This window comes from Mytilus galloprovincialis, chromosome 6, assembly GCF_965363235.1.
Source record: "Mytilus galloprovincialis chromosome 6, xbMytGall1.hap1.1, whole genome shotgun sequence".
Lineage (NCBI taxonomy): Eukaryota > Metazoa > Mollusca > Bivalvia > Mytilida > Mytilidae > Mytilus > Mytilus galloprovincialis.
In genome coordinates, this window is record NC_134843.1 from 49,573,620 (window position 1) to 49,645,708 (window position 72,089).

Genomic DNA, 72,089 nt, shown 5'->3' on the forward strand with positions numbered 1-72,089 from the left:
GCATACTTCTAGTCTTATCTGTATTAAAGTATCAACATACACAGCCCCTATTAATATGCTTATCTAATGATTGCTTTTTTTATGCGAAAACGTAGGGAGTAACTTTTTAAAATGACCACGGTTTTGGTTCTCTCGGATTCTTGATCTTATAAAGTAATCTAAAGTAAATATGAACCGTTATTTTCTTACTTTTTGGAATTATTTAATGAATTTAAATAGTGTTAAGACCCTAGATTGTATGATTTCTTTGTATGATTGTATGAGTATAATTTGGTTTCGTTGGGTTGCCGTCCATTGACGAGCATTTTTCATATAAAAGTCATGACTCCATCTCTTTACGTTCATACGGCATATTTGATTGTCTGCATACTTCTCCCAACATTACACTTGTAAGGTTTGTCAGGTGTATAATATACAGTATATCCGTGCCTAACAACGAGTCGTCAAATGTTACCAATGCATTTCTATAAATTTAAGTACAATGGGACTTGAGAAAACTAAAACTTAATTATTCGACCGGGAATTCAAATTTCATGTCAATCTAATATCAAGGCATTTGAGCTCCCGTACATAGCCGTGCATCTTTAAATGCAAATAGAAACTAGATGGTTTATTTCTCGGTATTTCCAATATGATATAAAAAATCCACTGTTTGCTAAATGTTAATTGCTCAATTTTCCAATAAATAATTGATAAGGAACAAAGATTCAGAAATAGTTTGTCGGCTAATAAATATCTTATCAATCTCATGTACCGTGTTCTAAAATAGCTACATTAGTCTTAAATTAGCTATTAAGAAAGCGTTTTTATCCTGTAATTGAATTTTTGTAAGATCCTGCTGATGATCAACGCTATTTTGTTTTATTTGATCAATATCACCAGGTTTACATCGTCGTTGTATTATATCTAAGACTGAGCTTAACGGATTCCTGCAATTTGTGTAGGAATTCAATGAAATTCGTGTCGTTTGAACTACAGCGACTATATCGATTTAGTGCAAACTCAGAACTCCGATATCAAAACTTATTTACAATGTGAATGATTATATCTTTTCCATGCATTGAACACCAAAAGGTTCAAGCTGTAACACCCTATGTCACAATAGTTTTCGAGATGAATGTCATTTTCAAAGGATAAGTTTAGGTTGTATGTCAGTTAGTACGTTTCTTGTTAGTCTGTTGTAAGTTTCGATTGAAGTACTTAAAAATCTTATGAAATTTTCATTGAATCGATAGTCAAATTTCGTCTTATGATACTTCCTAGAATACTTTATTTTTACATTTTCTTCTGTGAAAAGGTAGTAACATAAAAGATCTTTCTTATCATGGATTTGTGTATACACTTAAATGTGTGTTTACTGCTGTAAGCATTCAAAAAGTGTAGCAAGGCATTATGTTATAGGGCAATGGATAAAGGCCTGGGACATGAGTTGTAAGAGTCTAAATTGCTTTATCGGTTTTTGTTCTCATCATGACAGTCCATTATTTCATTAGCTTTGGCAGGTCTACAGTCCAATCATTGGTTCAGATCAGACCTTTTTCCTTCGTCTAACTATTTTTCTACCTCACGTTCGAGATATGGAGCTACATATGAGGTTAAAGCATAAACTGTTACTCCACTCCTTGCGTTGCATTGGCGCCCTTCAAAATCCTGGATCCGCATTTGCATGACCTACCTTCTTGGATCAGATTCCAAGCTCGCTTAATGAAATTCAGAAAATCTACGAAACTAGTTTGCGTGGTCTGTTAAAAATAAATCAATTGAAGTGAAGTTTGCTGTGCTGTAAAAACAAAAATACAAACGCCTGTATTTCCAGTCAATTTAGTTTGAATGAAATGGTTTCTCCTGCAAAATGGCGCCAAATATGTTACTAAACAAAGTTGAGGGAATTCCGTTATATTTGAGCGGTTATTCCAGTTTCTATTACCGTGTGTGCGGCAAACAAGCAGTTGTACAACATTTTTTTGTGAAAATGTTTTTCCGTTACAAATTACACACTTAAAATTCTTTTGAAGTGAAGTCATATATAAACAATTGGTTAATCCAGTTGACGTGTTTTGTAACATTACTGAGAGCGTCATCATATTGTTTATCTCATGACGAAGCTTTGGTGATAACTTGACCACTTGAGGAATATACCGTGTAGGCAACATATTTGGCGTTGTTGGTTACACCTTAGCTCAAAGTTCCTTTTCACCGAATTATTAAAGATTTGCAACTGATGTGTAAAGTTCATCAATATTTTTTTTTTAAAGTTAACTTTTATGAAGTTCGTTGTTAGCCTATGTAAAACTGAAGACACACTCTTACGATTTTGGCGGCAAAACAAGATGGTCCGAATGTTTTGTAAAGGGCTGACACAATTTTTGTACTTTGTATTTACAACTGTGAGGACCAGAATTAAGATTAGGACCACCAGGTCACAAAATATTTTGAGAACCTTGGCAAACTTTGAAAATCCTATATAACACTGAAATACATCGGATGCCTGAACTTTAAGTAAGACACAATAATCAAACAAAATTATAAAATTGAAACTTTGGTCAGAGACATATATACATGTCTCTGCTTTGGTATATAGTGAAAAGAATATGTATCCTTCTTTCGTAGTGTCCCGTCACGTGGGACACGCAGTGGCGGCAACTCGAGGGCGGCAAGGCTTCTTGTATTCGGACAACTTTAGTCAAGTTAACCTATATGACATATTTTAAGTTAATAAACTTCAACCACAGTTCGATTAATCCATCAAGTATATTAATTATAAATGTTTCTGCAAATATCTAAGAGTTAAATTTGCTGTATGGGAGTGAGATTTTTACACCTGTCAAAATATATCGAATCAATTCAATTGCAGATCCAGGATTTTGAAGAGCACGTACCAAAAATTATGTTACTTCGTTATTCAGATGTATAGCATAGAATTTCATCATTGATATTTTCAGTCATACTAGGTGAATGATGTACACTTACTCGAGACATCTGAAACAAAAGATAAGATATCGTTTTGCCTTTTGTTGTGGGGTATATGTTAGATCGCATTTTCTCTTGCTACTCCTAAATTATCTGTAATGTATTCCTTAAATGTTTACAGTCACAGATTTAACCATAAAAATGCACTTCATTTTTTTTTTTTTTTTATCTTTATCACCGTTTTCATTGTCTGGAGCCAGAGAAATAGAATACTATCGTATTAGGTCTCTATCTGTATAAAATATGCATGACCTAAAGATCTAATTTCCAAATACATGTCGTCTAGCCTTAAAAGGCATTTACGCCAGTCGGGTCAATAACATATTTATCTTTTGAGCATGTGGCAATCTTAAAAGATATATTCGAATGCATGCGACCTTGGTTCCCACTGCATTCAAAATTAACGCAGAAGCTATATTTCATTCACGCATAACTGATTACATACGTTAGTGTTGTTATCCATGAAGCTGTGCTGATTTGTCAAGCATGACTTGTAAAATGAGTCATTGATCGATATTAAGAGAACAAAGTACAATGGCTTTGCATATGACTCTGGCTAGTTCTTAGAGGTGACAAAAAAATACAGTGCACTTTGCCCTTCCTTATACTTACATATATTTGATCGCATTAATTTCTTTACTCATGCAAGTTTAAACCTGTTTGATATAAACTGTTATATCATGACATGAATGATAAGCAGATGTGACCTAAATAGCAAGTGTTGAATTTTAAAAAGCTGGGCGAAGTAATTTTCCATCTAGTTTTTCTTTGTTACTGATAATTTAAATATTTTAAAAAGGTGAATGCACTCTGTAAGAAAAAAAAGTCCATGAACAAAGTACAACATACTGACATTAACCCAACACAACATCTGTTATAAATCAATATACATGTATAGATCAGTTTCTACACCAACGTCAGCAAGTGAAGAGAATTACCTTGATCCAAAGTCAGAAATTCAGAAATGTACATGTATATATATTTTGTAGTTACTCATTGCTACAGACAGTGCAGTGATCATGAGCCAAACTGTTTTTCCTCACATTTCTTGTTACTCCACAGAATAATGTATAAATTTGTTCATGTTTGTATTTGGATATTATCTCAAGTGAATATATGAATATAAATATGATTAATAATGTGAAACTAGTTTTTCCAGTAACTTTTCATTTTGAGGTAATTCCTGTTGTTTATTGTTTTGTTTTCCATTGGTTTTTTTTTTTTTAAGTTGAAGTTTCTTTTGTCTTTTTGTTTGATTTTTATTTGTGTTCCTGTATGTCACTTCGTGAAACTTTGGATTCCCAAGAAACATTTATGTAAAATAAATAAAAAAAACAATTTTATATGGACCTGTTGGTGTCACCTTCTGCTGTTTTTTTTTTCTATGGTCGGGTTGTTGTCTCTTTGGCACATTCCCCATTTCCATTCTCAATTTTATCATACTAAATTTGGCTATTACTTGCAATTGAACATTGCCAAATTAAGAACTGATTTTTTGAAACCAGAGCCCTGCTTTAACAGGTCTCATAGACAATTATACCAACTTATTAATATCCTTCAAGTATCAACACTTACAAGTGTAAAACTGAAATAACTTAAATATCATAAACAACATACAAAAGTTTTCAATATCAAACTTTTAATACTAGTATGAAATCTATCTACACAGATGATCCATTTTCTTACACAATCAGAGTGAAAAAACAGTGGAATCCGTTTAAAGTTAGTAAAAATAAATACATTTACATATTTATATGAACATTTTAATTTTGTCAGCAGTATGAACAACCTGTTAATGAAATATTCCTGAGATTTGAATTAAGAAAAGTTTTTGTACAGTTTCTATTTTACATATCATCGTCCTCACTGGAATTTGGACTACCGGTCAAACTAAGGTTTCCAAATGATGCTCCGGCACGCTTCAATTTTTCAAGAATTTCAGTGTTTTTACGATAATGAGACAAAAGCATTGGAGTTGTTCCATTATATAGTTTATTGTCAATGTTTGTGTCTCTTCGGGACAGCAAGTAACTGACCATTTCAGAATTGCTTTGATCGATGGCCATATGGAGTACTGTTGCTCCACATTTACATTCTTTTGTATTTACTTGAGCTCCTTTCGAAATCAATACTTTCATAATGTTCAATTGTCCGTTGAGTGCTGATTCGTGTAAACATGTATATCCATTGGAATTTCTAATTTCAAGATTCTGTGGAACTTGTCTTACAGGAATTCTGTATTCGTTAAATTGTGTTTCACTTAGTTCAATAGGCCGCAATAAAACTGAAACCATGTCTATATCCCCAAGACGGCATGCAATATGAAGTGGCGTATCTCCATTGCTGTCCTGAATTTCAATATCGGCCCCGCCAACCATTAATCTCCGTGCTATTTCCATCTGATGAGTTAAAGCTGCCAAATGTAGGGGTGTCTGCCACATATCGCTATTTTGAATGTCTAACCAGACACACCCTGGTGCAAGCTTTATAAACTCAGATACGAGTTGTGTTTGTCGCTCTAAAATAGCAATGTTCAATAAGGTATCACCATCCTCGTCTTTTCCATATACGACCATAGCTTCTGGCGTTACTCTGTCGGAATCGATAGAACTGCAACTAGATCCCAATGAGTCTAAAGAATTGATTCTCATATCTCCAAGACGCTCTGAAATGTCACTGATCTGAAACTTTCCTTCAACATTGGAGGCTTTTTCGCATAAAATGTCATCTTCAATTTCCACAGATTGAAGTGATTTGCCGATTGCACTGTCAACTGAATCTAGTCCAACACCACTGTCTTTAGGATTAAAAGAATCAAAGTTATGTGTTGATTTAGACATGCTGGAAATTTGTGTTATTTCACGTCTCAGTTCTAAGTCACTTTTAAATCCTTGTATAGAACTAGATGAATTAACTGAATTGTATGATGAATACGCAGAGTCAAATCTTTCATCAGTTTGATGTTTTAATAATTGTTCACCATCAGTCTCGATATCTCCACCTTTATGACGACAATGAGCATCCATACTTTTCTGTGTAAAATTATATTCAAAATGTCGGACTATAACTTGTAGTTGCTTTGTGTTCACTTCTGGAACAAAATTTACTTTGTAGATAAATTGTACAACTCTCTCGATTAAATTCTGTTTGAAAACTGGTATTTACAACCGATGGAAATCCTTATATTTAAAACGAACAATAAGTCTGGAAAATCCAAGCGATTTAGATCAGTCACCTTTTGCGTGTCATTCAATCAATCGAGGAAGTTTCGAAGGGGGTTTCCCATCTGGTTTTCCCCTGTCGGTTATTGAGGTCAAACGAGGGGCACTTATGGGAAATTTACTTATTTCATTTACATAACAGAGAAGAGAAACTGTGGGAAACTACAAATTAAGAATTATTTTGATGAAATTTGGAATTCGGAATTAATCTTTGTACATTTTCATATGTTAGTATGTTGGAAATAAATTGTATGTAATATTGCTAAGTAAAAACAAACAAGGTTTTCCCATTGGTATGTAATGTGAATATATATTATTTAATTTAATACAGATAACAATGCTCAAGGTTTATTAAGTAGAATGTATATTTCCATTACATACATGTATTCAGTTATACACAAAAGATCTGTTGACTACATTCAGTCACACGTAAATGGCTGAACGTAAACAACTTAATTTTACACACGGGAATTATCCAGATAATTCTTGCATTTTTGCGAACGACCAGGAATGTAAAAAAAAAACCATATAGTGCATAATGGTGCATATTCAGTATTATCTTGTCATATCATTGACCTAAGATACGGGATCATTTGCAGGGAATTACAATCATGAAAGTCAAATGGTTGAAACTTGATATCACTGACAACATTATTTTTATATCAGTAATGAATACAAATATATAAATTATAAATATGATGTAGCTGCATGGCCAGTATTGATAGCAGATTGATTTAAATTTACAGGGCTTGGCTATTTAGTCGTGGGATTTAGTGGAGGAGGGCAGTGGTCAAAACCAAGAAATTTTAAAAACATTTTTTCCAAGCCTAAATGAATCACAGCTTCATGCCCTTTCCCCCAAACTGTAAATCCTATGCCATTCAGTGCTCCACTCAGGGCCGTAACTAGGGTTCTAATTCAGGGGAGGCAGGGGTTTGGGGGCCGCCGATTGAGGCTCTCGCAGTAAAATGGCTAAACATGACCCGTTTTCCTTCGAATTACTTACTTTAAGAAACATCAGTATTGCTTGAACCTGGAAACAATTTTTATGCAAACACAAACTGAGATTGCTGTTCAGGGTGAGCCAAGGCTCCGCCTTGAGGGCCGTACTTTGACCTATAATTATTAACATTAAATACATTGTGACCGCAGATTTTGTCCTCAATATGGCTAAAAATCACCCGTTTTCCTTCGATTTCCTTACTTTAAGAAACATCAGTATTGCTGGATCCTGGAAGCAATTTTTATGCAAACACTTAAGTTATTATCTGTATTTAAAGATGTTTTTGTTAGAAATCAAACTGGTAAGTTAAAAAAACATATAAAGATCATAGAAAGCAAGATATTTTTTTTGTCGAGGACCTTGAATTTCAATATGGTTGAAAGCTGAACAGACATGTATATAACTACAACCAGGGACTTTCTAAACTAGTATATACTTAGTTTAGAAAGTCTCTGCTTCAACGAATGGGAGTGTTTAACTACTAAGGCATTGACCATAATGTTCTCGTACGATCGGCCGGGAGACGTTAAAAAAATGACCCAACAGCTGATTCAGCCGGTAACGAATTTCCGATATCATAAAAGATTCACAATACAAAGGGAACTTCCTCTGCTTAATGGAGCCCCTACAAAGTCCTACATAAATGTGAATAGTTAAGTTTTATTCAAAATTGTCGAAAGCAAAGTTTCATATATGTGTTCTCGTACGAATACTGAATAACAGACGGACGGCCACACGAAAAAAAAATATAACCGGTTCACTTTCGATCAAAAATCCGGAAAATGTCAGATATATCACGTATCACGATAACACTGTTAAAACTGCAAACTTGTGTTGTTTATAATATAAATTCAAGTTCTTCGTGTACATATTGTCAATATTTCATTTTATTACTTCAAAAAAAAAAATTTGGTGTAGAAAATTCAGGGGAGGCAACTGCCTCCCTTGCCTCATAGGTAGTTACGGCCCTGCCACTGTTTCCTTTTTAATAGCATTTGATAGGGTGGGGTACCTCAAGACTGAGAGAATATCATCTTGGTTTACTGTGAGGTCTGTAACGCTAGTACTGATTTACACACAAAACTAATCTTGAACACAAAGGATCAAACATGAGACAACTGAAGAGATTAGTGAGTCTAAATACCCGGTTATGTCCGAGACGTTTTTTCAGACTTGAAATAGAATGATGGCATCATGCAAAGAAGTTCATTTTTTTTCATGCGCAAGTAAATTTGCAGTTAAGCTATAGATTAAGTTTTAGTCGAAAAAAAATAAACCAATTTATTCAAGATAATAGTTTGAGGTTCGCAGCTTGTTTAAGTTCATATATATATATATACATGTATAGAATAGAATAGAATAGAATAGAATATTTTTATTTACCAAATTAGGGCCCCAGGAGGGCATATGATACAGACAATATTATTATAAACAATAACATATGCAATACACACACAGTAAAGATATGTAACAAGTGTTATAAAAATAATAAAATAAAATAATATAACACAGAAAATACACTCAACAAAATAGTAGCAATGTATTATTATTCAATGAATACTATGTTGAAAATGACTCAAGTGCACCCGGTAAGTGTATCTTCACTTTGAGAAGACAAACATGAGGCATTAGTAGTTTGTGCGGAGAAATGTCAATATATAAAAAAAAAAAAAAAAAATACCAAAAAATACAAAAAGAACCCAATAAAAAACAAAGCAATTAAGCACTCCCACATTTGACTATGAGGTATACTGCAAATAACAAAGTTTATTTAATATATATATATATGTACAATGGTTCAAACCTGTTTAAAATAAAAGTGAAAAAAAAAGATGTCACATAGAAACCTTTCTTTACATTTTTGGTCGGCCTAATAATGCTATATAGTATACCAGATTCTAGTAAGAGTGCATGAGTGCGACGACTGAAATAAATGTACATGTATAAACATCTGATCATGAACTCTGCTTTCATCTTTTTCAAGTCAAGCTAAAATTTTGACATGTGGTTTTCTTTGCGAATAAAATCTATCGACGTTTTTTTCAAAAGATATTTTTAATGAACTTCGTTTGTTGCATCGATATAATTATCTCTTCGTTTGTAGAGACATTAAGGTCTCTCCAATGTCTATCAGATTTAAAACATTCTTCAAGCGGCGAGAAAACAGACGAAAGATACCAATGAGACATTCAACATGTCAGTTACGGCGAGGAATTGACAACATGTCGGGGACTGGAGACGAAAAATTCAATGACCAACAAATTCCTACAAAAATCTACATAGAAAACACAGACCCCCACCAAGTACCAAATATTGGCCCAATGTGTTAAGGAAGGAAAGGCAATCTTTGAAATAATCGACAGATTAGTCCCCGAAAATTAAGTAAAAATTACGATCAATTTCAATTTTGATGTCTTTTTGTGGTTTTTAGCCTAATATAATTTCTTTTTCAAAGAAGAAATATATGTATATATATATTGTCTTGGGTTTATGGAACTAAAAGACCCGTATCTGGTTAAGGTTTTCACATTTATTATATAAAAGATTATTGTTTACTTGGTACCGTCAATGTTACACTTGTGATAGAAGGGAAGCAACTCCTGTCATTTTGAATTACTGTACGTATAACATTAGCTATGGAAAGCGCTTAATTTATACAATCTTAGTCATACACAAAAAATGCTTTCCGTTCCAACAAGTATAATTATATTACAAAAGAATCGCAACACGTTATATTCTCTGTCTGTCCATTACGATCAAAAATACTTATTTACGACTATACATAATTATTTCTGTAGATACGTAATTTGATTTACCGGTAAATGCGTAATATTGATTTACGTATTATTAGAAATGCTTATGTATATATACGTAATTAAATAATTACGTATATACAGAAATAATTGTGTATATACGAAAAAGAAGTAATTTCTGTACAACGAAAATAGTTAGGACCCGGCCTCAGTTCTGTATATGCGCAATTCGATTATGTATATATACTGAAATGTTCGATTTATGAAATAATAATTATTTTTGTATATATAATTATCAGACACGATTTGTACTTAAAACTTATATTTCGGTAGATATTTTATCCAAATGGCTCTAGAAAACGTTCTGGACATTAAGAATACCACTTTGAACAGCATACTGATCCATACTTTCGTCTTGAACTCCTTATACAGAAATTACATTGAAAACGACAGAGACATGTAGCACAAGTATATATCCATTCAAAATTAGAATTGGGACATTTTAATACGTTTTTGATCAAAAAATGATTGTACATCCATGGTATCGACTATTCTCATCGGAAAAGACGCTGACATTCGTGCCATATCACCGTTTTTTTCTTATCGTTACAAAACATATGTTCAAATATGTGTACACCACAGTCTACTCAGACATCCACACATGCATTTAAATAGCGAAAGCCGAATCTCAGTATAAACAGTTACATGTACTACATGATTATTTAACCGAAATTGAAATTGAACAGAGAAGCTTGATTTTTGCTTCCCCTTTAACTTTTCATCACTTTCTTTAAATGACTAAGGTTTATAAGTATTGCCTTCTGCTCTAATTTTATATAATATCCCTTTTAACCATTGATTTAAAAAAAAGTGGATAAAGTAATCAGTCAAGGGCAGTAACTCCTGTAAGGAATCTTGATAATTTCATCCATTTTGACTGCAACTGAATAAGGAATTGGCTATCGTTGATTGATATTTAAAGATTGATCTTGTTCTGCTGATGAAATACTAAAAATTTGGAATAATCCTTGAGTTGACTGGTGGTTTCGTGCATGTTTACTTATTTTCTACAAAAATCAGATTTTTCCCTTTTGAAAAAGGTTCTGCAAAAAAATATTCAAAACGGATAAAATTCAACCAAGGGCAATAACTCCTACAAGGAGATAATTGACGATTTTTACAATAAAGAATACAAGTTTATAAATCTTCTCCTGATGATCCCTTTTTCAAAATCTATTTACATTACAAAAACTCAAAATCGACAGATATCTTCAGCCAATGACAATAACCCATATAAGTTGGCTGATGATTTCGTCCATGTTAACTAATTAGAAGATCTTGTGATCACTTTTGCTTATACAGTTTTCTGTTTATCTTCTAATGATTTAGAAAAGAGGGGAGAAAACACAAAAAAAAAATTAAAGGGAATAACTGCAACACAGAGTCAATTGGCGATCAATCACCAATGTCACAAGACCTCTCTCCAAACCTATTCGATCTACTGAAGTTCAGAATCAAACAGCCAGTATATAAAAAAGAAGATGTGGTATGATTGCCAATGAGACAACTGTCCACAAGAGCCTCATATTTGATTTTCATTACATTCGCCAAATTTTAGAATTATATTGCTTTTGGCTGTGATACGAGTGTCTAGTTTTCAGGTAAACTGGAACTTAGTTATTAGTAGGCCAAAGTTAGCAAAAAAGTGGTAGGTCCTTGATATTCCAGAATTTATTTAAATATTTTCTAATTTTCTTTTTTAGGTAGGGGTGGACACCAAGTTTGATAAGGAATCATATCATCAATCAACAACCAACATTCTGTAAGCTGATAAATATTATTCAATCATTTGTTCTGATTGATTGTTGGTTTCTTAACGTCCAGTGGCAAGTATTTCATCTATGTTCAGGACAATCAAAGTTTCTGCATCTACTATCAAATGCCTTCCTCAGTATACACTTTAGGGTGATCAAAACAGAAGTGTAGTTTATCTAACATTTAAATATAATCAAAACTATTTCTTGAAACAATGAAAATAATACTTTATATTTAAAATTTGGTGTTGTTGAAAGCACTTTTCTGGATTAACCTTCATCCAGAATGCTCAAAACAGAAAATTTGAAATCTGTGGCAGGGGTGGATCCAGCCATTTTAAAAAGGGGGGTCCCAACCCAGGACAAAAGGGGGGGTTCCAACTATATGTCCCCATTCAAATGCATTGATCGTCCAAAAAAAAAGGGGGTTCCAACCCCCGGAACCCTCACCCTGGATCCGCCACTGTGTGACCATGATGTATAAAGCTGTCATAATTAGATTATAGATGATATGCTATTGTAGAAAAGTAGCTAGACAATGCAGAATATATTTGGCACTGTGTCTTTCCATTTAGTTTATGGGTATTATAAATAAAAATACAACTCTTCTTCTTTCTGTAGATTAGTCCATTTAGTTACAAGCCCTCTTGATGACTAATTGCATTTCTCAAAAGGTAACACATTATGGTTTCTTTGGAACATTAATTTTGAACTAACACAAAAGACAAATACTCTTAAATAAATGCTAGTCATAAAAATTATGTAACATTTGATGTATCATATTGAGAAATATATGTACACGTATATTCCAAATATGAAACAGATTTCAAAACAATCTCTATAAAACTGGATAAATGGAAACTAATATGGGGTTATTAACCAAACTTGACCACAAACACAGTCAGCCTAAGCCTACACCTTTTAAAGTTTTTTGCATTTAATATTATTAATTTTACCTTTCGGTCAAATACCTGGGTTATTAAATGTTAAGTAAATATAAATGGTCTGGATTGTTAAATATTAAGTAAATATAAACAATTTTATTTAATTCAATTTAAAGTTGAAAAAACTTTTAAATATTTCACAATAAAGGAGACAACAACATAGCTTATATTTCACAAGGTGTAAAATGGTTCATCAGTGTGAGTACAGGGTAAACTGGTTCAAAAAATAACAGAAAACCTGTGTCATATTTTTTTCCTGTATATTGTTTTGTTTTGCTATAAAAAAGGCTGTTTGTTTTCTCAATTGAATTATATTTTTCAAGCAGGGCCTTTTATAGCGGACCATACAGTACAGTTTTTTCTCATTGTTGAAGTGCTGTACAGTCACCTATAATTGCTTGTACATCCACTTTATTTTAACTGTCGAATAGTTGTCTCATTAGAAATCACAAGGGTGGTTTTTAACAACCTTGACTACACATGATGGTTTTGCAGAGTCAGTCATACCACATGTCCCTAGTTTTATATTGTTGTTATTTTCATCAGTCCCCAATTGATGGGGAAATCAAAACCTCACCTATTTTGTAATTGGCATTCCTTTGTAGAAATCTTAAGCAACTAAAGTAGCAATCGTCACATTAAATCAGTTGTATTGAAATTTGTGCCTCAATTGTCTAAGAGAAAAGTTTTGAAACTTCACAACAACTATATTATTTCCATATGAAATAGATGAATGATAACACAAAACAAAAATATTTCCTTACAATTTTATTTTTTTCCTCTTATTATGAATTAAATATTAGTATGCATATTTACATAAAAAAACAACAACATATGAGTTCCTGTTCACATGAATACTATAAAACAGTACTCCCATACATTCCCTTTTTGTGAGCACTCGCTTCACACAGATATTAATGCTTAATGAAATGTCTAAATAAGTATGCAAAAATGAATAACAAACATTTTAAAATCTTAAAAATCTGGACAAATCGTCTCTCCTCATTTTATGTAAAGCATTTGATAAAACAACATTAGTTGCAGCATCTCCGTTTAGTTCTTGCCACTTTTTGACCATCTGATATGTTACTTCATGCATTCCTTCTTTTTTATAGTCCTCCACAACTTGTTCTACTGCGTTATAGGGTACTTTCAGCTGTCTCCCTAAATTACGATAGTCACCATGTATTTTTGAAGCTATTTTATCTATTTCTAATTTTGTTGGTGGTCTTGCATTACCTGTAAAAAAAATTTAAAAAATTCTAATATGAGGTCCTTTTTTCACCATTTATTAAGCTCAGGAAAAATTGTCAATAAACAATAACCAAAAGCTTCATAACTTTTCTGATAGCTTTGTCCAACCTTTGTGATTTTTGTATATTTTCCTGTTTGAACTGAATTTCTTTTTCACATTCAGTGGTTTTTCTTTCATTTAACCATTTATCGAACTAATATTTCCATAAATGTCCTCACAGTTCCTGACAACATCAGAATAAATATAGCATATCCAATGGTAAAATAACATTCTAAACAAGGTCTCTTTAGTTATATAGCTCCTCAAGTATTTATACATTCATATCTTTAAAAAATTTGGGTTTTAGTGATCCTGATAAAGGTTAAACTAGAAAAGCGCTTCCAACGCACAAACTTTATAGTGTTATTTTCATATTGGAAATAAATCTAACTTGAGGCGGGGCAGGACCTTTTTCGTGACATCTGGATCTGGTGTTTTTAAGCTCGGGATTTAGGGATTGATCCTTACGAGATTTGGGAATTCTTTTTTCGGGATTTAAGTTTCCATAAATTCGGGACCTCTGGATTTCATGTTTTTAAGCCTGGGATTTCGGGAACAGGACCCCTCCGACCCCTCCTCTTACTTATATCACATAAGAAGGTAGCACAAAGGAACCAATCAAGTGTTTAAGACTGCATGAAACGGATCATCTTACCACAAATCGATATGGTCAAAATAGAAGGAAATTTTTCCATTTTTTCTAAATTATCACAAATATGCAAAATAAGAATATATGGCAAAACAATAACTTTATTCCACCAATTTTCAAAACTAAAAAAAAAATGTTTTGAATTCAATTTATTCATACTTACTAGGTGGTTGATATGTTTTATCATATGAGCTATCTGGCATATAATCATCATCATCGCTGTCATCAAAATGGCGACCAATGTGCATTACATTCTTGTCTCCCACTTGCATGTTGGGTACTTTTGCACTTTTACCAAAAAACAGTTTAGTTAGTCCTCCAAATACTAAAATAAGATGAACATAAAATTCTGAGGTCATTGTTATAATCATAGTAGTTTGTTTGTTTTAAACTATGGATCTTTGCAAGGTTTTGAATCAACATTTATTTTTTTATAACATTAAGATGCAGGGGTCTTAAAGGGGCACTAGCTGTCAAATTCATTGTAACCGATTTGACTCAAATTCTCATATTTGGTTTATAACAATGTAAAACATTTATCCAAACTATCAAAAGTCTAAAATAAACAGTATACAGAGCATGGGGTAGATAATATATAGGTTCGTTTTGTGTGTATTTTAGTCCAGACGCCATCTAATTAACTATCGATTTGACCTCAGATGACCATATAAGCGATGTAAACAAAAATAAAGATACGAATAGATTAAACCAACACGTGCAATTGCATTTTTATAGGTCTGTTTGATTTTATTTTATAGATTAAAAATAGATGTTTCTCATTGTTTTAACCATATAAGAATGATTTTATGTGCATCGAATTAGTAATCAAATGATTTACCGTAGTTTCACTTTCATTGTTGACATTCTTTTTCTTTAAATAACCAGTACACGTACAATGCATGCGTTGTCAATCTCTAGCTAGGGGTTAACTTGAAGTTCACATGAATACCGGTTAGAATGATGATGACGTTTTCACTTGCAAGTGAATCCGTCAAAAATTATGTTTAATCGCTTATTTCAACAAAATTAAAGGAAATTGATTGCTAAAAGCAAATTATTATTTCATTATTCCAATTTGATTAATGATTGATCCAAAAAAAATCATACTTTATTTTTTTATATATATCGTAGCTAGTGCCCCTTTAATATTATGACCTATACTATTTGTCTCAAATGGTCCGAGTACACAGTTATCGTCCTTTGATTTTCGTTGTCCACGAATATAGTCCTTAGTGTGGACAGTGTGTTACTTGCCAATTTTTATTGTACCCTTCCAAATTTATTTCTCCATGTTTTATGCCTCATATAGGAAGTTGGGGGGTGAAATGACACTGTAAAACTAGAGGCTCTAAAGAGCCTGTGTCGCTCACCTTGGTCTATGTGAATATTTAACAGTACTTTCTGTGGAAAATGTTATTGAAAATCTTCAAATTTTAAGAAAATTGTTAAAAATTGACTATGAAGGGCAATAACTCCTTAGGGGGTCAATTGACTATTATGGTCATAGTGACTTATTTTTAGTTCTTACTTTGCTGTACATTATTGCTGTTTACAGTTTATCTCTATCTATAATAATATTCAAGATAACAAAAAAACAGCAAAATTTCCTCAAAATTACCAATTCAGGGGCAGCAACCTATCAACTGATTATCTGATTCATCTGAAAATTCCAGGGCAGATAGATCGTGACCTGATCAACAATTTTACTTCCTGTCAGATTTGCTCTTAATGCTTTGGTTTTTGAGTTAAAAGCCAAAAACTGCATTTTACCCCCATGTTCTATTTTTAGCCATGGTGGCCATCTTGGTTTGTTGGCCGAGTTACCGGACACATTTTTTAAACTAGATACCCCAATGATGATTATGGCCAAGTTTGGTTAAATTTGGCCCAGTAGTTTCAGAGGAGAAGATTTTTCTAAAAGATTACTAAGATTTACGAAAAATGGTTAAAAATTGACTATAAAGGGCAATAACTCCTAAAGTGGTCAACTGACCATTTTGGTCATGTTAACTTATTTGTAGATCTTACTTTGCTGAACATTATTGCTGTTTACAGTTTATCTCTATCTATAATAATATTCAAGATAATAACCAAAAACAGCAAAATTTCCTTAAAATTACCATTTCAGGGGCAGCAACCCAACAACGAAATGTCCGATTCATCTGAAAATTTCAGGGCAGATAGATCTTAACCTGATAAACAATATTACCCCATGTCAGATTTGCTCTAAATTCTTTGGTTTTTGAGTTATAAGCCAAAAACTGCATTTTACCCCTATGTTCTATTTTTAGCCATGGCGGCCATCTTGGTTGGTTGGCCGGGTCATCGGACACAATTTTTAAACTAGATACCCCAATGATGATTGTGGCCAAGTTTGGTAAAAATTGGCCCAGTAGTTTCAGAGGAGAAGATTTTTGTAAAAGCTAACGACGGACGACGACGACGACGACGACGACGACGGACGACGGACGCCGGACGCCGGACGCCGGACGCCAAGTGATGGGAAAAGCTCACTTGGCCCTTTGGGCCAGGTGAGCTAAAAATGATTTCAAGACCCCCTTAACATAAAATTGTCCATATTTTGAGTTAGAGCCTGAGGTTAGAGCTGATGAAGTTTTCTATAATTTTGATATAATTTGTCCCAAAAGTAGTACAACACACTGTAAAAATATTATTGAGAAAGGGCAGGTGGGATTTTTTTAATTTTCATTTATTGTCTAAAAGAATTGCACTACAAAATAACTGTGTACTCGGACCAAATGGCTATCAAATTTGAACTTTGAAATTTGAAATTGTAGAAATAATGGTAATTCTAAAGAGTAAGACATCACTTTTTTGTCTGGCTCTTGTAGTAATAGTGTCTTGAACTTCCAAAAAACTATGTTAACCTATGGGAATATCACTACAGACCTTGTCTATAATTTGAATACACTTCAGAAACTACTACTACAGGTTACAGGTCAGGTTTTGTAAAAAATCAGAAAAAGGGAAAGTCTGGATATTTGATTGACATGACTTTCATAAGACATAGACTGCCAAGCCCAGATCAGTTTCTCTCAGACCTGAGCACTTTAGTGGTTTTTGTGGTGTCTTGGACAACTTTTTGATTTTTTTGTGTTGCCATCTTGTCAATGTTAAATATATCTCCTATTCTACATGCATTAAATTTGGAATTCTCCAATGTGCTTAGAATTACCTCCAGAACTTTTATGCTCAATTTCCACTGAGCCATCTGTACTGGTGGATAACTTTGGTGTACTTTCACTTGAAGAGCCTTTGGCATCAGTCTCTAACTATAAAACAGACAGCATAATACTAAATAATTTAATTTTGGATGTAAAGCGTCTTCTGATTGGCTGACGTTATTTTGTTATCAGCCCATAGACATAATTTAGTCCTGTGACCGTGACGTCATCAACGTTTTTCATGGTTTTCTACGGTTTAAAATGGAATTTAGAATTAAATTATAGGAAATGACTGTAATATTTTTTCTGTCTATTCGTAATAACATAAAAAATATGGTGCACACTGTTAAATAACCCGCTACGTGCTTTATTCAGTGTGCACCAAATTTTTTGTTATTTCTTCATAGACTGAAAAAATATTACAGTCATTCCTTAAGTGAGAAAGGTCATTTTAAAGATCCAAAATTGGATAGCAATAATATCTGTTGAAAAATAAACTTAATTAAGAAATGGAAAAATATGGGTTTGTATAAAAAAAAATTATATTGTTTTTGTTCCTGAGTGTTTTTAATGTTGTGTCAATCAGAATCAATGATAGTTTTCGATCAAAGTCAGTATGATCAATTCTTATTTCTTATTTTTTTCACACTTCAAACATTGTAAGTTTTGAAGAAACAAACAATGCAATTTATGGTTTTAACGGTATGTTTCTTGAATACATGTTTATTGTTGTTTAATTGTTTTTAAACAATTTCTAACCAAAAGCGAGTTCCTTGCCAGCTTAACAAAACAATTATAATACTAGTTAAAAACCTTATAAGCAATCTTACATCAGATTTGGATTTTTTAGGGTCTGGTGGGTTTGACGGTCCTTTTTCTCCAGATTTAACAGAGATATCTGGTATGGACCCTGAAGCATCTGTTTCTAAATCTGACTGGGTTTTTGTTGCCATAGGCTTTGAGGATGTAGGACTACTGCTTGATTTTCTGAAAGAAAAAAAGAAAAAAAGTTGTTCACATATTAATAAATTTAAACAAAAATGTCATAACTGAGCATTTTTAGTACATTTGTAGAACCTAAGAACATAATACTAAAGAGACAGTAACCCAACAAATCAACTGAATAAAGAATCAGAGGTTGACATACAGTCTTTAATGATAGCACATAAATGAGTCCACAGCATATGTGCAAACATCTGCAAACATCTTAAAACATGTGTTAAAACATATCTTAAAACATATCTTAAAACATCTTAAAACATATGCCAACTTCTTAAAATTTCTTGCTGTTATGTGTGTACCATTTCAGAATATTTAATAGTTCTATAAATAAAACTTATGATCGCAAAGAAAAAGATGAATTCTGAAAAAATGTTGGTTCAACTGCCACAGAACTTAAAATAGTCATTATAAATTATTACATAAGTATCTAAAATTGTTAACAATTAGTGAATGAAATTCATAGGTAAAAGGTCAACAAAACACAATAAATTTCTTAAAATGGAAAAAGCTTCTCAAGGAGAGGCGAAGATATCAAATTTATAGTCATCAATCTAAAACAAACTGACAATACAATGGCAAAAATGAAATGTTGCTAGAAAGATTTGAAAATTTCATAATTGGGACGCTGAAATCATCTCTTTTGTCGTAAATTTTTTTTCCCATTCTTTCCTCATTATCAATTACTTGAAGATGTGGATCAATGCATGAAGCCAACTCAATTGTATCGCTTGTATCCTTTATGTTATTTAGTTAGATAGATGCGTTCAACATTACAAGTCACCAAAGTTTGAATAATTTAGTGAGAAGACATCATATTTATAGCAGAATCTGAAGTTAATTCCTATTGCTAGCTGTTTTCATTCTTCTTTAGAAACTCTTTTATGAAGTCTGCCTCATACTAATGAAGGAACAAGTCAGAACAAAAATGGAGCACAGTTGGTTCCAATGGAAATGCTGATTGTTTGCCAAAGAGCACATCTTCTTAACATAACAAGAATGTTGTCAATCAAGAAATGGAACATCTTGATAATGCATTTTTTTTTTTAAACAGAGTGGTTGGTTTTTTTTTATAATCAGAGTGGGTGTTTACAAAGTATGACATGCAAAAAACATGGTTGCAACTTTTTTATATACCAAAAAAGAACAATTCCTTCAATATGTCTTGAAGAATGGAACGAGGCACTTGTGTATATAAGATACATGTACAACCCCCCAACAAATATTACTTTCTCTTTAATATATTTCTTCAGCTAAACAAACTTGTCCAAAGTCTTTTATGTTTAGAGTTAAGAATTTGATCATTAATGAAGCCTCTGTCTTGAAAAACTAGTCAGTGATGACAGACAGACAGACAGACCAATAAATCTGTGGTTTCTTTATATACACTATTTATTTCAATTTATTCTTACAGACTGAATTTCAGACAGCAACCTCACAATCTGCAAATTTGCAACTACCGTATTAATAATATTGCAATATTTTAGACCAAATCAATCAAACATTTGTGTTGGTTTTTTTTTTAATCTTAATTAAAGCAAATCAATTTTAAAAAAATAAAAATATAAAAACTTTAATAGGAAATTGCCTACTAATTAATTCCATTTAAAAAAAAAACCACCACAACAAAACCCTCAGGATCTATTGTACTTATTTTGTCAAATCCTAATTCAATTTTAAAATTCAGAAAATGTTTTAATTTGTGTTAAGTTCCCTCTTCCTAATTTATGAAATTCTGGGTCAACATTTTTCCTTCCTTTTCCTAGCAAATACTCAAACAACAGAATTTAAATTTATCTTTCCCTGGAAAAATCAATAAGGTAAACCAAAACACTTTTAGTACATATGTCCATCAAAACCTACATATCCATTACTTCCTTCAACCTATCATGTCTAGTACATATCACCACAATCTCTTCCTTCTAACATAACGTTAAATCATATCTTTTTAATATGTATTTTCCCGCCAGGTCGAACACTGCAGTGTTGACTGTCTGTCGTCTTAAAATATTTCTTATTTCTTATTGCTTATCAGATATATTTAGTTTGTGGCTTTTTAAATATATCTTCTTTGTTTATGTCACTGTCAACGACTTCACTTGTCTATATTAGTACATACATGATTTAAAAGGCAATAACATGTAAAGGGTAAAAACCCTGGAAAAATCCAAAATCAATTAAATCAAGGTCATTTCAATGTTTTGTAGATAATATATATGGGTTTTATAATATATGTTCATCAAGATCAAAGACATATAAGTCTATTCCTAGATACTAGATCATATATGTATTCCAAATTACACTAATTAAATGTCTTTCTTTTCGTATGTCCCCTGCAAAGAATATTCATGTATATAGCCTTAAATGGCGAGTTTCTTTTCCAAAATGTCCCCTGCAAAGAATATTCAATGTAGGTAGCCTTAAATGGTGAGTTTAGGAATGAGTATGTCAATGAAATAAGTGCCAGAAATAAAATTTTGCTCAATTATTTGTTCCTACACATTTTGGAAAACTGGAAAACTGTTACCAAGAGGCATGAGATAATATTAAAAATAAACATGCAACTCTTTGTCAAAAATTGCACATTATTTTTTTTGGAATTTTATGACTCAAATGTTTAATTTAAGATGCAAGCAGAAAACCCATGCAAGCCATACACATTTTACATGTTCTTGTTCAAAGCAAGTGTGTATGATTCATATAATGCATCAAGAAATATGCTAGGTATTTACTGCACATAATACATTGGACAAAGAAATTCTTTCATTATAATGTCATTATCTTTCTGCACAATGACATGTACATCTACCTATCAAATGCACTTAAATTCCGGTCACATCAACATGCAACACAAAATATATAATTATCAAGAATAATTTTTATGTATAATATGTATTTACTACAAGGGGTTTTTTTTCTTTGAAAAAATTGAAACTAATTTAGACTCCTTTTTGTGTGCATTTGTATGAATACTTTATTACTTTTTTGTAAAATATTACTGCAGATTAAAAAATAACAGATTTTATTATATACAGATACTATAAATATTGTCTCAGTTAATATACACTCAGTAAAATGTGCAGGCATTTCTGTGCAAATGTTTTCAAGGCCGTAGCTACCCTTGAGGCAAGTGAGGCAATTGCCTCACTAAAATTTCGACACTGATTATTTTTTTTATACATATATATATATCAATATAATAGTCATTTGTTGTTCTGTCTCAACCTTAATTTCTATATAACTTGTCATCATTCCTTTTAAACTATTCTTCCTGGATATAACTCAGCATCTCAACGGGTGTTGTTTCTCGATAACATTAACCTAGTAATGATAATCATCATGGATCTCTAGTTAAAACAGGCTCTTGCAGAAAAGGAAAAGCGACACTGAAGGTAAAGAAGGAATGATTCTAGTAAACTATTTTTTTGTGAACAGAGTTTGAGTATTGCATATAACTTCATTGGAACAATCCAAAAACGATAAGTAGACTGACAAATCAAGTACTGGTCTTTGGAAGGGGGCAGTGCACTGCTGTCTGTGTATTCATTTCTCCGTTTAACCAACTTTTGACAAATCAAGTCATCGCAAGGGGGCAGTCCTGTCTACATATTCATTTCACGAACTTTAATCTTTCTCTTTACAGATAAATAAAATATAAATAATATGAAACATGCATGGATTAGTTTCTATCCATGTTTCTTTAACCTTAAAAATTGAAAGAATATCCCATATTCCAATTTGATATTATTGAGGAATGGTAGAACCTTTAACACAGGATTTTGTCTTTACTTATTCGGGACTACGGAATTTCGGATCTTTATATTCGGGGTTTCGGAATCGGACACCCCATACCCCTAACCCCTAAAATACCACCAACTATTTTCAGAAATAATTTGAAATTATGGACCTACATGTAAACGTCAAAAACTCCATTCACATTCCCCTGTACCCATATCATATATACTCTATAGATAGAATCATATACATTTATCTTATCTCATTCTATCCCTAGTTTTTCTACTCTTTGTCAGCATAAAAGCAAGTTTAATGTTTTGTAACTGCAACTGTATGGATAGTGCTTACAGGAAAGCTTAATTCCCTTTTGCAAACAAAACTGTTACTACCGATGCTACTACCAAATTGATGATGGAGAAGGAATTGGAAGAAGACATTGATCATTGTGTTGATGATAATGTGCTTCCTTTAGAAACACAGACTGCCCTAAAAAGACTCAAAACTTGGAAAACAGCATGCATGAGTGGCGAGAGATTGTGCGGGCTTGCCATGTTCATCGCGATAAGGATATCAGCAGACCAAATTATGATTCTGAAACGATTTGACTGAACCGGCCATTGAAAAATTTGGCAAACTGTACTGAATCGATGTGCGTTCTATGTTCTGGCAGCAGACTCAAATCAGTGATATTTGGATGATTATCTTACATATAAATTTAAATAAAGTTGTTAAAAATTTGGTGTTAGTAAAAGTCTTAAAATATAAAAAAAAAGTATAAAAAGTGTCCAAATTCAAAACATTATCAAACTTTCTTAAAATGCCTAGAATGCAGGATTTTGCACCATTCATTTCATATCCTCCAAAAAAAATTTCGTCTCGCTTCGCTCGGCTCAATTATTTTGCCTCACTAAAATAAGATGCCTAGCTACGGCCTTGGTTTTGGGTCCATCATTTCTGTACGGTACTCTTTAAAATTTGCTTACTTTTCTCTATTCTTCATTTATTTTGCTCATTATTATCTATTCTTTATAATTTATCACCAAAGTCTTTAATTATATTTTGTTTATTTTTCTCTATTCTTTATTTTTTTTGGTCATTTACTCTACCGTATTTACCCAACCCAGACCCCAATATATGGAATATTGTTTCCTATGCATCACAAAAAAACACATTATAAAATTGAAAGTGCTTAATGTTTTCAATCTTTAATGTAATAATCTATATTTGTATCTTAAATTTTAAAATACCAGGACATGAGAAATCGGATATACATGTACTTATGTGACAGGTTTAATGTCTACGGTACACCAGTAATAGTATATATATAAAATAGAAAGGATGTACAGGCATGGTTTAAGTACATGCACTTGTTTCTATTGATTTATTCTTGATTAAAATTCAATTTCTCCAGCAATAGTTTGAGAGAATTATAAACTCTGTTCTTATACATAACAGGGGGATTTTCAGACACATAGCATGAATGAAGATAGAGAAGAGAAAAGAATGAATGAATAAAAAGTACTCAACACTAAATTCTTGGTGAATGATGAAAGCCTGAAAAAGTTAAGCATCCCTTTAAGCCATGAAATTCTTTAGTTTTTTGGTGAAAAATGAAATAAGAACAACCAGTTGTTGCTTATGGTCATTGAACCATAACTGCTTTAAATAATTATAGATTATCGTTGATCGTCTCAACGAGATTCGTTTTCTCGCTTGAGCCGGTACGGCGAAAGTGAGAAAAGCAATCGAGTTGAGATGACCAATTATAATCTGTTTCTTGCTATTTTACCTAGGACAACATTGTCAATTTCATTAGCAACGCCACACGCCCTCTTAGTTTCTAGCAATAATTTTTCATATCACTCGACCCTGCTGAGAAAGGAAATTATCAGTCAGAAAGATGAAAGGAAAATTTCGTGAAATAGCAATAAAACATTTTCTTTTTTCCTTGACATTATTGCTTGAGATTCATCACAGAATGTGAACTTATCCTTGGCAATAAGATGAGTATATATAATAACATGTGAAGCAGGACCTGCTTACCATTCTTGAAAACCTATAATAACCCCCAGTTTTTGGTTTATTACATGGTGTTCATGTTGCTCTGTATAGTCTTAAGTTTTTAAATGTATATTTTGTAGTATTTTAATAAAATTGAGAATGGAAATGGGGAATGTGCCAAAGAGACAACAACCCGACCATAGAAAAAAACAACAGCAGAAGGTCACCAACAGGTCTTCAATGTTCAATTCCCGCACCCAGAGGCGTCCTTCAGCTGGCCCCTAAACAAATATATACTAGTGCAGTGATAATGAATGCCATACTAATTTCCAAATTGTACACAAGAAACTAAAATTAAAATAATACAAGACTAACAAAGGCCAGAGGCTCCTGACTTGGGACAGGCGCAAAAATGTACTGTAGGTGTCCTTTAATTGTTTTTTTGCCACAATTTTTTTTGTCAGTCTCTATTATTTATTTTTTTAAATGTTGATTACCCACATTCTTATAACTAGGAGGTGAAGTATTTGTCTACAAATAGACATCTAAGCAACAAGAGAAAAGGGTAATTTTCACAAAACTTTGGACCTAAAATATGGATGATAGTTTTACATATAATATGAAGAATGTGTCCATGGTGCACTCACACTATCATTTTCTTTGTTCAGTGGACCATGAAATTGAGGTCAAAACTTTAATTTAAGGTTTACTAAATTTTAAGTTGATTGGACTTCGACTTCATCAAAATTTACCTTGACCAAAAACTTTAACCTGAAGCAGGACAGATGGACAAACGGAGGAATGAACATACAGTAGAACAAATAGATGCAGACCAAACAACATAATGCCATTTAGTGGGGCATAAAAAATTATGGTGATGTGGTATGATTGCCAAAGAGACAACTAACCACCAAAGTTCAAATGAAGTGGATGCAATGTTTATTAAATAAATAGATCAATAGTTCTTAATTTCAATTAATTAACCTAAATGGAAAAGCTTTCAATATACTGCATCATCCAATTAGAAGTTGCATTATCTTGAACATAAACAAATAATTGGGCTAACAAATGCAAGTCACTGCAATATTTCTGCTTAAAGCTGGGTACTGCAAATTTTGTATTCAAATAAAATACACTGATTTGAACTCTCACTAAAACTAGTGTAAAAAAACTTACTACATTTTTTTGAAAATGTCAATAAAGGAAAAAAATCTGTTGAAAAATGGTAAATTTGTTTCCATTGGATTTATCTATCTGAGGAGATACTCTTTATACAACTATCAAATCAACGAATAAAAGGTAATTTAATTATAGTTTAGGAGGAACTGTCTCTTGAAACAAATACTTTAGTTTTTATTTTTCAAAATGTTCTTCCTTTAATAAACTTTTTCCTCTTCAATATTCCAATAAAAAAGTTTCCTACATAACAATATCCCTATCTATACTATTGTTATCATATGATGCAATTTTTTCCATTCTTTTTCCTGTAACCACTTCAAATTTTTACCCTAATTTCATACAATGTTAGGAAGTTGCATCCTCTTTAAAAACAGAATTTTTTATCAGTTCTACATTTTAACCGAAGTGGGAAGTATGAAAAAAAATCTAATTTTAGCACTTTAATAATCCTTAATAATTTGAATAATTAATTCCTCTTTCACTTTTAATTAATTCCACTATCCCACTTTCGTTAAAATGTTTCCGTTTCAAACAAACAATCCCTATTTACCGGTAATTGTTCAAAATCACATGATTCTCAATTTTTTTCATTTAAATTTCCTGTCCCAGAATTTGACATTTGACTTTATTTTGATGGAATTCATACAAATTTAAAGGAAACTTTTATTATGCTACTGAAAAGGAAAAGACAATTAGGGAAACCCCTCATCTAAATATATCATTTTAAAACCCTAAATACATCCTATATCACGTACTGTTTTTTTATTTATTTTTTTTAATTTATTTTGATCTATATTATAAATAACAGGAAAACATAAGGAAAAGCCATAAAATGTTATACTTATATTAAATTCCTTGTCGTCTTCCTATTGCACTTTTAAATATATAATTATTCAATTTTACTCATTTTATCCTGTAATTTGAAGAAATCATCAAGGATGTAGTATATTTTTTACAGAGATCAAACTTTTAAGAGGGGCATAAAGGGGAGGAGACGTATCTACATGGAAGAACGCGAAATATAACTGATATTTCACAATGAATGAACAATTAAAAATTTCTTGCATGTTGATTTTACCGATTTCACGAAACACATTGAATAACGAATCTTATACAAGGCTGCACATGAAATAAAAATGACAAAACTTGTTACACAAAAATAACCCTCTTTTAAAGTATTTAACAACAATAAATAATTGAATACCAAATACATGCTGTAAGAGTAAAATTATATGCTTTCACTTCTTTTTCTATTGTTATTAGAATATGAAGTCAGTAAACTATGTATACTACAAATTATATCCTATTAAATTGTTATATAATTATATTCCTATACATAAGGCCAACTAAAATTAATTAGTAGATTTTCATCCAAATTTTTGAAAAAAATGGGGCGGGTGGGAGAATTTTATTTTTTAAATTTTATTTCATATGAAACCATGTCACGTGTTATTCATATATGCAAGTGTAATAATAAGCTTATATCATGTAAATAAATCCATAAGGTATCGTGTATAAGACAATAACAATCAAAACCAAGGAGTAACCAAAGACTCATAAAACAAAAAGACATTTACATCAACAGTTTCAAATAATAAGTAGGAAACAACATGAACTCCACTAAAAACCAGGAGTGAAATCAAGTGCTCTGGAAGGGTAAGCATTTCCTGCATGGTGTACGGCACCCGTCATGTTATTTATTTGTTCAGTTCGGTAATGATGGAAGGTTGTTATGACTGAGGACGAATATCACTAAGATATGATTTCTGACACACTTTTGTCATAATGGCCAATCAGCTCATGATGGCGACCAAAAAAATTGCTTCAGTGATGACCTAAATTTGATTGGTTCATAGTCCTGCCTTATCATCTTTTGAGAAATCAGTAGTCCTCGTTCAACAAAATCAATGTACTTTGAGCTAGCTCTAGAGTAACGTATCAATTGAGACACATATACTCCATATACTGGTATGTTATTATAGTAAACAGCAGAAATGTGGAGAAATGCTCTCTTCAGTTGGACTACGTACATCAATGTATTTTGCTTTCTAATTGTTGTCCTAATAAAATGAAGCAAATGCATTGGTATGCAACACGAGTACGATAAGTACAGAATAAAATGAAAACTCAAACAGCGTTGAAATAATAGGGTTGGTCCTTAATATGCAAGATGCAAATATAATTACAATGTAGAACGTAAAGTTGTTTAATGACTCTATCGAGGGTATTGGAACAAAAGATATTTGCTGTTTTTTCTACAAAAAACGAAAGGCATGGCTAAATCTAAATCTAAGAGCTTGCTATAAATTAATAAATTAAAAATGCGTATGTTTGTGTCGATTTTCTGAACTCAATATACGGTCAGCAATCTAAAAAGTTCATCCTTGTGTCAATTTCATTATTCCAGTCAAATGTGTTCCACGATTCTTACGCTTTTGGGTGTCATTCACAGTTCAAATTTCTTGACACAAAATCATTGTATAAATAAAATAAATCCAAGGTGTTTTACTCGTTTACTCACAAATATTTGTGTCATTTGTGACATATCGTGCGATTTGCATTCTTGGACACAGCGTATTACTCGTAACCCGAATATTTCACGTCCTTCTCGTAATCAATCTCCATTCTCGGTAAATGATGTTGTCCTCATAGATCAGCAGAATATATCGATTTAATCATTCAGTAAGAATTAATACTCTAAGAAATACGAAAACCGAAATTTGAAACAGGAAGTTTTATTTGAAACGAAATTATCGACGGTTACCGGTAACGGAAATGAACAAAATCCGGAAATCGTAATTTTTTCAAAAATAAAAAAATTAGGGGCGGGAAGATTTCAGAGGGGCGGGCGGGGATGAAAATCTATCAATTAATTTTAATTGGCCTAACTGTACAATTATTTTTAGGCTATTTTTGACTTGTGCACTATATCTTATTACTTAAAACACACCTTAGATAATTAATCCTATGTTACTTTTAACATTGTATGCTATGTAATTTACGACTTACAGATTATAATAAGACATTAAAGAGAAGGTGTTTTATATATGTTTACACATTTTGGATAATACACCATGGTACACACACACACACACCTTCTATTCATCCTATGTTATTTTGAACTTAGTGCACGATTATTCTTCTTTATACGATAAACAGAAGGTGTCATAATACAGAACAGCATTATTAAACCAGGAATTACCCAGAAAATTGGCTGTACAACAGGCCATGTTGAACAGGCCACACCAATCTAGTGACCAATTGGTCATTTTAATATTTTCGGAAGAAAAGTTCCAGAGATCCCCTTTTAATTCAGACAGGTGTAGAAAAGCACCCCTTGTGTCCGCTCTTCCCTTCTTGTGGTTGTTTGGTAACAATTCAAATATTGACCAAATGAGTTATAGTACCCTCACCTCTCACTTCTGACCTTTTTTTATGTATGACTTAAAAAGGAGACAGATTGGTTGTAATGATCTTCACTAGCCAAGGGTTACCATCCACACCCATTCTCTTCACAAGAGAACGGGTGTGGATCGTAACCCTTGGCTAGCAAAGATGGGTTGTAATCATCAAAAACAAAATGAACTACCAACATTGAAATATACATGCAATGTTTTAATCTAATTGATTGAATTTATAACGAGGTGATGTAGAATATTAACACTTCACAGTCCAAATGACATAGGATGTTACAACTATATTTCACAGTTTGACCTTCAACAATTAGCAAAACCCTTACTGCATAGTAAGTTATAAAATCCTCCCTTGATTTGCTTAATTTCCAGTGGCAAATATTTCACGCATATTGAAGACAAGAACAAATAAACAGTGTTTACAATAAGAAGTTTCTAAAAGAGAGAAATCCAGATCAAAATGCAGGCCATTTCAACTCTCAGTTCAAAACAAGGTTAACATATTGAATAGGACAACCATTTTAATTTGCAACACGCTAGTATGATGAACCCCTCAGTTGTTGCATGCATTTTTTTTTTATGTGCAAAGAGCATGACAATGACTTCTTCATGTGGCATATGTTCTGATTTAACAACAAACATATATGACTTATTATTTTTGTATTATATATTGAATATTTATGGCAACACAATTTAGATTCAAACAATACTCAAATTATTACATACAAAATTGAAACAAATGTGTACTTCATTAAAAGGCTTTACATTTTGTTAATATATAATCATATATGACCTTCATACATGTATATAACACTAATGACCCTGATACATGTATCCTTCAGTAAATAACCTTGTAGTACAGACAAGGAAGATGGAATAATATATAAATAGAATTGAGAATGGAAATGGGGAATGTGCCAAAGAGACAACAACCCGACCATAGAGCAGACAACAGCAGAAGGTCGCCAACAGGTCTTCAATGCAACAAGAAATTCTCACACCCGGAGGCGTCCTTCAGCTGGCCCCTAAACAAATATATACTGGTTCAGTGATAATGAACATCATACTAAATTCCAAATTGTACACAAGAAACTAAAAGTTAAAATAATACAAGACTAACAAAGGCCAGAGGCTCCTGACTTGGGACAGGAAAGAGGAGAAAGATTTGATACCTGCCTTTAACCACTTCATTCTCCTTTAATGCCCAAAGTATCTTTCTTACTCATATCACCTTTCAATACAATTTTAGTATTTTCTCCAGGCAGTGGATTTGAACAGCATTATTATTTTTTACCTGATTAGATATGTCTGGAAGTTAAAACCACAGATTTCAAGTACCATGAACCAACATTTTTTGATAACCACAAAAATGGTATATTTAGCCTAGCTTGATTTGCATATATATCTGAATCTGTCTTGCACTTGTTGACATCAGTGTAAAATACAGGAAGTCAATCACTAATGCAGTTCTTCAAAAAAGCCTGCACCAGGTTAACCTAACTTCAAGTTTGGAAGCCAATTGTATAAACTGCTGATAAAGTTTAATGATTGAAGGTTAATGCTGAAATAAAACAGCTTAATCTGTCTATTTCAACTTATTAGTAGTTCCTGATCCACTGTATTGTGGGAAAGGGAAATATTTTTCATATCTTCATCAATTCTTTTTTTATAATTTTTCCTCTCTAAAAAGATGTTCATACACATTACAGGCCACTTGGATGAAGCCTTGTTCGGTAGATGTAATTTTTTTCTATTTGAAATAATTTCATTGTTTACTTACCAAAATAATGAGATAAGTATTTATCATTTATATCATAAATGGCAGTACAAAAGCATTGGCTGATGGAAGGATGACTAGACCCTTGAAAAAAATGAAACCACAAAAGTGACATCAAAACAGCTTGCGGAATTAATTTCAAAATCAGTAGTACTTTTGACACATGGTTTTTACAGAGGCCATTTATTTCAAAACTTCTCCACTTCAAACTTTTTTTTTATTGTACAAACTCACTGCAATACCTATAAAACTTATATATTTAGAAAGATAAATGTCTGAACTTTATTTGCATATCAATTGTTTGCCCATACAATATATTTTTCACCTTTTTCAAAGCAACTGAAGTTAGGTAAAATCCGACATTTTTGCCGTCGCAAGGAAATTATTAGGTTACAATAATTGCATTGGCTACCTCCCTATCAAGAGTGTCAAACCAAAAGATAGTTATCAACAGACCATGCTATTGAACTAAATGAATAACAGATGCTGGTAATCAAGTTAGCATACAAATGAGTTATGTTTTCAGTTATTTTTATGATTCACATATTTTATCATGTTGACTTGCTATAAGTGCTTTTTTTTAAAGAAATATTACAAATTTTGTAGACATATATATAGCATGTAAAAAAGTCAATTGCAATTCAATCTTGAAATTAATCAGGAAATAATTTTAAAACACATGTAAACATATGTACAGGGATGTCCAAGTCATAACAGCCTTTTACTCAATAATTTTAATGAACGTTTCTCTTTTTTGTACACAGAGCACCATCTAGTCCTGGCAAATTACCACACTGGCCGACTTCATTTGGAACCCGAGTTCTGACTAGAGTTCCATATGAACGGTAAATAATTCTGAAGAGTAAGGTCTCTAGAATAAAAAAGTACAAGGCCCCTACTATGAATATGTTAATTTCAAATTTGATTGGATTGACGTCATAACATCCGGGATATCGAGTGGATCTCAAGGAATCCTGCCACAACCCAGGGCTTCTCGAGTTCTAATGGTGGGAAAGCTATATCCAATCATAACAGGTATTATATATGACCATGTCATTCTCAATCCCATCTACTCTAGTCAGAACGCTGGTTCCAAATGAAGTCAGCCACTATGTTTCATCACTGAACTCCTAAGTGGTTTAAATGAAACTAGAGAAGAAACACTATCTGAGCACTGACATACAGACACATTTTTTACTATAAATCTTCAGCTTATCAACATGATACTAGTAAATTAGACAAAAACTTGTCTACAGTGGTTAAAATAGACAAGTCATGTGATAGCATCTTAAACAATGGACGCACCATATATATTTTTACATCACAAAACTTGACAGACTTAAGCAATGTCCATTATAATTCATAATATTCCAACATCCTTTCAAATACAATCAGTAGATGTCTGTTTCAATAAGTCCTTATATGCATACTTTTAACTTAATTATATATAATTGTATGAATACTTTGTACTTTGAAATATTATCTTATCCCCAAAATAAATAAGTTATTTTAGTATATGTATCTCTGAACATTACATTATCTTATCCTCAAAATAAATGGGTTATTTTAGTATATGTATCTCTGAACATGACATTATCTTATCCTCAAAATAAATGAGTTATTTTAGTATATGTATCTCTGAACATGACATTATCTTATCCCCAAAATAAATAAGTTATTTTAGTATATGTATCTCTGAACATGACATTATCTTATCCCCAAAATAAATAAGTTATTTTAGTATATGTATCTCTGAACATGACATTATCTTATCCCCAAAATAAATAAGTTATTTTAGTATATGTATCTCTGAACATGACATTATCTTATCCCCAAAATAAATAAGTTATTTTAGTATATGTAAATCTGAACATGACATTATCTTATCCCCAAAATAAATAAGTTATTTTAGTATATGTATCTCTGAACATGACATTATCTTATCCCCAAAATAAATAAGTTATTTTAGTATATGTATCTCTGAACATGACATTATCTTATCCTCAAAATAAATAAGTTATTTTAGTATATGTATCTCTGAACATTACATTATCTTATCCCCAAAATAAATAAGTTATTTTAGTATATGTATCTCTGAACATTACATTATCTTATCCCCAAAATAAATAAGTTATTTTAGTATATGTATCTCTGAACATGACATTATCTTATCCTCAAAATAAATAAGTTATTTTAGTATATGTATCTCTGAACATTACATTATCTTATCCCCAAAATAAATAAGTTATTTTAGTATATGTATCTCTGAACATTACATTATCTTATCCCCAAAATAAATAAGTTATTTTAGTATATGTATCTCTGAACATTACATTATCTTATCCCCAAAATAAATAAGTTATTTTAGTATATGTATCTCTGAACATTACATTATCTTATCCTCAAAATAAATAAGTTATTTTAGTATATGTATCTCTGAACATTACATTATCTTATCCTCAAAATAAATGGGTTATTTTTAGTATCGTTATCTCTTATACAACACTTATGCACATTGTAACTGTCAAGCTTTATAAAAGTTTAAACCAAGAATGTGTCCATAGAACATGGATGTCAAGACTTGCACTGTCATTTTCTATGTTCAGTGGACCATGAAATTGGGGTCAAAACTCTAATTTGGGACTAATATTAGAAAGATCATATAATAGGGAACATGTGTACTAAGTTTCAAGTTGATTGAACTTCAACTTCATCAAAAACTACCTTGACCAAAAACTTTAACCTGAAGTGGGACAGACTGATGGAAGAAGGGACACACAGATGGAAATACATAATTCCCCTAGTTGAGGCATAAAAAAAACAAAGCATCCTGCAAACATCACAACATAAAATAGGAGATGTACAACAACACTTGGTATAAAGTAATTCTGTCTTGTTTTTTATTTTGTTCCCTTGTTTCCAGATTTTTCATTGAGTAAGACTTCCCAATGATTTTAAAAGGATAAAATATGTGTTTTTCAATTGGAAACTGCAAACAACAATCCAAAGAAAAAATTAAAGGACAGAAACATTGAAAAATAATAATTCTGTTAAGTTTGTTATGTTCAGTGATTCCTAGCTGGTAAATAGGTAATGTTGCCAAATTTTTGTGACAGGCTAACAGATATATACTGGAATTAAGAAAACACAATGTCTGCCCAAATATATATAACCCACTCATTTACTCAGGTATTTTAAAGAACATAAAACGATTTTGCAGATCAAATTGATAGCATGAGTATAGTACTATTTTAAAATAAAATAAATTATGTTAACACAACATATAATTTTATCTTCATTCAACTACAGAAAAGCACAGTACCTTTTAAGCAGACTTTGTTTTTGGAACATACTAGGGGTTCTCATATTCAGTCTTTCTGATACACTGAAATTTGAAAAAGGGAAAAATGTTACCACCTCATGCTATCAAAACTGCAGTAATGTTCTATGGGAGATAACTCTAGCTTTTTTTAAGCTGATCATTCTTCACAATAACTCTGAGTCTCAGACATCTGAAAATTTATGCCAACACATGAATACTAAATAAAAAAAAACCTGATTGCTTATACCTATAAGTTTTTGATAGTTTCTAGTCTAATATACTCACTACTTTGAGACAAAACTTGAGAAGAACTGGAAATATTGACACTTTTTTTTTTGTTAAGAACTTTAAGGGAAAAAGGTGTTTGGTATTTGTGTTATATTGCTGTATCGTTAAAACATATACTGTATTTAGACTTAAATATCATAAAATATTAGAATTTGATAAACAAAGTTGAAGATCCTGATAAAATTTGATCAGACAAACTTATATATAAACAGAAAACTAATTTTAAAAATCTTAATTATTGTTTGCATACACTATAATAAAGAGATTTTTGGTAAATTAGTTTAAATAAAAGTGATTTAAAATTATTACACAGGTATTGAATATAGAAGTGCATAATTAAATAAAAATGAAAGTGAAAGTAAAACTTCTTCATGCTTTTTTTATCAAAAAGTCAATACTTTTAAAAATATTAAAATGAAAGTGAAACTTCTTGATACTTTTAAGAAAATAATATTTGCAAAAAAACATACTAGAGTTAATTTAAGATGCTATCACATGAATTGTCTATTTTAACTACCGTAGACATTACTAGAGGTCAAATTTATTAAAAGAAACTGAAATTTTTTCAAAATGAAATGTTCTTGCAGAGAAAAGTAAAACTACCTGTTAATAAAGTGAAAGTGAAACTTCTTGAAATTTTTAGGAAAAATACAAATCTGAAAGTGAAAGTGTCAAAAGATTTTCTCAAAAAGATCTTTCTTTTAAGACATTATGAAATTTGAAAAGATGGCACAAAATCTTAATAGTTTTAGAGGATTGAAAGTTGGAATCCCAAACAGGGCAAATGTACTCAACTCAAATCTTTGCCAAAGGTTGGTGGCTTCCTCCGCTATTAAAAACTTAATTTCATAACATAGCACCATAGTGTTGAAAGTGGCATTAATCAATCAACCCTTTTCCCCTAAAAACAAATTTTGTTTGCAAGTATATTCTAAGGTGGAAAATGCAAGGAAATTCTATCTTTTTCTATTAAATTCTCATTTGATTTGATGCAATGTCTTGTCACCATTTGTTGTATGACATCAGAAAAGAGTAATTACAGGGTTTAATACACAAGTGAAATATCTATTTCATATATAGATATAGGAAGATGTGGTGTGAGTGCCAATGAGACAACTCTCCATCCAAGTCACAATGAATACTAAGAAATCATGGTATTTCATTGCAACCAAAGTGATAAAAGACGTTTATCTCATATACTCATTCAGTTAATCAAGGATTTGTATAGTTATAAACATTGTCATAATATCTATTCCTGTTGGAACAAATATTCTATACCATTTATTCCGTTAGGAACATATACTGTAATATTTATTCCTGTGGAAATAATATTCCAGAATATCTGTTCCTTTTGGAACTTATATTATGAAGGAACTTCTATTCCGTGACAATGAAACTTGAGTGAAAATCAATAATTATTACGTTTAAGAATGAATAAAGTCCTTAACCATTACAACATTGTCTATACGTGACAAAAATAAGAACACAACTCGATGCATGTGTACAAAAAAATCACGTTCCGATATCGTAAGTGACGAGTAGTAGTAGTAGTAATAGTGGCGAGTACCGAAGTCTCGCCGCGGAAGAGATTACGATAAACCGCAAGAATCCAATCCTTCTTACTATACAAATCCTTGAGTTAATTCATTTTTATCAGAAATCAGTGAAGCATGAAAAAGTATATATTTATTTTTATATATTTGTATCAAATTTCTGAAACAGTAAATTAGGAGATAACTGTATTGTATTTTAAGCTCCGACGGCATCAATTGGGGATTTGATGGTCGCAAATTAAGTTTACTGGCGACGCGTTAGCGGAGACAGTAAACGGGTATTTGCGACCTTCAAATCCCAAATTGATGCCGTCGGAGCTTAAAATACAATATTGTTATCTCCATTCTAATGAAACTGACAGAAAACAACATTAAAACATGTATTTAAAATGTGTCATATGACGTCTGCGCTTGCGCGTACGTCCCATAGCATCAATTGTCAATTGATGCCATGTAAGAAAGTGACGTTATCCAATCAAAATGAACGTTACAAACGTTGTTGCATTAGAATTGTTCTTTACATGCTAACAAAAAGATATTTTCATGTCTGGAAATGAACACTCAAAAGGATACTTAATTGCATAGTTATACAAACAATGTAACAGATTTAATCAATTTAATTGTGTTTAAAGGGAGACAACTCAATTTAATTTACCTATAAATAAGAAGATGTGGTATGATTGCCAGTGAGGCAACTCTTGACAAGAAACCAAATGACAAAGAAATTAACAACAACTTGTCACAGTATGGCCTTCAACAATGAGTAAACCCATACAGCTATTTAAGGCTCCAAAATGACAAATGTAAAACATTTCAAATGAGAAAACTTACAAAAGAAATTGAGAAAAACAAATATGTAACACAGCAACAAACAACAACCACTTAATTACTAGTTCATATAGTATATGTTCTCCCTTTTATAGAAAAAAGTATAATTACATTTTCCAGGCTTATAGGTTGGCTCTTTGAGCAACCAAAGGCAGGTGAAGGAGTCAATTTTGAAGTGTCGTGTTTAGAAGAAAATATTGATTTTGTTTATTTTTTTGGTTTATTAATGAATAACTGCAGTGGTTAAATTTACAAAATAAATTTTGAAACACATTGAAATAATATATTATTATGATAAATGTACAATCAGTTTTTATAACATCAAGTGTTATGAATATGTCTTGAGAATTGTTCTAAAAGGCTTCCAAATTTTCATAAATTTGATGCATAATGAAGGTGGTCTTGGATACTATAAACAATCTCCATTCAAAGATCATCATGCCACCATTTGACTTCAATTTCTAAAACAGAATAATAAAGGACTTAATATCACACCATAACTGTTTTGTCAAGTTTTCATTATAAAAAGTGTATCGATCGCTATTGAGTTAAAATACTTCAGCTTCCCTTTATTGATAACCTTACAAGGTAAATTCTTTTTCTATATTAATATATGGTTTAAGTTTTTGATGTTGTCAATATTAAAATATTTTTCTCTGAATGAAAAAAGTCTGAGTAGTTTGATACAGAGCATGGTACACATTTCTTACAAAAAAACAGATTTTCAAAGAAAACACAGCAACCATTTAAGATCAAATTTACAGAAAATTGCTGTTTTTAATAACAGCTTGCCTGAACATTTTAGTTATGTTTATGCTTGTAATTAGATATAGGAAGATGTGGTGTGAGTGCAAATGAGACAACTCTCCATCCAAATAACAATTTAAAAAAGTAAACCATTATAGGTCAATGTACGGCCTCCATGTATTTACAGGATTCAGGATTTTTTCAATTTCAAGGATCATATTATGCAAAATTGAAAAATGATTATTCACAGCAAAGCCTAACTCTGCAATTCTGATTGTACATTTATCAGCATCATATATTACAGTCTAGTGTTAACTGAGAAATATTATCAATTCCACAACCCCACAATGCAATATCCCATTTCTAAATTCGTTCAGTCTAGGATTGTTTTCACATCAAAATAGTGCTATCTGATTAAATTAGTTAACCATTTTACCTGTTGCTTACCTTCTTAATTTTTTATCTAGTAAGCATGTTGTCTAATTTATTGATATTTACATGAAATTGTCGCTCTTTTGCAAGAACTATTCCTTGCTGAACTTTAAACATTCATCCACTATCATCAAAATCATAGGAAACACTTAGATGGTTCTCAACATTGTGAAAATTAAAAAGTTAAACACATATCCTTTTAGTGGTACATTGTACCAAACACTACCTCTTTGTTAAATATTTCAAATGAATTCATGAAAACAAAAAAATTGCATATACCACATATTCAATGATTATAGAAAGGTCACTGCTAAATAATAACAAAACCATTTTTTGAATGTCAATTTTTTTCTTGACCTGAGTTTTGTGGTCTAAAACAACTATCCAAATTTCCAATATATATACATTCAATATATATCATTACATTTCTGTATGATCATAAACATTTTCACAGAGTATTTATTCCAATATTTTTCCTAGTTTCCTCAATGAAAAAGGCACTTTATTATATTCTGAAAAATATTTGAATAGCAAATGCATTATGTCAAAGAAACAAATGGACTTGCCAAATAAAAAGACTTGTGTGAATCTTTTTCCACATGGTCTCTTTGGGTAAGTGGTCAAGGTTATTGGAAGAAATCTACCGGTGCATAAAATATTAGTTCAGCCAATGACTACAAAAATTAGAAGATGTTGTATGATTGCTAACAAAACACATGGTTCTAAAAATAAGATATGATATGATTGCCTATGAGACACATGGCTAAGATAAAAAGAAGATATGATATGATTGCCAATGAGACACATGGCTAAGAAAATAAGAAAATGTGGTATGATTACCAATGAGGCATTTGGCTATGAAAATAAGAAGATGTGGTATGATTGCAAATGGTGCACATGACTATAAAAATAATGTGGTATGATTACCAATGATTGGTGTCACACACTCATTTTCCTGTCGCAATTTTTTGTCTTTCTTGTATTTTTCACAAATGTACTCACTTCTTCATTTTATTTCTCCAATGTCTGACTTTTGATTCTTTATTTTTTTCTGAGTTTCTTTTTATCTTGTCCCATCCTTCTCTATGGTAGAGGTACATTAATGTGGATATAATATACCCAAATTGGTTTTCAGTAAATATGTTAAGAATATATTTTTATTTGAAATGTATTTATTATTTTGAAAAGCTGCAAGCCAATATCATATGAAAACAAAAAAAATGATCTTACTTTGAAGACTTCATTTCTTTCATTCTATTACGTTGTTCCATTTTCATTATTTGTCGTAGCGTCTTCTCATCTATCCTGGATGGATCACTTCCCATCCCCATCATCATCATCATTTCCATTGGATCTCTCTGAAAGTTTGAAAAAAAAATGGATTTATTTCAAGTAGATCAGAGAGAAAAAAAAATGGATTTTTCTAATCCAGATGCAACTTCGGAAATATTTTTAAACATTCTTATAAAACCCTACATAAACACAATTAGTGTTTCATGAAAATAGGAAGAAATGCCCAAATACAGATGTAAATGATTAAATGTCCCTCTTGAAATTACTTTTTTTCTTTTAATGTCTCTCATTCACAAACCCATGCCTTAACTACATTCACATATATATATCTTTGTAGAAACTTAATTTTTCTCCAATGGAGTGACTATATCGAACTTTAGCCATTGTTTGCCCCATAAATTTTCCAATAGCGTCATGGAAATTAACATTACATTGTTTTTTTCCAAAATGATATAGTACCATGGCCCCTAAACATTCTATAATAAAATCATCCAAAAAAGCACCATTTCAGAAAATGTAGCACCAGTGTACCACAGTGCTTTAAGGCCCTGGGGAGAACACTGCAGTTTAGCAACTGTGATTGTCAAGCTTTACATTCTACATTTTGTATGTTTTGTATGACTTACAGCATGAGACATAGCGGCATATCCAGACGAAGATTGACCTGCAGATCTTCTTTCTTTTTCTCTCTTCCTTTCTTCATCTCTTTCTTCTTTTGGTGGTCTTGATAAAATACGAATAACTTTCTTTGCTAAATCTGTTTTGTTTCCACAATTTCTCTCCACATCACTCACCATACGTCTTAGTTGGTAACCATCCAGTTCTGCAAAAGAAACAAAACGGTTCTGTCATATCAACATACATTGTAATTCAAATTAAGGTGGTTCCTAACACCTTGACTAAAATAAATGTGGCTGGTTTAATTTTCATAAAATTTTTACAAAATAATAACTTTGACCCTTCGGACATAAATATAAAAATTTCATAAACTTTGAACCACAAACTTTCTCGGAAAAATTTCATTGGATATATAGCAGTTTGACAAACACTAATTTTGAACAGTGCCCTATAGTTTTTAACCTATACATCATTTGGTCTCTGGTGAAAAGTTTTATCATTGGCACTCATACCACATTTTATTATTTTTGTTTTGAAAGTTTACTGTACTTAACATTTCCTATTTTTAGAAGTATTTTCAATCACATGACTTACTCTCTGATATACCACTTCCTGGTTTGACGTTGACGTCCATCATTCTTCGTGAGAGATATCTCATGGGTGGATAATCATCATAATCATCGTCATCACTGTCTGGGTTCATGCCGTAATGGTATCGCCTACGTCGACGTTCTGAATCTTGAATTTGTTGAATCCTATCAACATCCCAACCTTCCTTGGTCATTTCTGATTCTAACCAATGAGGTATCATATCTTTCATACTAAAATAAGACCAATTTGTTAATTTCTATTCATTTAAATTAAATTAAATTCTGTAGAAAATTGTGTAAGTTAAATGTACATGTCTTTTCTAGTATTTCTTTTTGGTGCTGTTTTATTGCGTTTTCATAGTCATATACACAAAATGTTCTTTTCTTTATTTCATAAATGCTAAATAAGCTCTTTCACTGGTAACTATGTTACAACAAGTTAGTTTATAACTTGCTTAAAGTTCACTTTGAACACAAGTCATTTCTTAAAGGATTCTGTCTTACAATCAGTCAGTCATGAATTAAAATAAAAATAAAGTTCATCACACTCATTAAAAGATGCACAAAATATCAATGAACTCAACGAAGAAGTAATGAATTGTATCCTAAATAAAATGAATTGACTTTGCTAACAAAATTCAATTCGAATTTAAAATAGATTTAAGGTTGAAATTTTTAACAAGCTAATTAGACTATGTATTATGGGAAAAAGTGTTCATCTTTCCGTAAGAAACTTACCTTTCTGGTAGCTTATAACCTCCAGTAGGAAATGACCCTTTGTATGGAGCATTGGAAAACATCTGCATAAACAGATCTCTATAATTACTGTCAAATATAAAATATAAAGGTAAATATTTTATTAGAAAACTTCAAAGGTCTTTTAAAACTTGTGTGAAATGTAACTACAAAGTTTTTCCTTTTGTTAAAATCTTTGTAAAACATTCAAAAATTTACCATACATGAGAGAGTTTAAGTTATAAACTTAAAACACAGAAATAATTCTTGCTTGTGTTAGGATATTGCAAACATTAACAATTGTTGATAGCACCAACTAGAAACAGTATGCCTAGGTCTCTTCTTTTTGCAGGCTTGAAAACTTACAGGATTAAAAAGATGGGAAGCAATTTTTGTTTTAGAAAATCAGAACTGGAAAAAGATGTTTCAACTAGCATTTGCTATAACAAAAATTACTTAGTTACAATGGCTTCAGTATAGAATAAAATCATAAAAATAATTAGGTATAATCTATAAACAGATACAGCATGTACAGAGTCTAGGTTCCTTTTTAGAAACGGCACTGAGGACAAGGACTCTTGATTACCATACTATTTGTTGTATATATGTTGTAATTTGATTGTCACAAGCTTTATTTTTTTATTCTTGACAACAATAAGATTATTATTATGAGAAATATGTTTTTCAGTAACAACTTTAATATCAAAGCATCCATTTTTGAAGGCTGAATGATAACCAATAGTTGCTTCCATCCATATGATTTGATCTATGGTAGACAGAGTTGTCTCATTAGCAATCATACCACATCTTATTCTATATGGTAATATACAATGGATTTCAAATGCAACATATATGAAAATGAAATACAATTTTACACAAATAGCTAGCTGTACATGCTTTGTTCACTTTTCTTAATAAAAACACTACCAATTCAATAAACTTACTCTTTGAATTTGCCTTTTATATCATATTCATTACCAAATACCATCATTAAAAGGAAAGGATTCTTTAAAAGTTCTAAACTCTCTGAATCAATTGCAGTTAATCGTAGAGAACTATCAACACCTTTTCTTTTATCTTCTAATGATTGTTTCAGCATATCTGGATTTTCCAATATCTTTTTCACTTTGTAATAAGCTCCTAGAAAGATAATGTGTTGTATTAAAACAACATGTATGATAATGTATGATGATATTGTATGATAATTTGATTGTTAAAAATGTATCATGATATATATATGGCTTTGGCTCATTAAACAAATTTGAACCATAAACAAATAGTGAAATGAGAATTTAAAGTGATTATGCCTATCATTTTCTTAAAAAACAGAAAATACAAATTAAAAGTATTCTAGATTCAGATTTTCCCCCAGAAATTTTGGATAGAATCACATTTGGCATAAAAAAATAACTGGGTTTTTTTCAATGCCATCTGTCGCATTGGGGCAATGCTCTATTTCCTTTATGTTCTATATGTTTATACTGTCTAATACTGAGAATACAATTAAACTATAACCATGCAAACCGTTGTTTCAGTTTATGTTTTCTTTATTCATTTATAGTTACAGAATTATTATTATTTTCATCTTGTGCCTAATAAAAATATATGTGGTTTTTAACTTTCAGTTACAGTACCTATACCCAACTATTAGTAAAATGAATGAATGATTTATTATAGTGCAACCTGTATATATACAATACTAAATATCTAGTACAAAAAAAGAACTGCTTTTTTTATATTAAATGTGAAGAGAAAGTATCATTTTCTGATTGTAATATATTCCCATACTTATTTTGAGATTCTTTAGAAAATAAGGCAATTTCTAAAGTTATGTTCAATGTTGAAATATCCTTATTTTTTTTCCATTTTCTGTATGTTTTCCCTTAACATTAACATTCTTGATGTCCATATGAAATAATTTGGAATGACATTCTAAACACTCAAAAATATTTCACAATCTTCTTCTTCTTCTTTTCTGTGTCTTCCTCCTGCTAATGAGGGGCACATCCAAATGGATATTTTTTCTTCTTCCGTTAATACCCATATATCAGAACCTCATATTATTCTCATAATAATAATAAGAAATAGTAAAGTGCAATAACACACGACAGAGCCGATGGCTGCTTTAATTACCATTTAATAATATATTTCATATACAAAATACTAAACATTTCATAATGTCCACATATAAATATGTAACTAGTTCAATGAACACAAACACGTATGTAAAGCAACCAATCTCCTAATACATGATACAAAATCTAAGATAACAGTAGTATTTAAAAAATTAAAGTGACCGATCGAGTGGACCCTGTCGTGCCGAATGATTTAGCCGCCAAATCAGATAAAACACATAACCTAAAACGCCACCTATGGGCAGACAATTTAGAAGAAAATAATTTCATTCTAATTCTTAAAATCAAATGATTGAAATTATATTAATCTTAGGTCCAAATTAAATTCTGAAATGTAGTTTGCCAAAAAATCTAAAGTTTACAAAAATATATAGATGTATCTATTAATGAATTTGTCTTAGAACATTTCTCCTTGACGCATGTCTAGTGTCAGATGAAAAAATAAAAAATCTTTTAGTTTATAGATACAAGATCTCATTTGATACTTAATATCTTACATGTAGTTATTTTAATAACAAACCTTTTGTATATGTATTTCTTTTTTTATTGCGAGGTTTTCACATCTTTTTGTAGTCAAATTTTGATGGCTCTTCTGTTTAAGTTAACAAATAGCCATTATATAATTTGTATTTCATTGTTTATGTTCTAGTTTTTGTGGGGTCATTATCTCCTTTTTAATTTAGGATTGAAAGTACCAAATTAAAATGTAAATAGTTCAACAAAAATTTTAAGCAATATACCTCCATTTCTAAGTTTTTTCATAGCAGGATTTTTCTCTAATGAATCGCTAGCTCTTTTGTGCTTCTTTCCCCTTTCTGTCTCTTCACTATTGGAGCTTCCGTAACCACGATCTTTATTATAACTACGTCTTTGTCTATCATATATATCCTTTTGGAAAGCCTCAGTCCACTGCCTTCCTACAGAGGTTCTAAAATCATAAAACTCTCCGTCAAGTTCGTCAAACGCATTGAATTTTGAGTATCTAACTTGTCGAGCAAGTGTTTCATCAGCTTCGATTAACTTCCTTCTTTTTACAGGATCAACTAATGTCTGCCGAGTTTCCTCTGATACTTTAAATATTTCATTAAAATAACGTGATTTAGCAAGTCTACATGCTGTTGGACTAAAAAGAATTTTATGAATTTCTTTTTCCTCTGTAGTTAAATCATCTGTCTTTTTAAACAAAACTTTTGGAATAGTCTTTTCCTCTTCTTTCTTTTGATTCGTCTGCTTAGTTTCTGAATGAGTTTCTTCATCAACAACTTTAGGTGTTGTTGACACATTTTTAGGAGTTGTGTCTGCTGAGGTCGATGCGACTGGTTCTACTGGTTCTACCATACTGTCTATTTCATTTGTAAAGAAATATGTGGGATCTGTTGATGCCTGTAACCATGGAAACAAGAAAAGAAAGATGATTAAAATATTTTTGTTTGGGTGATACTAAACTACATCTTAAAATTTTATTATACTGTTAAGATTACAGCTGATTGCATTGAGTGTGTAGGCAAAGGTTATATATATCTTTGGTTAGCTTGCTTGCTGAACTGTGAAGTCATTATTAGGTAAGGGATACTACCCTCCTTTCGAAGTAGCCTAGTCCTTTAGACAGATAGATTGGATATCTTTTGGAAGAGTCTACTCTTAAAGGAGGGTAGTTACCCTAACCTAATAATGATTTAACAGTTCAGCTAGCAAGCAAGCTAACCAAAGATATTACTTTTAGCTACACACTCAATGCAATCTGCTGTAACAGAAACTAATTATGGAATTCAAACAGAACTCTCAATCTAGGTTTTAATTCTGAGTCTAAATGTCAGTGTCATTTGAATACTGAAGTTAAGTTAGCAATGCAATCTGATTAAAATACAAATTCTGTGTCAATGCTTTCATTCCTCATTTTTCTTTTCATTCTCAATGTTATTTGCCTACAAGGATCAAACAACACTCAATGCTATTGTCTGTTTCTTGTGATAATATCAGCAATTGAAATTTCTGCTTTTTTTCTCATGTTGTTTTGACTAAAATACTTAATCTCTAGCTTTGAAATTTCCATGTTAAGAGGGGGCATGACTCTAGAAACTTTAAAGTTGAAAATACTTTTTTTTATTTTTGTTTGCCGCTATTATTAGTCCTAACCACTGACAGTACAGATAATATCCCTACACTTTCGAGTTTGATGTTCCAAGAAAGATGTAACATTTGTTTACATCCAGATAGATGTTTTAATTTAGCACAAACTTTTGCTTAAACACAAAACATTGAGTCCATGAAAAAATCAACTAGTTCGTTTAAATCCTTGTTCAGACATGCATCTGCAACTTAAATAATAATACATAACTTTTACCGTTAAAAAAATACTCACAAATTTCTGAGTTATCTCCCTTCTGATATTTTTCAGTGATTTAACAACAGTTCTTCTGTAATTCTTCTCAAACTCATCTTCAATTTCTGGTTTTAAGTCTACAAATAACATTACAATGTTCATATATCATGATAGAGATAAGTAAAATGTTCCTAGAAGTAGTCCAATAAAGGATCCTATTAATATCATGAATGCACCCAATAATATCCCAAACCTGAAAAATGTCAAAACCCAAAAAATTGAATGTATCTATTAGCACAGTATTAAACAATACAAAATTCTCAAACCCATAATCTTATTTTAGCCCTAAATAAATAAAGAATGTGCCCCTGCTTGTAATTAATTCAGTGTTCAATGATACTATTACTCAAAATAAGGTGTCTCATATATTGTGGATTCATTAATATTCGTTGGCTACCAAATTTTCGTGGATTTCATTGGTACAAGGTAACCACAAATTGAAATATTCAACAAATTGCAAATTTTCTAAAGGAAAGTATGCAGACTTTACTAAAACCACGAAATTAAATATCAACGAATATTGGAGTTTTCCTCAAACCACGAAAAATTGGTACCCACGAAAAATAAATGAATCCACAGTACATGATATACATCTAACCAGTATCTTTTGCCTCATTGCTATGATTTAACTGATACATTGTGATTTACATTTCAAACCCTACTTCAACAATCTACAAATGCTACCTTTAAAAGCAGGCCTTTGTGTAGGTTTCTGATGCCAGCATCTTGTCATCATTTTAGTGAGGAACATGGGACAATCTTTTGGAATTTGGATAAAATCTGGTCTCTGACCACTCAATACAGCAGATCTAATAAGTTCTTCTGCAGCAGCTGAAAAATGAAAACAAATGTATCACTAATTTTGATATTATATGTTATGTCTTATTTAAATGGTGAACTTGACAAGAACTAACAATTTTATACATGTATGACCTGTTTCGTAACATCATCATTGATTCCTACAAAAGGAAATTAGTAAGCCAAGATTTTGCAAATTTAAGCAGAAACAATTTAATTGTATTTCATTGGATATAATAATCAAGTTATTTTCAGTGTGTTTACTGATGTGTTAATTCAACCTTTCACTCACTTTCACTTTACAAAATATAGTAAAAAATAAAAATAAAATGCATTTCTTTTGCAGTAAGCATATTATTTTATCATATTCTGTACTAAAATTGAAAGGTATCTACCCTTTGGCTTGTATGTGTTGTTTGATTGCTGTAATATTGATGTCTGCTCCACATATATTTATATCAATGCATGTCTGTTGCAAACATTTTAAATGTTTAACACAAGCTCTAATATCGTTCAGGGCTGATATGCATAAAACCACTTAAGGCTATTCCAGAAAAAAATGTATGGGGGGGGGGGGGGGTTGGAAGGCAGTTTTTGTCAGCACCCGCCACCCAGACAATTGTAATTGAGAATTATAGTGCATTATAGTGTGAAAAGTTGCTCTGATACCCATCACCCATGTATTATTAATATAATGTGCCTTCCAACTCCCCCATACATTTTTTTCTGGAATAGCCCTTAAGTTAATTTAGATATCCAATCGTAGTACTAATTTTTCGTAGGACACATAGAAAAATCTGTCTATTCAGAAAAAATCTTAACTTAAGTATCTTTATGCATACAGGCCCAGTTATACCAACACAATTACCTTTATATGGGAATTCTCCTGATAGTAACTCCCAGATAATGATACCAAAACTGTAAATATCATAGAATCTATCAGATGGCAGGTTGACATTACTCCATACCTCTGGAGGTACATGTGACACAGTACATCTTCTAGCTGAACTTTGACCTCCCCCTTCACCTCTTGTTACAGTCATTGTGATATTCTTCCATTCAGACAGGCCAAAATCTGATATCTAATTTAAAATATTATGTATTTTTAAAGTCATGTGAAACGAGTAGCTGTTGAAAAATAATGTTTATTCAATTTTTGAACCAATGCATGTATATATCATAAACTTAGTCTTCTGTGCACGATTTTATCATTTTTTACATTAAGATATCGAATAATCGTCAATTTCATTTCTCTCTGTCTGATATGATTTAACAAAAATGGGAGTTCATTAATTGCTGTGTTTTGAAGCCTAAGTTTACCGATTGTTACCTTATAGTAAACAATCAACAAAAAGCATGGATATTGAGCATGTGTTTAGGAAAGTCTTAAAAGAATACATGTACATACAATAAAGCATTTGATCATGTTGAATTTCTTTATATTTTGAAATATGCTTAAAATTAATTTTTTTTTAGCCCAAGTACCTTCTTCCAGGGAAAATGGACAAAAAAAGTTGTTACTTAGTTTTGATCTAGCAGTTTTATAAAGATTTTTATTTTATGTATTGTTCGAGACGGAAATGATCAAAACAAACAATATAAAATCAAGGAACTATTTGCAATACAATAAATTTTTCACAACAGAGAATTCTGACAGAAGACAAGTTTAACATTATCATTTGATAGCATAAGACTTGCTAATTCCAGACTAAAACTTGCAACCTTTTAAAGGTACATGGTACTGCGTTTACCTTTGCTCTGACACCTTTATCCAATAAGATATTATCAGCCTTCAAATCTAGATGGAGGATTAGTGGATTATGGCCGTGTAGAAATGTCATCCCATCAATCACATCACGAATAATCTGGACAATTAATGGCCACTGGACAGTGAAATCTTTACGGAATTCATTCGCACTCCCTAATGGCATGTATTCCAACACAAGTGAATAATTGTCTTTTTCAGTGATAATGCCATGTAAGTTAAGAATACATGGATGCTGACAAACAGTCCTTAGTCTTTCTGCTTCAGACTGTAATGCTTTCAAATGCCTGGAAATTTAAGTTTTTATTTCTTATATGTAAAAAAGTGTTAAAAAAAACAACAATTAAAACAAATTCTGTTTGCACATTTTAGTTTTCTTTAGGGAACGACCAAAAAATAAATACTCTGAATCCAGATTTACCCTTTCCTTATAGGGTTAAATTAAGAAAAATATAATTTGATTGATAGCTATGAAAAAGTAGATAAACAAGACGTCCCTCACCTTGATGTTTTGGCATTTATCTTTCGTTAAGTGTCCAATTTCATTGTAGTTTGTTTTTTTGGTTTAATGTTTATTAATAAGTGTTTGAAAATGCAGTTTTTGGAATTGGTTCAGTAATTTTAGAGGAAAAGATTTTAGAGTTAGAAAACATGATAAACAAATTGTGTAAAATTGTCCTTTAAGGGGTCAATTAAAAATTTTGGTCATATAAACTTATTTGTAGATCTTACTTTGCTGAACATGTTTGCTGTTTACAACTTATATTTATCATTAATGCTATTCAAGATATTAACCAAAAACTGCAAAATTTCCTTAAAATTACCAATTTAGTGGCAGCAACCCAACAATGGGTTATTAGATTCATCTGAAAATTTCAGTGCTGACATAACATTACCTTATGAACACTTTCATTCATGTCAGATTTGCTCTGACTGCAGCTTTGGTTTTAGAGATATAAGCCAAAAACTGCATTTTACCCCTATGTTCTTTTTTTAGCCATGGCGGCCATGTTTTTTGACGAAACAGAAAATAAAACACAAACTTTATTCTAGATACCATAATGATCATTCAGCTTAAGTTTGGTTGGAATTGGTTCAGTAGTTTCAGAGGAGATGTTTGAAATAGTTTACACCAGACGTAAAGCTTCGGAACGGTGAGCTAAAAAGTGTGTGCAAAATCTTTTTTTCTTATTCAAAAATAAATCCAAACCCCCCCCTCCTTTGAAGTTAGATGGTCACTCCCTTACAAACAATATCTCTGCAATGAGAAAGGAATATATAGTGATATAAATATAAATACATATGGACAGGTTGCCCAGGCCTCCCCTTTCTCTTAACAGGCCCTCTCTTAAACAGTCAGATAAAATCATCAATAATGTCCTCTTAATAAAATATACCATTTTTAAATTAATTTGAAATGGCCTATATTCTGATATTAAAACAATAATAATATATAATACTGAATACGTTTAAATAAATATATTTCATTATTCACTTAAAGTTATAAATTAATAATGATACCATATATGGCATAACATATGGGCAAATGATTAAGCTATCACCATTATCATGTATGCTTACTTTTGAGGAAGGAGACCTGTATCAATTAAAGTTTTTACAGCCACCAAGCCAAGCTTTGTATGTTGACCTCGGAAAACTGTGCCAAATCCTCCTCTCCCTATTGGATACTCTTCTAGCATGAACTGGTTCCTGGGTATCACTGGTACTTCTACTTTTTGTGTTGCCATGCTTTAAATGTGTATTTTAAAAATTCTGAAAAAGTTGAATATATATGTTATGCGATTTCATTATTATTCTTTGAATACAAATTTTTATGGATACAGTGGGTACAGAAGAAGCTTTTAATATGTTCGATGAAATGCAAATGTTTTATAGGATTGTATGCACACTTTGGCAAAACTTTGAAATAATAAATCAAAGTGATGGAAATCACTCACGGAAAGATTAGAAGAGTAGTTTGAATTATTTCATATTAAGGTACAGTCGGGGAAAATGAACATTAATAAAGCACTATTGGTGAAAATTGCATTAACTGCAGGTCTTTAGAAGGAAACATGCTATTCAAGTATGAGGATAAAATGAGCTCAAATTAAACCAGGTGCTCCGCAGGGCGCAGCTTTATACGACCGCAGAGGTCAAACCCTGAACAGTTGGGGCAAGTATGGACAAAACATTCAAGCGTGATACAGCTCTGAATTTGGATCATTACATGGTTTTTTTTACACAAAACAAATGTCAAGATTTTACAAATCAATTAAAGATTTCTTCTTCAAACTTAAATCTAAAATTAAATAGTTGACACAGCATAGGTTTCTGACACAGAATGAATGTGGTCTAATGAACTTAAAGTTTGTTTTTGCCTTTAAGCAATTCACTATGCTGTTGAATATTAATCCTCTCAAAAAAATGTTTGAAGAAATTTCTTTTTATTTATGAAATCTGAAATGAGAAAAATGAAACCCCACCCCATTTTTTTTCACATCCCCGTTTCCCTTTTTCCAAAACTGATATCAATTCAAATTTCTAATGGAGTTTGCAACAATAACTACTCTTTTAAATACATCATAAAATATTAAAATGTAAAGTAAAGTGCTTGTTATCACTGAATGGTAAAGATTGGTTGGTAGTAAAAGTGAATATACATTGTTTATTGTATAAAACAATAAAAAAAACTTCATCAGCAACATTCTATATTGGCAAATTTCCAATGAAGTTATTTACATAAAGTTATTGGCAAATAAAAATAGAAAATGACATCATAGTCATGTCTGGCAAATGTCCAACATACCTTATCTAAAAACATTTTAGATAAGATAAGGAAAAAAAGCTTCATCAGCAACATTTTATATTGGCAAATTTCCAATGAAGTTCTTTACATAAAGTTATTGGCAAATAAAAATAGAAACAAGAGGCTGTCACAACGACAGCAAACCGGATTTATTAACATTTATTTGTGTCCTGGCAATATCACAAGAACCATTACTGATGAATGGTGAAAGTGAAAATCGTCAATATCAAATTTGACCTCCATTTTGTCATCAGTATCAACATATTAAAATTTGAAAAGCTTAGATTGAAAGGTTCATGAGTAAATGCAACAACGTGAATGGAAACGCCATTTTACGATCTTTCAAGAACCATAACTCCTGAACGGTAAAAGTCAAAATCGTCATTATTGAACTTGACCTCTATTTTGTCATCAGTAACATCATATTAAAATTTCAAAAGCTTTGGTTGAATGGTTCATGAGAAAATGCACGGACACGACGGGAAACACCATTTTTCAATCTTTCAAGAACCATAACTCCTGAACTGTAAAAGTCAAAATCGTCATTATTAAACTTGACCTCCATTCTGTCATCAGTAACAGCATATTAAAATTTCGGAAGCTTTGGTAGAACAGTTCATGCATAAATGCACGGACACGACTGGAAACTCCATTTTTCAATCTTTCAAGAACCACAACTCCTGAACGGTAAAAGTCAAAATCGTCATTATTGAACTTGACCTCCATTCTGTCATCAGTAACAACATATTAAAATTTGGGAAGCTTTGGTAGAACAGTTCATGCGTAAATGCACAAACACGACTGGAAACTCCATTTTTCAATCTTTCAAGAACCATAACTCCTGAACGGTAAAAGTCAAAATCACCATTATTGAACTTGACCTTCGTATAGTTGTCAGTAATAACATATTAAAATTTTAAAAGCTTTGGTTGAACGGTTCATGAGTTAATGCACGGACAACATTTGATTGCCGCCCGCCCGCCCGCCGTACATCCCCAAATCAATAACCGACATTTTTGTCACAAAAATCCGGTTAATAAAAATAGAAAAGTACATCATAGTCATGTCTGGCAAATTTCCAACATATATTATCAACTACTATTCTATACAAAGAAAGATAACTCCAATTGAAAATTAATTGCTATTGCACAATATTGTGCAATTAGATATTTCTTGCTATTGTGCAATACTGTGCAATTGAAAATTTCTTGCTATTGCACAATACTTGATATGGAATCCTGATTTGGACCAACTTGAAAACTGGGCCCATAATCAAAAATCAAAGTACATGTTTAGATAAAGCATATCAATTTAATTTTTGTTAAAATCAAACTTAGTTTAATTTTGGACCCTTTGGACCTTAATGTAGACCAATTTGAAAACTGGACCAAAAATTAAGAATCTACATACAGTTAGATTTGGAATATCAAAGAACCAATTTATTCAATTTTTGATGAAATCAAACAAAGTTTAATTTTGGACCCCCATTTGGACCAACTTGAAAACTAGGCCAATAATTAAAAATCTAAGTACATTTTTAATTCAGCATATCAAAGAACCCCAAGGATTCAATTTTTGTTAAAATCAAACTAAGTTTAATTTTGGACCCTTTGGACCTTAATGTAGACCAATTTGAAAACGGGACCAAAAATTAAGAATCTACATACATAGTTAGATTCGGCATATCAAAGAACCCCAATTATTCAATTTTTTATGAAATCACACAAAGTTCAATTTTGGACCCTTTGGGCCCCTTATTCCTAAACTGTTGGGACCAAAACTCCCCAAATCAAACCCAACCTTCCTTTTATGGTCATAAACCTTGTGTTTAAATTTCATAGATTTCTATTTACTTATACTAAAGTTATGGTGCAAAAACCAAAAATAATGCTTATTTGGGCCCCTTTTTGGTCCCTAATTCCTAAACTGTTGGGACCTCAACTCCCAAAATCAATCCCAACTTTCCTTTTGTGGTCATAAACCTTGTGTTTAAATTTCATTGATTTCTATTTACTTATACTAAAGTTATTGTGCGAAAACCAAGAATAATGCTTACTTGGGCCCTTTTTTGGCCCTTAATTCCTAAACTGTTGGAACCAAAACTCCCAAAATCAATCCCAACCGTCCTTTTGTGGTCATAAACCTTGTGTCAAAATTTCATAGATTTCTATTCACTTAAACTTAAGTTATAGTGCGAAAACCAAGAAAATGCTTATTTGGGCCCTTTTTGGCCCCTAATTCCTAAAATGTTGGGACCAAAACTCCCAAAATCAATCCCAACCTTCCTTTTGTGGTCATAAACCTTGTGTTAAAATTTCATTGATTTCTATTCAATTTTACTAAAGTTAGAGTGCGAAAACTAAAAGTATTCGGACGAAGACGACGACGACGACGACGCCAACGCCAACGTGATAGCAATATACGACCAATTAAAATTTTTGCGGTCGTATAAAAACTAGCTAACCTAGGGAGGCCGGTGCCTTAGTAAAGATTTAGAACAAGTTCTAATCTTCAAAAAAAACAGGTGCTCCGCAGGGCGCAGCTTTATACGACCGTAGAAGTCTAACTCTGAACAGTTGGGGCAAGTATGGACACAACATTCAAGCTTGATACAGCTCTGAATTTGGATTGCGATCAAATTTTTGACATAGTATGAGTACTGACACAAAACAAATGTCAAAATCTTACAAATCTTTTGTGCAATATTGTGCAATTAAAGATTTCTTCTTTTAAATTTTCAAAAATTTGGAATCTGAAAAAATTTGAAAAAAAACAGGGGTTAAAAAATCCACTAGCCCGACGCCCGGGACTACAGCATTTAGGCCTCGGGCAACCAAAACTTGTAACCCAATATGCCCGACGGATTAGTAACAAAAAATTCTTGGCGTTTCCAAAATAGAAAGTGGAATATCCCCTCATCACTATTCGATCTTAGCCAATCAGATTCGACTACGTCATCCCGGATTCCCAGAATTTGAACTGATTTTGTACAAGTTTAAAAATAGAACAAATAACTCGGGGTGGATCCCGTACTTTCATTATCGATTTTTCAGTACAGGGGGTTGTACATTGCTTATGCAACCAGAGAAATATAATGTAACCTGCATGATTGTACCTCCTTCTGAATAATTTATTGCAATATAAATGTGAATCCCTTTTGACAGCAGAAACCTGACTTTTGTCATATATAAATTTGTAACATGTGCACATGTTATGGACGCTATTTTGTTTTTGTTTACATACTGTGAAGAAGCCTCCAGAACCATGACCTAAACATTAACAGTCTTCAGAAAACTTAAACTTGATGCAATAATATTTCATCAATCATGATTATCTTCACTGATATTCAAATGAATTCGATTGTTAAAGAAATAAAATTTATAACAAATACAATTTCAGTTTAGAGACTGTGCTCAGTTTGTAATCTATTTATAGCCCACAATTAGCTTACCTATGATAAATGTAAATATGGATATTACTGTACTTCGTTTATAAAACAATTATAAAAGACACAAACTATGGATGGTGATATTTACATGTATTCAGATAAATATTTGAGGTCATCTGATTTATTTTAATAAATAGAATTTTTTAACTGAAAACAAATATGAGCATTACATATAACCAGCTTATAATTCTTTTACACAAACGTGATGATGTATCTGATAAAAATCACTCCAATCCTTTTATATAACCATGTATAGCAGTGGTCAAGACTTGTACCATCTCAGGATTTGTTCAACTCATTATTACAGAATAGTCAATAAATATTCAATTATTGATTAATTGAATATATCTGATAATGGGATAGTTTTTTGCTGACAAAAGTTTTGGGCATCTAATTTGCAAAAATCTACTGTACAATGGATAAAAATTGTTAAGTTTATAGAATTCATTTAATTGTAGCAAACTCTGAATTTGTAAGGCATACTCGGGCTAGCAGGTCAGTTTTGTTGGGCTAGTAGTTCTTCCATCAGGGCTAGTAAAATCCTGATACCAATTAGCCCTGGGCTAGTGAGCTATAACAAAAATTTTTAACCCCTGAAAAATAATTGAAAACTACTACCACTCTCTTTTTTTTTTGCAATTAGTCCAAAACCTGACATTTCTTTATACATAATATACAAGTAGTGTAAGGGAGGTAAATCTGAACATACCCAACATTGCATGTTAGATGTTTTAGAATTACTTCCCTTATACTGCTTCTTATTTGTCCATTGACCAGAAATGCCTATTTTCCCCCTTTTTTGACCCTAAATCAGAAACATTTTGAGCCATAACCCCCAAAGTGAAAACTAACCATCCCTTCATGGTATGGAAACTTGTGATTTAATTTCTGAGAGATTCATACACTTAAACATAAGTTATTGTATGAAAACTACAAAACTGATTATTTTGGGCCCCCTTTTTCGGCCCCTAATTCCTAAACTATTGGGACCATAACCCCCAAAATCAATTCCAACCTTCCTTTAGTGGTATTGAACCTTCTGGTAAAAATTTATAGAGATCCATACACTTACTCACAAGTCATTTTCTGTAAACTAGAACCAGATGCTCCGCAGGGCGCAGCTTTATACGACTGCAGAGGTCGAACCCTAAATAGTTGGGGCAAGCATGGACACAATATTCAAGCTGGATACAGCTCTGAATTTGGATTGTGATTAAATAGTTGACACAGCATATGTTTGTGACACAGAATGAATGTGGTCTAATGAACTTAATTTTTTTTTTGCTTTTGAGCAATTCACAATGCTGTTGAATATTAATCCTCTCAATTCAAATTTCTAATGGAGTTTGCAACAATAAATACTCATTTAAATACATCATAAAATAATAAAATATAAAATGTCATACAGTCATGGTAAAAATTAATATTAATTAATAGTAACTTTTAAAAAAATAAATGGGGAATGTGTCCAAAGGGACACAGATGATGCCTTCACTAGCATATAACATTATAAAGGGACATAACTCAAGAACTGTAAAAGTGAAGCTGCCAAAAATTGAACTTAAACTGAGTTTAGAGGTAATAAGCATTATATACATGTACACATTTCATTAAAGTAAGTTGAGACAAACTTAAGTTAAGAGAACAGAAACGAAAAAAAACTTCAATTTTTCAAGTTGTAAAGGGGCATAACTTTGAATGGTAATCAAAGTGCTTGTATTCATTGAATGGTAAAGATTGCTTTAATTTATCAGTTGGTAGTAAAAGTGAATATTGCATTGTATATTGTATATAAAAATGTATAGCATTGATTTAAGTTGATTCAACTTCTATTCTGGACAAAGAAAGATAACTCTAATTTCCAATGAAGATTTCATCAAGCATTGGTTTTAGGTGATTCAACAACCATTCCGGACAAAGAAAGATAACTACAATTTATTGTCTTGAAACTACAAAAATGCTTGTTTTTGGCCCCTTTTTGGCCCTTTATTCCTAGACTGTTTGCCCCATAACCCTTAAAATATATCCCAACCTTCTACTTATGGTATTAAACAGTGTGGGACAATTTCAGAACAATTGAAATACTTATACACAACTTATTGTCCTGAAACTAGATAAATGCTGTTTTTGGCCCCTTTTGCCCCCTTATTCCTAAACCTTTGAGACCAAAACCCCAAAAATCAATCCCAAACTTCCTTTTGTGGTTATAACTATTGTATTCAAATTTTATTGGATCTTGTTTACTTATTCAAAAGTTATTATCCGGAAACAATCCGTCTTCGGACAACGCTGACGCCGATGCCGCCACCGACGACGACGCAGACGTGATACCAAAATACGACATTTTTTATTTTTGCAGTTGTATGAAAAGTGTTCCTCAATCCATGCAATCCATGAAAATTGGTATCCACAAAAATAAATGAATCAACAGGACAACATTATCTACAAGTAAGATGAACTGCTTGACATTATAAGAGTCGAGTCCGATCTGATCAACATGATCAAAATCTCTCACTTTGTTCCATTTAGATTTAAATGTTACTCCTGTAAGGCTTTTGGAATATGAGGTATAACTTTGAGTCTAAATAAAATCATGTTTCCATCTATCTATTTACCTTCAAGATTTTTGCTTATTGTAGTATAATATAAATCAGGTCATACATTTTCTGACATGATCTAAATGGCATTAATGACATTTACAAGTTGAAAATCACAGATGTTTCCTGGAGGCTTAATGCATAATGTGGTGAATGCTGTTGTTTTTGGAAATGCTGCATCAAATCATATACAATGATATATGCCAACCTCATTAGCCTTCAAAGAAGCAGATCTTCCCCTAACCTGGACAGCTGGGGAAGGAGATCTTGCATGAACAACATTTTTAAGTTTGTTTTCTTTTGCCTTTTTCAATACCTCTGAGTTTCATAACTTGTATAACACTCCCTTTTTTGTTGTTGTGAGTCTCACAATTAGCATGCTTTCAAGTGTCATACAGACCACCAGAAGAAATTGAAAGGTACAAAATGTAATTGAACATAATTTGCAAAATGAAAATTTATTACCACGTGAACTTGGTTAAAAATTGAAAATCTTTTATTCAATCTGCTTGATATTTCAGTTTACAATTTATTTGTCACCAGGCTTATTTGGACTTAATTTTAATTTTATCATTTATTTAGAAATTGAAAAAAAAATATATATTATTTTACAAATTTAAATATTTACATGTATAGACAAATAATGTGTTAATCTTAATTAGTGACATATGATTTTCAAATATTTGAGACAGATTTATTGAGTTACAGAAATTGATATGAAAGACGTTAATTCATACTAAAGGTGTGAAAATTATTGAAAGAATGAGATTATATGAGTATTATAAATTATAATTATCTTTTGTATTAATTAATGTGAATGCTGTCACTTATAGCTTAAAGTTATGAAATGTCATTTTAATTTGAGTATTGTCATTTTAATTGAGTATTGTCTATTTTCAATATTAAGTATAAAATACTTATTGTAAACTTTGTGAAATCAATATAGCAAGAGAATAGTAATAGTAAGAAGATCCATTAGATACAGTAGGAGTCATATTGCGTTGACGTTATCCTTTGTATATGTTATACATTGTACTAGAACTTTGGCTTGGAATTAAATTATATAACTTGAATGTGTTGGATTTTCGTGAACTGCAAAAACTAGTTCCTGATATTGGTGACTTTCATAGCGTAATAGTTTTTCTAATGATTTTACGAAGAAAATCATGACCCCGTAACCACGCCCCTTCGGTTACATATTTCTTCTTTTTTTTTGCTCCAGACAAACCTCTATCTCGTTTGAGTTGACATAGTAGAAATTAGTTTTGATTACTTAAAAGCTAACTTCAAAGTTTTCAAATTGTTGCTGATTGTTTATCTATTTCTATTGACAGTGTGACAGGATTGTTTCCTTTAGAAAACTTAGAAGATACTTAGTCCGTAAGCGGTTGAGCCAAGGAAGTACTTCTTTAGCTCAGACGGTTAAGGCGCTGCCTTGTAACACAGAGGTCCCGTGTTCGAGTCGTGGTAGAGACATGAGATTTTGCAAGTAGAATCATGCTCTCCGGTTACAACAGTAATGAAAAAGCCAGAAAATTACTATTATTACAGGTCATTCTACGTAAAACTATATAATAAAAGTTGGAGATTCCATTCTCCTGTACTGGAGCATCTACCTGCTCATTTGTAAACAGGCTTTTGTAAGAAGTGAGCCATGACCCCTGGGCATCATTCTTTGTCAATATAATTTGTAGTCTTGGTACACAGTTTTGGAAATGTTTAACCAACCTGAAATATCCCATAAACCAGTAAAAAACAGGAATATTTCTCTTTCAAAATACCCTTCACAGTATAAGGCCTTTTAACAAAAACAAGAACGGACAACTTTCGCTTTGTAATTTACAAAACTCAAAAGCGAAAGTTATATCACTATCAGTATAATTTATGTTGTTCTTAAAAAAATGTTCTTCCAGTTTAAATGCATTTTATTTTTTAGCATTAACTAAATATTGTGTTTACCATGCAAGTTAATGTGTTATTTAGTCTAACATAACATTGACATTTGTCGAAGAAGTGGTGTAATAGACAGAATTCCTCAAAGTAAAACCGATAACGCTTCCCAGTGTCATGCTGGAAAATCCCATTCCAAAATTAGTCCAAATCTGGTCCTATGTCTAATGATGAGCTGACAATTGTAGCAGGAACACAATAGACAACCAGTTGGATAAAAGTGCTAAAATAAATATTACATTCCGTACCAGTTACCTTTAACTTGCTACATGTACCTTATCTGTACGTTTCGCCTATGTCAGGCGCACCGCATATGCTGTATTTGGATACCATATTATTTCTCCACATGCAATTATAGTTGCAATCTCTGACACCAGGTTGATGGACAAAATAATTTCCAAGGAAATAATTATTTTTTATATGTGCCAATTAAAAAATTACAACTGCATACTAATATCATGTTTCATCTTCCCAAAATGGTTCCTCTTAAACTGACCTAATCACAAACTAATACCAGTACTTTTTTGACACTTCTGTTAGCAGCACACACCGGGAGCACACATAAGTATTGCTTTTTCTACTTCCCTGAGGTGATACACAAATGGGCAAAGACTGTAAGATTAGAGTTCATTAGGGAGCTACCATTTGATATTTATGGGGGGCTAGGATGAAATTTGAAAAAAATAGGCAGGACAGGAGTTTTGAGTAAAAAAAAAAGGCAGGATGAGACACTTGCAAAAAAAAACAAGTCAGGATGACAATTTATGTGAAAAAAAGTCAGGATAAACTAAAAAAAAAAAGCAGGACCGAATAGAGTAAAAAATAAAAAGGCAGGACAGAGATTACAACTAAAAAAAAATGCAGGACAAAATTTTTCATCCTAGCCCCCCCCCATAAAAATCAAATGGTAGCTCCCTTAATTTCAAATCATATAAAAATGATCTCTTCCTGAAAATACATCCTACATTTGCCACTGGGTTTAAAAATCAATCTTAAAACTATCATGTCAACTTACATATGCCTTAATATGACAAAAAGTCAGATGATGAAATTATAAATATTATGTTGAAGTAAGTATTTAAAAACTTATGTTGCAATTTAAATTGGCTTTCGAGTCGATCTGGCCCAAGTCGATCCGTCCCACGTTGATCCGGCCCCACGTCGATCCGGCCCCAATAAAAAATATATTTATAAGGAATAAAAAATAAAGATATATATTAATGTAATTCATAAATGTTTATGATTTTTATTATAATGTAAAAGGTGTACGGTAAAAAAAAAATAATAAAATATTTTCTTCAGATGAGTATAAAACAACTAGGTTGATTATGTTTTTATTACAAGTTTTCAAGATTATTGGGTATAACTATATTAAAACAATTCAGACATCAACATTGATTTTAATAACTGAGTGATATGTCCAGTTGAATAGACGTGTTTTTTTTGTAGCTCCGAAATCACCGACCACTGTTCACATACAACGTTATTGTTATTAAGTATAGATTTATATCTTTAATATCTAATATGTAATACTAATAAATAGAAATTAATACTTTATTTGGTTCCAATAACTAAGGCAGCAACCATTTGATTTTCTGGGTGGGGAGGCTATGGATTTTTTTTCTGGACAAACTTTTTTTTGGCAGCTGAGGGTGAAACAAACAATTTTTTTTTCTCAGGTTCAAAAACAAATTATTTTTTTCTTCCAAAAACTAAAAACAAACTTTTTTTTCCAAAAAAATCCATAGCCCCCCCCCCCCCCCCCCCCCCCCCCCCCGAAAATCAAATGGTTGCTGCCTAATATAACCAAAATAAGAAAAGATAAACATGGCTTTTAGTCAAGGTTTTGATGTTGATGACTTTATAGATAATGTTGTTTATTACGACTGACCGTAAAAAAGGTAAAGAGATTAGCTCTGAAATGGAGTCAAGTGACTCAATGGTAGAGACTTCTAGTCAGGATTCGGATATGGAAACACTAGACACCACTGTCTCAGAAAAGTCTTCCAAAAAAAAGGAGGATAGGTTCTACTCCACCTTTCAATATTTCGTATAGCCAGTTGCTGTATATCATGTTATTGTAGTGCTGCAAGTGTGACCCCTTTAAGTAAGTGAAAGTGTAAAACTGTTAATGTAAATGATTTAAAAGTTATATATATTTATGTGAGTGTCAGAGATAGTGTGTTTGTTAGTATGTATGATTTTATTGTTATATTTTAGTAGTGCTGATATTATATTTTAGAGAGCGAAAACGTGCATTCAGTACATGTACAGCCATAGTAGTGAAAAAAATAAAAGACACCAAAGAGGCATTTAAACTCATAGTAAAACAATAATCATACAACACAACAGTACACTAAAACACAACACAGAAAACTATAGACTTAGCAACATGAAACCCACCAAAAACTGGGATGATACTGTGAAAGGGCTAATATTATGCTGAATCAAATTTTTCCCTGTTTTGTAAAAACTCAGAAAAATGACCTTTAAATCTGATATGAAGTGGGTTTTTATTACACGTAAATATGGATTTTTTGGTAGGTAAATCATGAGAATTATATGAATAGCATTGAAAAATAGCTTTACAGCAGTCATTTTACACTGAGACTACTATAACACAAAATTTGATCTTGGTATCGATGATGAGTTTATTTCACAATGTCAGAACAAATGTGTTATAGTAGTCTCAGGTTTACACATGATCAACTAAATTGTTCTGACATTGTCAAATAAACTCATCATCGATACCAAGATCAAATTTTGTATTTACGCCAGATGCACATTTTGTCTAAAAAAAGACTCATCAGTGACGCTTGAATCCAAAAAAGTTAAAAAGGCCAAATAAAGTACAAAGTTGAAGAGCATTGAGGACCAAAATTTCTAAAAGTTTTACCAAATACAGCTAAGGTAATCTAAGGTAAAATGCATGTACTTTAAATATTGTTTTATTGGTACTAACATTGATTTTTTTTTTTTGGAAAATTTAAAACTAACTTAATATATATTGCTTAATTTGTGCAGTTATGATAACTCATGATCTTACATCCTGCTTATACAGTTTACTTATATTTAGGCTTTGTGCAAGGTCATGCGTTTCACAGACTGTTTATTGGGTTTTCACACTAAATCTGTTAGATGTATAACGATTGATTATTTAGTCTGTATAAATTAGTTGTAATCGGCTTTGAACTAGCTCTCAGTATATGTGAGTACTCTTATATTGGTGCTCTGTATCTATTAATTCTATGTTAGTTGTATGTTCACAAATATATGTTAAACGCAGTCAAATCCTTTATGTGCCTGTCCCCAGTTCATTGGTTGTCATTGGTTCATGTCTGGTATATTTGTTTTGTTGTAAATTGTTTTGTTATAAATTAAGCCTTTTATAGCCAACTAAATTGCATGGGTTTTTCTCATTACTGAAGGCAGTACAGTGCTTACATCCACTTCATTTGAACATTAGTGGATAGCTGGTCTAACTGAAATTAATTAAACCACATCTCCTTATTTTTAATGATTGACCTCTGATTAAGTAGGCTTTACACTAGTAATTTTTGGGGCCCTTTATAGCTTTCAGTTTGGTGTGTGTCAAGGCTCCGTATTGAAGACCATTCTTTGACCTATAATGGTTTACTTTTGTAAATTGTGACTTGGATGGAGAGTTGTCACATTGGCACTCATACCCATTCTTCTTCATACATAGTATACCCCTAAATAAATTATGTACTATTACATGTATTAGAACTGTAAATAAATTATGAGTAATTTTTTTTAAAAATCTGTTAAAATGATTATTAAAAATTGATATTTAAAGAGATAAAAATCATATTTTGTTGCTTTTTTGTAGAAATAAAATGTACAATTGTAGTATGATTGCAAACAAGAAACCACTAGAAACCAGAGGACAAGGATGTTAAAATCTTATCATTAAGCAAAATGCATTCTATACATTTGTTGTTGTCTGCCCTATGGTCGGGTTGTTGTCGCTTTGACACATTCCCCATTTCCATTCTCAATTTTACATATAAATATACATACTTCACACTTGTTTTGGTTGAATTTAAATCTAGAAACCAAAATGCAAGAATCATATAGATTTTTTTCTTAATATTCAGATGCAGTTTAACAAGATCTAGATGCATATAAAACTTAATACAAATCTGAAATGATTTAAGCTAACTCATTGTAACTTTATTAATTTAATATTCCAATGTGTTTAATAATAAACCTGCTTTTGTTTGGGTTGGTTAAATATTCGGCTTTGATTGTGTTGTGTATTTTTTTTAAATCTTTTCTCCTTGTGTTATCTGTCCTTTTTAAATTTAGCATTTTTATTGCTCCTTAGAATCTACCTAATTTTTCATATAAAATATCATCATATAAAACATATATTTCTTAGTAACAAAATAAATAACATTAAAATTTCATATGTTTTTTTATTTACACTACAGCTGATTTCACTGTGATACAATACAGTTTATTTTCAGTTGTAACAAAAATATAATCATTAGTCACTTGAATACCAATAATATTGTTAATAGCATCTAATGAAACCAATTGTTGCTTGGCAACAGCACCAACTTCCTGTCCTGTTTTTCTGTTTCTCAATGGAGAAAGAATTGCTGTAGGCTGCCTATATATATAAATGTGTCGAACACAGTCACAAATGGCAACATATGAACTATCTGGAGCACAGATTGAAAATCGTCTTTGTTGTTTAGAAGCCTGCACATATCCAAATGCATTGAATGTTGCTGTGTGATGCCAAGGTGTTTCACTTTCTTTCACAGTGTTTTGAGGTTGAATCATTAATCCATCGACATCATGTCTCAGACACAAAGCTGGTGGCTGGTCAATCTCCAGTCTTGATTGGAATAACCATTGGTGACTACCAAGGTTTGTCTGAAAACAGAATAATCATCATTTTACATGACACTAAGGAAACAACATCATTGGACAAAGAATGCCGACTAAAGACAATGTGTGGGTGGTCTGATTAGGCCCTTTTGGTTTTTAAGCTCTCAAATAAATAAGAAAAGTTACACTGTTCCAGAAATGTGTCTCATGTGCATTGACATTGTTATTATACATGATTTGTCAATAATTTATATAGTAACAAATTCTATAAAATCAACAATTTTACCAAAAAATATAAATTATGTTTATATATCACAGTATCTGTTTATTTGTTTTTTCCATTCATGTTCATACTTCTGTTTGTCATTATTAAAACACTGTTATAACCAACCTTGTGTGTAATTTTATGTGAATTCCCATCAATCCTTAACAAACCAAAGCCATCATCAGGATAAGCATCACATTCCTCTAACTGTTGTGCATTAAATGGCTGATTATCGGTCTTTTCTGGATCTGGATTCTGAAATTACAACTTGAAAAGTTAAATATAAGAATAAAATAATAAAAGGTATGATTACCAATGAGATAAATAACCACAAGAGTCCTAACGGATGTAAGCAACTGTAACTTAAATGCATTATATTTTTTTTTATTACAACCAGTAATAGGCACCTACCAGTACGTTTTAATATTGTATGTATATTGTGTTATAGATCAAACTTATTTTTTTCAGTGTATTTTTTTGTTTTTGTTTAAAAGTCTTTTTGATCGATTTAAGCCATTTCAATTGATATTTACTAGTGTGTCTTATGCTGTAATTTATGCACTAATTTATTGTCTCAGGTTAGGGTAAAAGTTTAAATGTTTAAATCCAGACACGTTTTTATGCACCTGTCTTAAGTCAGGAGCCTGTTTTTGGGTGGTTGTTGTTTCTTGGTTAGGTACATACATGTAAGTGTCTCTCGATTTTCATATAGATTAAACCTTTGTTTTTCCTGTTTCAATTTTTTTTAAAGTTATTTTGGGGCCCTTTATAGCTTGCTGTTCAGTGTGAGTCAAGGCTCTGTGATGTTTTTTGGGGGCCTTTTATAGCTTGCTGTTTGGTGTGAGCCAAGGCTCTGTGTTGAAGTCTGTATTTTGACCTATAATGGTTTACTATTCTAGACATTGTGACTTGGATGGAGAAATGTCTAAATGAAACTCATATCACATCTTCTCCTTTATAACTGATGTGTTTACTCTTGAGTTAATTGGTTATTAAACAGGTGTTTGGTGTACAAATGTTTATTAATTTCAAAATATTATTTACTTGAGAATACAATAAATTGTGGTATACTTGTCAATAAATCAGCAACCAAATTCTATTTAATTAAGATCGGAGTCTGTTTCATGTGGCACCACATGCTGGATCTGAACTCACAACCTCAGTGCTAACAGGCTAGTGATACAGTTAATGATCTACATAGACCACTCAGCCACAGACTAAAGTTCTAAATGTGATGTAAATATTTTATTGAATGTTGTTACTGTGGTGATTACCATTTATATTCACATACTTATTACATTATATGTCAATTTGTTTCTGAGAAGTCCCTTTCTTTCTTTTTAAGTGTAATTAATTTTTTGAGCCAACCAAAACTCCTTATTCAATCCGCACTTCTTCTTAGATACTTCATTGCTTCAGCATAAAAATAAAAGATGTAAACATTTTCTACAATATATACAAACTCTTACCATTTCATAAGAAGTAAGACCAGCTAATCTTTGATGTATTTCTTCTACAACTGCAGGGTCAAGAGTCATCTCCCCTCTGTTATTGCCAATAACAACAGCCTGCCAAGATTCCCCACTTTGTTTACTTAGTGTTAACTCAATCCTACAATAATAGTATCATGATCATATGTCTGCAAATAAATCAATGTACTATTGCTTACAAAAAAGGCCTTCCTTAGCTTGCCCTAAGTATTGAGCTTTCAAAACAGCTAAATGAGGTTAAATAACCTGTAATAATATAATTCTATGTATATTACTGTGTGCCCCATGATCCCCTAAAGTTTATTTTCATAAAAATTTATATCTATTTGTTCTAACAATAAGAAAAAACATTTTTTATTGTGGTTTATATGTTTTTCCTGTCATTAATCTGTATTCAACTCCAATAGCATGAAAAGTGTTCAGTTTTTTCAAATAATTTTTTTTTGTTATCAGCCTATAATTCATATTGGTTTTTTTATCAGATCATGAAAGCACAATGTTAAATGATAATCATCATAATTGTAGAATACTTGTACCATGTGTACGGTGTAGAAAGTGTGATTTTATAATTATCCAGGGTCACAGTGGATTTTCTTCGATTTCTGAAACAGACCCACTACACTTAATCATGCATAGCACCAGAGTAAAAAAATCTGTTCTATAAATGCAAAATATTTTTACAGTAAGGCCCTTTAAAATTTTACAGGAAAATTTGCCATTTGCAGAAATTCTAAATGAGCATGCTTTGTAATTAATAATCAAATGCTTCGCTGAGCGCAGCCTGATACAACCGGTTGAACCCTGAACCCTAAACAGTTGGCACAAATTTGGACACAATAATCAAGCTTGATACTGTCAGAATTTGGATTATTGACATAATATAGGTATCTTACACAAAACAAATGTCAAGATCTTGCATATCTATTACACAATACTGTGAGTTAAAGATTTCTTCTTTAAACTTTTCAAAAATTTGAAATTTGAAAATTTTTGAAAAAAACCATTTCCCCCAATCCACTATAAATAAATATGTTTAAACTAACACAAGTTATTGCCTGGAAACTAGAAAAATGCATGTTTGCCCTTTTTTGGCCCTTAATTCATGCATGAATGGGGATAATACCCCCAAATTTATTCCCAGCCTTTCTTTTGTGATATGAAACCTTCTGGTACAATGTCAGAGAGATCCATACACTTAAACACAAGTTATTGTCCAGAAACTACAAAAATGTTTGTTTTTGGCCCCTTTTTGGCCCTTAATTCCTAAGCTGTTTGCACCATAACCCCCAAAATGAATCAATACCTTTAACTTGTGGTATTTAACATTGTGGTACAATTTCAGAGCAATTGAAATACTTATAAGCAAGTTGTTATCCTGAAAGTATAAAAATGCTTGTTTTGGGCCCCTTTTGGGCCCTCTTTTTCCTAAACAGTTGGGACCATCATCCCCAAAATCAATCCAAGCCTACCTTTTGCGGTATTGAATCTTCTTATCAAAATTCATAGGGATCCATTCGCTTAAACCAAAGTTATTGTCCGGAAACCAAATGTGTCTTCGGACGACGACAACGAGGACGACGTCATACCATTATACGATCCCAAATTTTTTTTGCTGCCTTATAAAAAGCGTATAAAAGGTACCTTGTATTCATCAGAATAAGTCCGTACACTTACATTTGTTTCTCCATTATCCAGGTACTACCATCAACGTCTACAAAACCATGTAACATTCCATCCAGTAACACTTTGCCATTCTTTATACCAAAGTTAACCTTATTATGGGTCAAGGTCATATAGATGTCAGACTTTTTGGTGCCTTCTGGTACAGTAAACTGGATGTTGACATCTTCTGCATTTTGGTTCCATGTGTATTCAGGACAAGATTCTGAAATAAGCAGACTTAAATATAACAGAATGATAAATATAGATTTACCACTTAACTGAGTGCGATAGGATATTTCTCTGCAAGAAACCATTAAATTTCAAAATTCATTTTTTGAGAGTGCAGAAATATTGTATTGCACAAGATTCTGTGGTGGATTTTGTGTCTCCGAATGATTTTAAGACAATATGTAGGCAAGTCTTATTCTTCTTATTTAATAATCTGCAAAAAGATTCTTTCTTTTTGATGTCTTCAGGACTGTTAAGATTTTTTTTTGAAATCCTGAGAACAAACAAACCACAATTTCATTATGAAAATATTAATCAACAGGTCAGGAAAACTGTTTATCGAATAAAAGAATTGTTTTATTTTGTTGATGCTTGGTATACACATTAAATTTAAATTTCACTGACTTATGACTATTTGCTTTTCATTTTTTAAGCTCATACTAATGTGTGTATCAGTATTGATTGCCATAGCCATATCAAACCAAACAATTATTTTGGTCTATTCCAAAATTTTCCCAAATCTTATTATTTTTTTTGTTAAAACTTTTTTTTAAATCAGGCTCATGTTTCATATAAACCTACCAGGTGCTGTATTGCTTGCATTTACATTTACATTCTCAGTAACAACAACAGGTTTAACAGAGTCATACACAAACTCAACCTCAGATTCAGCAGCAACTATAAGGCAGTCCCCTGATTGGTCAAAAGCAGCATAATCAAATGGCTTCCTGCCATATAATCTTCTGTGTCTTTTTAATGACCATGCCTTGTTATCTTCTGCAAGAGTAAGAATATAAGATACCGTAAGTTTGACCTTTCTAAACAGCTATGGAGTATTTTGCAGTATTATAAATTACATCATGAACATGTACATATGTAGCAGTAATCCATCAACAAATTTATTTGTATTACTGTCTGATTAGTCTCTATGGCGTGCTAGTATTTTATTAAAACTTTCTAATATTATATGTGGAAATCAAACATGGATCATTTCACAAAGGTTTACTTTGATTGAAATAGGTGTGCATTAGAGTTGAAAGAAATGACATACATCAGATAATATATAATCTATATACCCCATCTTTAGTAAGCAGTATATGATACTTATATTTGCACTGCAATTATCACAATAATTACATTTTTCAAGCAATCACTTTTTTTTACCAGAAGAAATAGAGATCCATTCTAAGACAGTGAGGAATGAAGTTTTATATTTCTCTTTCTGCTCCTCATTTGTTTCTACAACATATGAACACAGGCATTCTACACTGTGGGTTTCTCCCTCTCTGTGGTAAACAGTGTAGGTCAGACTGAATGGCTTACTGTCATCCAAGACATCATGTGAGTATACAATCTGAAGACATGAAAAGTTTATACTGTAAACATTAAAATAAAGAGTACTGTACAAAGTTGAGCAAATAAAGAAGTAAAAAATGGACAAGTGGACAAGAAAGGATGAAAGTTGGCACCTTTTAAAAAGTTTAAACACACTGCATTTTTATGCACCTTTCTTTTGTCAGGAGCCTGTTGTTTAGTGGTTGTCATTTGTTGGTGTGCTTCATACGTGTTTTTAGTTTTATAGTTTTTTTTTATATAGATTAGACTGTTGGGTTTCTTGTTTGATTTGTTTTAAACTAGTCATTCTAAGGCCCTTTATAGCTTGCTGTTCCGTGTGAGCCAAGAAAATTATACCATCTGGGTCAAGATGCATATTAGTTTCTCCATAGGCGGTAATGGTAACGTTTTCTTCTGTTGCTCAGTCCATATCGTTAACTTGAATGTGTGTGAAGGCTCGTTTCGAAGCTGAGACATTTTCACATATGTGGTTAAATTTTTCAGGGTATGCAATGAGATTAGTTTTTCCGTAAATTAGCAAACCCTGAGTATCCTTTTGTGATGCGGCTCCTCGTGGTAAAAAAACCCATTTTTAAGACAATAAGTTCTTTGAAAATTTAATACTTTGAACACATTTAATAGCTCCATAGATTTTACACATTTATTCTGTGTTCCCCAACTTTCTAAATTAACACAAATGGTTAAGCTCAGTCACTTGTTTATCATAGAAAAGTGTCAAAAATCACTACATAGAGATTTTTTGTTTACATGTGACTTTCGAGTTCCTTATTTCAAGGCGCATTAGGGATATTGTCCCATTTACACTTTTGCCAAAAGTAGTTCAAATAGTTATATAAATCAGTGGTGGATCCAGAACTTTTCATAAGTGGAGGCCCGCTGACTGACCTAAAGGGGGCCCTCTCCAAGTCATGCTTTAGTGATTCCCTATATAATCTACCAATTTTTCCCACAAAAGGCCCCCAGGATCTCCCTATATGTAAATCATTTCATTATTTATTTTTTTTTAAATGCACAAGTTTCTATAAACAGTATTAAACAGTGGCCATATTGACTTGAGAATGCAATTTTTTCAATCCAATTTCCATCTAAGGACATTTTAGGACAAATTGACCAACATTTGGTCCACATAAGCTTTACAATAACAGACGTATTTTCTCTTAAACTAAGGTTATTATGACTATTTATTGGCAAGGTAATCAGACACCAGAAATAAATCTAAGAATGATGCCAATCATGTTTAAAGTCCAAAATGACTCAAGTGGTTCAGGATATTTTTTCTTTCATAAATGACGGTTACCAATTGATTGACAGCAAGGAATTAATCACTGTACTTATGGGCCAGGAGGAGATAACTTTATTTTCGGTAAGATCTTTGACTTACAGTCCATTTTGTTGAACTTTCTCCTCTGTTTCCTGTATTTATTAGATGCAACTTTCCAGCTCCATCAGTCACAACTGCCATTTCCATTGAAACAAACTGTAAACAAAGATTGACTCTTTCTGGTACTAGTTTCTGATTGGTTGAATCTGGGATTTGAAGAATGGATTCAGTCTGGTTCAATTGCATGTCCTAAAACAATAAATGATTTTTTTTTTAGAGAGTGTTTATGCAATTGAATTGGAACAATTATCAAATTTTAATTCAGCTGTATATATAGCCATTACAATGAAGCTTTTACTATAAACATAATGTTATACTCAATCATGAAGGTTGTTTCAGGAACCTGATGTTCAATGACTGTCGTTTGTTGATATGGTTCATATAAAGTGCTTTTTGTATTTTTGTTTTTATATAGATTAGACTGTTGGTTTTCACTTGAATGATTTTACGCTACTCATTTTTGGGCCCTTTATAGCTTGCTTCGACCTGTTAAAATTAACAGCACACTTAGCTGGAAAAATCAGATTGATCAAATTTGTGCTAACATTTCATCAAGAATATACCTTCTTTCTAAATTAAAGAAATTTTTGGATATTAATGACTGGAAAGCATATTTTAATGGGTATATTCTGCCTCTAATCGATTACTGCTGTATTGTTTGGGGAGAATGTAAAAATGAAGGGATAGTAAGAATATTAAAACTTCAAAAAAGAGCAGCAAGATTAATTCTTGATGCAGACCCATTATCCCCATCAGCCCCCTTATTTAAACAACTTGGATGGATGACAGTAGAAAACAGAATCAAATACCACAAATGTTTATTGCTATTTAAATGTATGCGGAAAGAAGCACCGCAGTACCTATCTCAAAAGTTTCAACTTATATCTGTTAATAATCCTTATGCCTTAAGGGGTGTTACTCAAGGTAATTTGATAGTTCCAAAACCAAAAACTGAACTGTTTAAAAAATATTTTGCTTATTCTGGATCAGTTTTATGGAACGGACTACCATATGAAATAGGTAAAGTGCAAAACACTTATTCTTTTAAACAAATTATAAAACAATACTTGAGACAGTCCCAATATTCAGTCTGAAATGATTGCAACTACATGTATTACTCTTAGAATGTATGATTTTAATGATTTGTATATTATATCTATTTACTACATGCAATCTGTAACTGTTTTATATCTTTTATTCATGGTACATGTACATTGAACTATTATGTCTACATTTGTGTTTATATGTTGTATGTTTGCTTTTTTCTCTTATTATTATTTTTTTTGTTTTTTGTATTGTATACATGTAGAATGAAATTCAAAACAGTGTGGCTGTGGCCATTGATTGACACATTAAATTCATCCATTTACTGGGACAATTTACGTGAACGTTTGTCTGTAACGACCACTGTTCACGACGTACCTACGATAGACATTTAAACTGTGGGGTCACCAAAGGTTTCTTAACGCCTTTAATTATAAAATAATTCGAAAAATTAATCAGGAATAACCTTTATGTTTTGATTTATATAATTGATATAAATCAAAACATCGTGTTATTTCTGATTAATTTTTCGAATTACTTTATTAAGGTGTTGAGAACCTTTGGTGACCCCATAG

At 31.7% G+C, this 72,089-nt stretch overlaps 3 protein-coding genes across 4 annotated transcripts in view; all 3 read right to left on the reverse strand.

Annotated features, from left to right (window-relative positions):
- Window positions 1-4,592: 4,592 nt before the first annotated feature.
- Window positions 4,593-6,263, reverse strand: LOC143079788 (NF-kappa-B inhibitor alpha-like). The gene has a single exon (XM_076255379.1). It carries the CDS (start codon window positions 5,994-5,996, stop codon window positions 4,818-4,820), a length of 1,179 nt encoding a protein of 392 aa, XP_076111494.1. The 5' UTR covers window positions 5,997-6,263; the 3' UTR covers window positions 4,593-4,817.
- A 7,197-nt stretch (window positions 6,264-13,460) lies between these two features.
- LOC143079789 (uncharacterized) lies at window positions 13,461-59,373 on the reverse strand. Of its 2 annotated transcripts, XM_076255380.1 has the most exons (17): window positions 59,238-59,373; window positions 50,006-50,197; window positions 48,411-48,711; window positions 47,528-47,741; window positions 46,546-46,692; window positions 45,841-45,938; window positions 44,219-44,861; window positions 42,288-42,483; window positions 41,347-41,433; window positions 40,613-40,839; window positions 40,027-40,223; window positions 39,338-39,465; window positions 34,260-34,322; window positions 18,664-18,820; window positions 17,845-17,941; window positions 14,812-14,973; window positions 13,461-13,944 (listed from the first exon to the last, which is right to left on the reverse strand). In XM_076255380.1, the coding sequence occupies exons 2-17, from the start codon at window positions 50,170-50,172 to the stop codon at window positions 13,673-13,675; spliced, it is 3,156 nt and encodes a 1,051-aa protein (XP_076111495.1). In that variant the 5' UTR covers window positions 50,173-50,197; window positions 59,238-59,373; the 3' UTR covers window positions 13,461-13,672. The 2 variants fall into 2 exon arrangements, with proteins under 2 accessions (XP_076111495.1, XP_076111496.1); XM_076255381.1 differs by lacking the exon at window positions 34,260-34,322.
- A 4,274-nt stretch (window positions 59,374-63,647) lies between these two features.
- LOC143079790 (nudC domain-containing protein 1-like) overlaps window positions 63,648-72,089 on the reverse strand; it is an 11,619-nt gene continuing 3,177 nt past the window's right edge. Inside the window, exons 3-9 of the mRNA XM_076255382.1 lie at window positions 70,471-70,659; window positions 68,898-69,087; window positions 68,316-68,510; window positions 67,518-67,728; window positions 65,823-65,964; window positions 64,480-64,608; window positions 63,648-64,133 (exon numbers count right to left, since the gene is read on the reverse strand). Of these exons, the coding sequence (XP_076111497.1) occupies window positions 63,672-64,133; window positions 64,480-64,608; window positions 65,823-65,964; window positions 67,518-67,728; window positions 68,316-68,510; window positions 68,898-69,087; window positions 70,471-70,659 (1,518 nt within the window). The 3' untranslated portion in view covers window positions 63,648-63,671. The remainder of the gene's footprint in view (window positions 64,134-64,479; window positions 64,609-65,822; window positions 65,965-67,517; window positions 67,729-68,315; window positions 68,511-68,897; window positions 69,088-70,470; window positions 70,660-72,089) is intronic.

Bases quoted from the DNA above. Each gene is read 5' to 3' on its own strand.
- LOC143079788 (XM_076255379.1), bottom strand. From the start codon at position 5,996: ATGGATGCTCATTGTCGTCATAAAGGTGGAGATATCGAGACTGATGGT.
- LOC143079789 (XM_076255380.1), bottom strand. From the start codon at position 50,172: ATGGCAACACAAAAAGTAGAAGTACCAGTGATACCCAGGAACCAGTTC. The intron at 45,939-46,545 runs GTAGCATTTGTA...TGTTATTTGTAG, and splicing joins ACAAAGGCCTGCTTTTAAAG to ACTTAAAACCAGAAATTGAA. The intron at 14,974-17,844 runs GTAATTCTAAGC...ATCTTATTTTAG, and splicing joins TGAGCATAAAAGTTCTGGAG to TATTTGGAGGACTAACTAAA.